Source organism: Fringilla coelebs, assembly GCF_963513975.1.
Source record: "Fringilla coelebs genome assembly, chromosome: 3".
In the NCBI taxonomy this organism is placed as follows: Eukaryota; Metazoa; Chordata; class Aves; order Passeriformes; family Fringillidae; genus Fringilla; species Fringilla coelebs.
Genome location: NC_140030.1, coordinates 64,621,352 through 64,693,440, shown reverse-complemented (window position 1 = coordinate 64,693,440; position 72,089 = coordinate 64,621,352). Strand labels below are relative to the sequence as shown.

Here is a 72,089-nt window from a genome sequence, read left to right as displayed (position 1 = left end):
CTGTGGCATTGCTTGCTGATGTCCCTGCGGTGGCAGTAGAGATGCCCTAAAACATTTGTTCCAGCGGCTCCAGAAGGGATCTGTCACTGAGTGTTTTTTCTGAATATTGCTGAGTTCAGTGTCACAGACCTGTCTGCTGCTGAGTCCTCTCAGGTTTTGGGTTGGGCTAAAAGAATTATTAATTGTTAGACCTTTTTATCAGGTAAAGGGGTACTAAAAAATAAACAGAACAACCACAGAAAAATAAAGTTTCAGTTACTGCGAGCATGAAAACCAATTGGTTTCTGCTTGATCCCTATGGGGTTCTGCTACTATTGTTGTCTTCAAGCTGAATTATCTGTCCCCAGGCTGAATTCTACAAAAGGAATTGATGTCTACAAACTGACTTTTCTCACCTTTTGTAAATGTAATTGATGTCATCAGATAACCTCTACCGTAGGAGTTGCTTAATGAAGAAAAGAACTTTGCATTTCCAGCGTTGCGTAAGATTCTACTGCCTAAATAAATATGCATGAAGTAGGTGGAGAAGATGTATTAAGTAGGTGTACTTTACTGAATAAAAGATAAAACTTTGATTTGTGGAAACCCTGCACGGAATAAAGAGTCTCTTCTAAAGCTCTGTGTCTGTGTTTAGAGAGCTCCTAAAACCTGAAACACTACCACACACCTCACCTCCTCTCCACCCTCACCTATGGAAACCAAGCTCTCAGCAGAGGTTACTCAGTGCCTATTGCAAGCTACATTGCTCCCACACCAGCATTACAAACCCTTGATTTTATACAATAAAACATTTTCAGAGGTCAGGTGTTTGTAGAGGACTCCTTTTTGCAGTTTTCTCTTCCATTTACCACAGAAAAGACTGACTTGACAATTTTTATAGCTTCAATGGTTGTCAGGTGGTGCAAACCACAGAAGGCATGTGCCTGCACTCTGAAAAATTCCCTCTTTCAGGTGGAGATCAACCAGTCTTACTGAAAAAAGGAACATCCCTACACACTAGTGTCAGTTCCCTCTTTAAACTCCAGAGTTTTACATCCTGCCCATATTAGGACAGTGACCTAAGTGGTGATTCAAGCCCCCTAGCCTGAACTGCTGTTATGTAAACTTCTTGTAGGCTTGTCCCCTGAGCACCACTTGTGAGGCTCTCAAGGTGTGCATCAGCAAGGGCAACTGTGGTGCTCCAGCAGCCTCTTTACCTTGCCCATTGGAAGCAGTATTACCTCAATTCCTACCCCCAGAAAGAAGTTTGCAGCATTTTCCTTGCAATCTGAGTCATGGTACAGCAGCTGAATGGTACTTGTTAGCTGAAGAGAAGTGATGTGGATTTTGTGGACATTTCAATGGACTTCCCTCACAAAACCCTCCCACTTTTGGCCCTGGGGAAGGAGGATGTGTATTCTTGTCCCTCACAGGATGTGATACTGGTGGAGAACTACCCTTTCAAGGTAAAAAGAGGTAAAGCCAAGTTGTCTCTGCCCTTTGCCGTGGGCTTTGAATCAAAATTGAATCACCATTTGCTCTGTCTTTTATTCAAAATGGAATCACCATTTGCTCTGCCTTTTATCAGGCTGAAGCCATGCCCCAGCATTTCCCCAGAGGCTTGAAACCAGGAAGGCTTTTTTCCTGCCTTTGATGAATAACTGAGGTGTCAGTGGGAGCTGGGGCTGCGGGGAGGATGCTCTCTGAAATACCGGGGCTTGGCTCAGCTGCAGCTGCAGCTGGACTGCAGGGACAGGTACCAGTGACCCTTCCTGGTTAATGAGCCTGGGGCAACCATGGCCAGGAAGGAGCTGGCAAGGATTCAGCACTCGGAAACTCCCCAGGAAAGGGGACAGGATATAGGCGTGTGGATGAGGGTGGGGATCATGCCTGTGTCAGACAGAGGTCTGGGATGTCCAGGCAGGGCCATGGTAAGGCCTGTTAGTGTAAGCCACAGGCACGTGCTGCTGGTGGACTGCAAACTGCAGCTCTGTCTAGGCAGGGCTCTGGGGGCAGCAACAAGATCCCACCTGGGGTCACCCTCCGCAGCCATTCATCTTGACCCTTTAAAAGTGCCAGGTATCAGAATGTGTGTCTGTTTCCTTCCTGCCCTCCCTGCCTGTCCCTTCACTCAGAAATACCCTGCCAGGCAGCCCTGAGCTTGTTAACCAAAGCCAACCATTAGTCTTAAGGATAGATAGGAGTTTTGAAGAAAATTTAATTCTTCCAGATCTACAAGAAGAATTTGTCTGATGAGTGGCCCAAGGGGTAGAGGAAGAAGGATAACCTTCCTTGTGCACCAGCAAGCCCACAGAGAAGGGACATCTTGTAAAGAAGCCCAACACAAGAAGACCTCCAGTCAGAGATTGCCTGTCACAAAAACTGAAGACAAAGCTCTGTAGGAAAAAGGCCTCATGAGCTCCAGGGTGAACCTGAAGAATGAGCTATCCAAGCGTGCTCTTCAGAACCCCCAGTGAGGGAAATGAGATTTGAACTGTATTTTACACCCCTACCCCTTTATGACCATGTGCATTATCCCTTTGGGTATCCATCACTTGCCTGCCAGAAAGCAGCAAGAGGAGCTTCCTAAGGGATTAGGTAGTTTTGACTGAGTAAACTTGACCCTGGCCCTGAAGTGATACTACACTGTACCTGTGAAAGACCATGCATGTCCTAGAAAGTTCTGTTTGCCCAGAAGCCTGAACAAAGCCTGCAATAGCTCCTCACCCTTCTATTTGACCATCCAACAGTCCCTCTTGCAAGAACAAAGGTGACTTCGCAGCACCAAGCTTCCATATATCCTACAAAGAACTGCTTTTTCTAGCCTTGTGACAGACAGACAAGACAGGCAGACAGACACATCGCTGCATGTCATCTTCTCCTTTTTCTGGCACATGCTGGGATGGCTGTGTACTTTCCAGCTGTGCAGGGGCTGCTGGCCTCCTGCCTGCCTTCAGTCAGCTGCCGGTGAGTCAGCCGGGACGTGCGGCAGGACTTTCTGAGAACACCCACAAAAGCCATCAGTGACAGCGGGGAAGGGCCTGCATCTTTCCTGCCCCCCACTCGCTAACTTTCACTGAGATGAACTCGCTGGCTCTCAGTGACAGCCGCTGCCAGGTCCCACCACAGCAAAGGCAAAAAAAAGTAACTGGGTTAACAATTTCCAAGAATAATAGAAGAGTACTTTTCTTTTTCAAGCATCATTTTCATGAATGAATTATTCATACAATTGTGGTAATTCCTGCATTCATAAAAAAACCACCAAGACACAAACAATGTGACTTCTCTTGACTGCTGCTGGCTTCTCAGCACTGGCATCCACAGGGAGGGAAGAGGCTCACACTGAGTTTCTGATCTGCAGGGAAAGAAGGAAAAAGTATGATACAGTGGCACTGTTGAGCACAGTGAGTGCCCCACATGCAACACGGGTGCTCTAGTCTCGGTCATGAATTTGCACACAACTAATTTTAGGTTGGAAAGTGAAATAACACAAATATTTGCGATTATTTTCATTATATTGATTTTGTATGCTGAGGAAATTATTTTAATGCTGTGGTATGATATTGATTTGTATTCTGTGGAGACTAAAACTGTCAAAATTGGCCAGTATTACATGCATTGTATCTCTATCAGTGCTCAGTCCCACTAGGTATATCTTGCTGGGCAAAGCTGGATTTCTGTTCCCATCTCTGAGCCTACTGTGCATCCCAAAAGGCTCAGCCAATCCCACTTGATTAAACCACCCTGATTAAGCATTAGAATCTCCTCAGGCAGCGGGCACCCTATCCCCTCTGCTCAGAACCCCTGTCCTCTGAGCTGCCAGGACAAGATGTACACAAGCCCACTGCCTAATCATGGTTAGAGAAATCAGAGGAAGAATCACTGCTGCTGGACTGGAGTGAAATCAGTTGGTCAAAGCTGGAGAGAGGGGTTAAAATGCATTCTTTTTTTAATCTTTTCAACCCTTCACCCAAAAACTTCACCCAAAATTTTCCATCACCTCCAAGTATGGGACAGGATCACATGGTATCAGGCTGGAAGGGATGTCAAGTCCCTACTCCAACTTCCTGCTCAAAGAAGACACAGCTTTAAGCTCAGACCAGGTCTCCTGAGACTCTGTCTGACCAGTCTTGAAAAACTCTATGAACAGAGGCTGCACAGCCTCACTGGGTGACCCAGTCCAGTGCTTGACTCTCTCCTTGGGGAAGTGTAGCCTTATATCCAGCCTGAGACTCTTGTTTCAACTTCAGTCCCTTGTTGCTTGTCCTCCCAATGTGCAATGCTGTGATGATTCTGGCAATGCCTTCTTTCTGATCCCTTTGTACATGCTGGGGGGTTCCTCTTGGGTTCTTCCAAGGACTTCTCTGCATCAGGCCAAGGGACTACACCAAATCCCTCAGGCTCTCCTCACAGGGCAAGTGCTCCTGCCCTCAACATATTGCTAAACATGTCTCAATTTCCCTGTATTTGAGGGAGAGAGTGTGAAGCTGGACATGGTATTCTAGATGTGCTCTGATGAGCCCTGAGTGGAGGGGGATAATCTCTCCCCTCCATCTACTTCCCTCCCTAACTAATATCTCAAAACAAAAGTGTGGGCATGCATGACCTTTAATTCTGGTCTCAGTAAGTCTCAGAGAAGTTCCTCGCTAGCCCATTGTTATTATTGTGGTCTGGCACCAGAAAACAGCACTCAGCACCTTCAAATGCACTCAAAAAGTTTTGCATAGGCAGGACCTCTCCTTGGTGTCAAAGACATGCACTACAGCAACCACGCCAGCAATGCAAAGAGGAGGCAAAGCCTTAGAGCCTGGCAGTAAGAACACTTGATTTTGCTCTCAGTGTTCATAAAAAAGAGGAATGATCTGATTTATCCACACTATTGCCCCCTCACCAGTACCCTATCTACCTCAGAGGTCTGTGTTTATTTTTATAATGTGCCTACGACCTTAGAGGATTCAACCCACTCATAACCTGAAGGTTTAACGGTGCTGAGGGGGTGAATCACCACGCACTGCACGCCTTATATGCAACCAGAAACTACCTGAAACCCGCTCCCTCTCCCTCCCACAGACACCTACCTCACCCACAGTGCTGTCAGTCACTGAAAGGGCTGCAGCAGAGGGGACCTTCCCTCCCCGCAGCCGCTGCAGGATGTGATCATGACCGTTACTCACAGGCAGGGAAGGGCTGATGAAGCAAAATGAGGTCTGCAGGGTGAAGTCTAAGAAAATTCACATGGTGCCTAAATGCGAGGATGCCAAGCAGAGCCTCACTGAACAGGAAGCCAAAGGACGTCAGCAGAGTCTCACGCCTGTAAAAACAATATTCATGAGATCAGCCACTTACCTCAGCTGAAGCAAGATCAACAAACTCCACTGGAGCTGGAGATCACCTAAATCACACCTATGTTTGCCAGGTCAAAAATAGGTTAACCAAAAAAAGAGAAAAATTGCTTTCTTCTTTAGAGCTGACATTTCTATCTGCAGGACTACATGCCCTGAAAATTAAAATGATTTTAGGCAACTATTACAAACAGGGCTGAGCAGAAAACATCTGCCCTTCAGAAGTGCTGGAGCTTTTGTCAAAACAGTTGAAAATGCATAAAGTCAGTGTAGAGCAAAAATGAGCAAATCAACACACTTGAAAAAAACTTTCATTAAAAATTAGACATTATGTGTCCAGCTGGAACTGGCCGCTTTTGCAATAGGGCTGATGACCTTTCTTAGTGGAAATGATCTGCTTCCATCTGTCCAGTATTGCCTGTCTTACAGTAAAAAGTCATCAGGAGAGTCTGGTAGAAAATATCTTCACTTCAGCTATTACAAAATATCAGTTTGGAACGAAATTGGTTGTTGTTGGGAAATGAAAAATAAAAATGAAAAGTAATAGTGGTTTCCCCTGGTTCATATAGCTAAAAGTCATTTTCAGTGAAGTGGCAGACGATTTGTGTGAAATTGCCACATACTTGGTACACAAGAAATAGATGCATCAAGGAATATTGGTAAATGTGCAGTGTAAATGATGCAATTGGTATTCTTTCGTATTTTTTCTGCTATTATGCAATTACAAGAGTTTGGCTAATACAAAAGTCTTGCTAAATTAAGCAGAGGCACAGTAAAATGAATCAATATACAAGTGGACTTATGATACATATACATGTTTGAAATTTATACTTGAGGACAGAATTTTGCTGGGTAAGGAGGAAGTACAGTGTCCACCCTTGAAAGAGAAAAGTTATAAGGGAATTGCAGGCAGTGGCTGCTGATTATGACCCACAGCAGCAAAAACTGCAGACCCATCCATGCTGAAACAAGACAAACTCGTCTGCTGGCATTTTTAGCAGGATGGGAAAGTATGGGCAAATGAGGACCGGCACCATGAATTTATATCCAGACAGATAATAAATTGATTTTAAATTTGAGCCTTGTACCACACCCCGGTACTAAAATAACATTGACTTCAGTGGACCTGTTCTGATTTATTCAGGATCCAGCTCTTTGCTTAACTATCTGGTTAGTAACAGTGAAGTTCAAAGGTAAGTTCATAGGACAGGAGGGGCATAGGACCTGATTTGAAGTTCTTTGAAGGCTTTTGAAATAGATATTAACCTCATTTGTGTTTGCTTCTGCAGGAAGTCCTTAAAATCTTTGATGGTGTTACCATGGTAGGAATGTAGCTTTTCAGGCTGCCCTGTGCCACTCGTTGTCACATTGTGCTGCCTTGGCTGTGTCCCAAACCCACCTGGTGTCAGCACCCACCAGGATCACCCAGATGATGTGTGTAGGGCACACGCTGAATGCCACTGCCCAGCACAGGTGAAACCACTAAAGTCTGCAAGGAACCACTCATTCCTCACACAACCAACGAGAGAAACGCCCAGGACATGGTGAGAGAATGCTCAGGTATGGGTGGGGGTCACCAAATGTGAGCACCAGCCTCCCACCGCCCACAGATTGACTCAGTTGCCCACATATGTGCCAACCCACCTCCATCACAACGGCCCCAGCTCTGCTGCAGACTTGTGGAATGCCAGGGTGAAGGGGTGCCAGACTTTGCAGCCCTGCTGATTGAACCGGCCCCTGCCAGGACTGGCACCAGCAGCAGTCACAGCATGTGCCATTCCCATGGGGTTTAATTCTTGGTGCTGTCACTGGTCCTAAGTGCAGGTCAGGGCACAGAGGCACCTGAGACACCCAACCTGCAGCGCTGGATTCTCCTAGCTGGCTTTTCACTATAAAGACAGACAGCAAATTCTGAAACTAGATATTTGCACTATCAATACCTAATTTCCCCATATTTCTTTAATAGGAAAAAAGAATAATTTGCTTATTTTCTTCAAAGTGGAAGTGTTTGGTGCCAAATGATGTTTATACTGCTTGACTCCAACTGCAGAGTGCACAAGCTAGGGAGCTGCAAGGTAAATGTGAGGAGACACTCCCAGTCAGTAAAACTAAGGAAGTGCTGGGCCAGATTGCCAACAGCAAGTGTGACAGCCTCATCATTGCAGGTGTATAAGAACAGGTAATAGGGGTATCTGTCACAATCAGCTGAGGTCTTCGAGGCCTGGGCTCAGGGCAGGGGTAGGACAGATCACCTCTGAATGCCCAAACTGCTTATCTTGTCTGTCATGACCCATAAAAAACTGATCTCAGCTTGATAGTGCAAAAAGCACTGCAGCATCTGCTGATGCTAAAAAGTGTCAAAATGTCAGTTTTAAACACCGTGAGAAAGACAGTGACTGTGAACAGCACAGTTGGTCTAACAACAGGCAGAGGTAAAGGATCAGCTTTGAGTCAGGATAAAACCTGTTGCCTCCTGAGTAATTTCTTCCACTGCTGCCATCTGTAGTACCCAGGAATTTCCTTAACCATCTCCCACTCCCCAGCAGGGCCCAAAGCACTTTATCTACTGCTGTGTGGCAGCTAGAGACAGTTGATTTGGCCAGGGTTATTTCTAGGTAAAAAGTTCTGTGCTTCTCTGTTAGGGAACAAAATTCTCTGATGTACCAAAAAGCACTTTCAGTTCAGTAGAGAACGGCAATTTCTCTCAGGTGTCAGGCACATAGATAAAAGGGCCTGCTTCCTCCAGAAGACAAGCAAAGTGAGCAAAGAGCCCCCCTTCTCTGACAAGGATTGCAGCTGTCACTCTGTTCCCAGAGCACAGCAGCACACCATAAGCTGCAGGAGGCCAGTGCTGAGTTCTGCCCTCTCACAATTGTCTCCCTTGTGCACTGCTTTCATTAACACAGCCAGAGAGCTCACAAAGGAGAGCAGCATCCCCACCCACACTCCATGGATGAGGAAACTCAGCCAGAGGGATGCCATAGCAGAAGGAAGGATATAGCCCAGGTCTTGCACACCAAGAGCTGGTGAGTAGCAGAGAGTCCTTGTGAAGATGTATGGCCATGTCACCACGATTTAACACCGTGCCTTTGATCTGTGAAGGGCTTGAGCTGAGGAAACTGGTCCCAGAGCAAAAATAACAGACTGCACTTCTCACCCTGAAGCATTAGCTCACGAAGCAACACTCTCCTGAAGCTTTGTGCCTGCTTTGAGCTGGCAGATACCTCAGCCACAGGTAGCTCACTCAATTGTAAAAGCACAGGCACAGGCTGGTCTCTCTGACAGCCCTTGGCCAGGCACACAATGATCTTCAGCTCTGGGGTGTGTGACAGACAGTGCAGTCACAAGGCAAATCTAACACCAAGGCCCTTGCCCTCTGCAGGATGTCCCACAAAATCCAGTGGGAACATACACAAAGATTTTCTGTGGCTGTCTGCAAGAGACAGACAGAGGTCCAGGGAAGAGATCTTGGCACCAATACTGCTTTTCTAGGAAGGCCATTATGGCAGCTGCAGTGGCTCTTTACCTCAGCAGAACTGCTTCACATCCATAAGGCTCCCTTTTACCATGAGGACTGATGAAAGAAGACAACCTCTTAACAATGGCCCATCTCTCATTTACCACTCTCTCTGCTTTACCCTCTGATGGTATCTTGCCACTGAACAAAGCTTCAGTCACTGCTCATCTGCTTATCTGTGTGTCATGTGATAGGCATCACAAAAGAAAGTATGTATACAGCTCCCAAGTCCAAGGCAGAACAGTCTGGAGATAAAAATTATCTCCTTGATTATGTGAGAAGGGCAGCTAGAAAGCATCCTTGATCTCTGACAGCGCTCTGGAACATTTTCTAATAATGGCAATTGTATGTGCAGGTGTTTCAGTCACTCCAAAACTATCTGACTACAACTATAATAAATGCCTTCATTTGAGAAACTGTCATGTTCCTCTAGAGGGACTGCCTTATTTTGCCTTAAATTTTTGCTTTCAAGATCTTGTAATGCTTTTCTTAGAAAATACATTACTCTCAGCCAAAACTAGATTGTTTGGAAACAGTGGAACAATACACTGGGAGACCTGAAAGCACCCTCACCTTCAGACTTCTGTGCTGCACACAGCTTTGTGTACTGTGCATTTATAGTCATGAGAGACTGCTCAATTCACCGTTGAAGAAGTTCTCCCAAAACCTGTGTGTAACTGAAATTTGCATAAGAAAGTTTGAACATTTTTAAAGGCTTTTCCTTCCCCCTTGCTAAGTGGAGAGCTAGTGGCTTCCTGTCAAGGAAACTTTTAGTCTGCTCTTGTCTTTGTTAGTCAAGTCTGGCATTCCCCTCTGTAAAAAAAAAAAAAAAAAAGAGAGAGAGATAGAGAGAGAAAAAAAAGATAAGCTATTGCTTAGAAGAAAGCAGTCAAGCAACACTAAAATAGCCTATACCTATATAAATGTTCACTAGCATGGGCACATCCTCCCACATCTGGTACAAGAAGTGGGCTGAGATGATTGACCATTGCACCCACCACTTGCACAGGCCTTCCATTTCTAAGAACATAGTGGCTTTTCTTTTCCACAGAGGTTCTTCATTACCACATGCACATATCTTTAGCCAGTTTTATTCCAGACCAGAGAAGCAAGGATGGGCCTTTCCACTGAATGGATAGCAGAAGACAGAAACACAACATGCCAATGACTTCAATCTGCCATCTCTTGAAGCAGCTATGCCAGCAAGTGAACCACATAAATCCCTGTTGGGGTGACACTGATCATGTAGCTAAGGCAAATAAAATGGGTTGGATGTCAACAGCTGTCTCTAAGCAATAGTTAGTCTGTTGTGGCTGCTGACAGGTATGAAAAGGATCTATGAGGTTAAGAGAGACTGAAGGTCTGCAGCAGCATGACTGTTATTTGAAGAGAAAGCCATAAATGCTGTGGAAAAAAAATGGAGACAATAGGAAAGGATTAAAGTGGTTTGACCTCCTTTCCTAGATCAGTATGTTGCACTTAACTCTTGTAATTCTCAAACATGCACCTGCTAGGAGAAAAGCACCATTGCTTAAAGCCACGATGAAAACACCTATACAACCCAGCATGTGCAACCATGATGCAGCACCACCAACCTGATTTACTGTGCAATTTTTCAGGCATGTAACAGCAGCATGTAACAGCAGCAGACTCTCCCCCAGTGATAAAATAGTAGCAGGAGGATCATGCACGTTCTCCCTCCAGCCAGGGCAGCCTTGGCACACTACTGGCCAGAGGCAACCCTCACAAGATAAAACTATCCTCTGTCATGACTGCTAGGCAGGGAAATGCTAAAGGCTTGCAGCAGTATTAAACACTTGTCTGAAACCCACAGAGATCAGTGTTTCAGCCACCCAGGAGTAATGCAGGCCAGTGTGCACTCAGAAGCCCACTCCCTTGTGGGGCAAACCCCTCAAAAGTGACTGATTACCTCACTTGCCTTTGTTTGGTGATGTCTTTTGGAGTGGTACTCAAACCAAGCAGATTCTTCTACAGTGCTGCACGAGTGAGTGCCCTTCCTTGACTTTCCCCTGGGCATCCAATGCCTAAAAAATAAGACACCCCAAAGTAAACAATAACATTTGAAGAGTTGAGTGGCAAAGGGAGTGTTTAAGAAATAATTACTAGTTACCTTACATATAAAAGATTTTTTCTATATGCCTTCCAAAGGAAGCTATTGCTGTTTTTGTGTACGTCTCACTCAGTTAAAACATAACTGTACAAAGATGTTCATTGCCCGATTTGGCCATTTTTTGTTTTCATGGAAGTGAGTGCAACTTATGACCCATAAGTACTCTGTGGCTACAGTCCCTACAGGGAAGAGCTATGTCTCCTCCTTTTTTGAATGGGTTCACAGGATGATGTTTCACTCTACATTGGTATCAGAGGCTGTGGATGTTGGTAAAGAGACTTCCTATTCAATGACTACACATACAGGTCTATTTCACCTGGGCTAACCCAGTTTCAGGGTGTGTTCGAAATACCCACATTTCAACAGCCCTCTCACTTGCTACAGTCGGTGTCCAAATTAAGGAAAATAAAATAAAAACAAGCAGACACAAAATGAGTCCCTTTGCTCCTCAGGTAACCCCAGAGTTTTTGGCAAGTAACTTTGTAAATTAGGGGTGCACTTTTTACTGGAATCATACAATTTTGGCTTCAGACATAGTTTATTTAAAAAGACCTAACTTCTGTCAGCATAATTTTGGCTTTTACTCCAGCAGAGAAGCACAGAACACTTTCACAGCTACGTAAACACAATCCAATCCTTCACCTATTCCAGTGTTACAACCCTCCTAGTTGCCCCTGTACCAAATACAGTTATCTGCATTCAGTGGTGTCTGGCTGACACTCTTCATCCAGAGAGCTGTCCTGTTTTGATTTGACATTCAAGAGATCATCTTGGCTTCATCTTGTATTTGTCTTGATAACAATTAACTCTGATTTAGTTATAAGCATTCCTCCTTTGAACTTGTGTAGTTTTGACCTCCAGCCACTGGGGTTTGTTTGACTTTTTCTACCATTAGCACCTTGCCCTGTCTCCTTTATGAGATGCCTATCAAAGACCAAGCTGATCTTCTTTCCCCTCAAGTTTTTGTGCCTTTTAATTTTCTCAGTGAAAGATGTTTTTCTGACATGCTAATATGCCTCATCATTTGAAAACAGAATCTTCTATTTAAAAGCCAAGGAAGAGCTTGTGCATTCAATTTTCCTCTGTTTATTTCTAGCTATATCAACTGTTCAGATAAGCTATGAACTCTACCTATACTGACCTGCCCCCTAATTTTTTTCACTGCCCTTTAAAAATTAGAGTTTAGGGCCTAAGTTCATGTGTTTGCATGCAGTAGGCCAATATAACGAATAGATATGTTCTTACAGATTATAAACCAAATGTTCAAATGTACTGTGTTAGAAACAACACCATAAATAGCTAAAATCAGCTGTCCTGCTGCTGAATCCTAAAAAAAAAAAAAATTAAAAAATTGCTGGAGAAGGTATGCCAGAAAGATAATCTTCCAGAAGTTTAACCTAGATTATCTAGTTTCTAGATAATCTAGAAACTCCCTAACAGCATATTTGTGATAAAACCTCATTATTTGGGTTCTTAATGGGGCTGCAGATGAATCTTAGAACTTATTAACTCCTTGAACTGTGTTACTGTTTCTGTGCTCTCTTCCAGATCCCAAGACACCTCTCAGGAGCTCCTGATACTCATTGCTTCCTCCATGCCACAGGCACCAACCCTTACTGGGAGCACTTTTTGCAAACAAATCCTAATATGCCAAAACAACAAATGCAGCAGAGAATCAGTTGTCTAAAGGAGATAAATGAGATTGGAGAGAAGGAGCTTTTAGTGAAGAAAAATTACAGCTCAAGGCCTACAGTATTTTCTGCTCACAGAATAACTAATATTAAACATTTTCCAGTGGTTGATGTCAGGCTCAGAATTTCAGCTGTAGCTGAAAACAGGTAAGGAACAGCACAAACCCTTCATTTACATTTTATTCATTACTTCCACAGTGAAATAAAAGAAAGCTTGGCCTTAAGTTTAAACATTTTTAACACATTTTTAAACATTACAAGAGGTTTTTAAAAAAGGGTAGAAAAGACATTGCCCTTCCTGCTATGAATGCAGAGTATACAAAAGAGAAAACTCAAGTCTGAGATTAAGAGAAGCCACTAGTGAAGACAAACAACAAGAAAATGGTGTACAATTAGCCTTAAGATGTTACTAAATGTTAATAAATGTTCTATGTGCTGTCAGACTCTGAATCTACAGACTGTAATGACATTTGGAATAAATTATGGTGGAGAAGAAAACAAGGGCATGGGTTCTTTTTTGCTCAGAAATTAAATGTTTCTGTACCCAAAATAGCGACTACTGCAAGGACTTATACTAGGGGCTTTTATTTTTTCTCCACTGACTTTTTTTGAGAATTAGTGACCTACATTGTAGAGGGTTTCTTTTTTCTTCCCCTGCTCACAAGTGGCCTCACAGATTCCTGTGACTCACAGAAATTTTTAAAAAACAAACCACCAAATGTGTGACTTTAAAACTATCAGTGACAGTTTCATGATCAGTTATCAGAGGGGATTCCACACACTCTCAGTGCAATTGAAAGGAGCACCCCTTTCCTCATTAATGTTCAGGTAAATGTCAGTTCTAGGAAGCTGCCTTTAGTTCCAAAGTCAGACTCCTCATTCAGTCCCTGGATTTCAGCTGTTGATACCAAAAGCTCTTTTGATTCCATCAAATCATAACCATCCATCTTCTTGTAAAATCAAGGTTCATTTAAACTTCCTTCTATATCAGATCTGGATTTTTCCTCTGCTGTGCTCAGTGTTCCTAAATAATTATTTATCCCAGACCTGACCCTAGTTATGCTAAATGGTGAGACAACCACTGGACTCCAAGGTAAACTGCTGATCTGTTTAATTATGCAGTGTTTCTAACTTAATGTCAGTGGAACAACAATTCATGCCTAGTTTCATCTTTAGGGAAAAGAGCAAGATCCAGGGAACCAGGGTTTGTTTCCAACCCTTCAGTGCACATTTCAAATATTGATAGAATAGATGTATAAAATAGTCATGATACCTGCTTGCTTTTCTAGGAACCTACTACTATGAACACCAACATATTAGTTAGCATCATTGAATTAATATCAAAATTATTCACCAACACAGTGTACTACTCTATGATGAGGAAAGCATCACTCATCACACATTATAGGCAGAGAGAAATGTCTACTTCACCAAATATCTTGCCAACACATGTTTATACTGCACACAAAAATGTTTATTGGGCCTTTACAAACCAAACACTCGGGATAGAAAAATGTAAAATTTAAGTTACCTTAGGAAAGAGCTCTTTCATGATCTCACAGTGACTTTTCCCACCCCACTGCCATCTCTTTGCATGCACAGGCTGCAAAGCTAGTTATCTGGTGAGCAGTTTTTGGGCTTTTGCTCTTTGCTCAGTGCTTAGCCTCACACTTCACCTACTCATCAAACATGGCTCTAAAAATAAAATTACTCAGGGACTCTTGCTCTAGCCTCATCACCAAAGCATCTGAGTATCTTTGAATGTGAGCTAATCATTGTTGGTAAGCCCTGCAGCATGAGGGGGTGGTACAATCCCCATTTTACACATAGGGAACTGAAGCCCAAAGCAATTAAGGTCAAAAGTTTCCATTACTTTTTTGTACTCCTTAGGACTTCAAACTTCTCAGTTTGTTTAATACTCGACTTTCTGTCTCCAAAGCCCAGTGTGTATTACCTCAGCTTCTGCTGTGAGAACTCGGCACTCCTTCACGTCAGACACGAAATCTCCACCCACACACGCGTAATACAAGGAGCACCCAGCCAGTCATCACCTCTGACAAGGTAGGTTTCAAAAAACTTTCCAGCACCACACAGAAATTTTGCGGCAAAGAGGAGGATAAGCACGGTTTCCCAGGGCAGCATGTGACTGCCTTCCCCACATGCTGTGCTTGCTCTTGGTGCAATCTCTCTTCAGCCTGCAGCTTCAGAACAAGACAGCAAGCAAGGTGGAGGTCCTGGTCGTGTGGGGGATGTCCTTTCCTCTCTGTCTCATATCCCTGATTCCCCAGGACAAAGGTATTAGGTGAAGGAAACAGGCTTTCTTCTGGATCGCACTTAGTGACCTTAGTGTTCTTTAGTTTCAGGGAGAGCAATAGAAGTGTGGGACAAAGGTGTTGGGCACATTCTATCTCTGGTGTAGAAATGTCAAAACTCAATGGGTTGGACCACCAAACCATGCTGAAGCACAGACTGTGCAGTGGGGCATACAGTGCATATGCCCACTGCTTTATGTTTTCCCCTTTTCATTTCTTACTCCTCTTTGTTCAGGTTGCACTTGCTTCTTCCTAACCCTCTAATTTGGTTGTATTCAGTTTTCAGTCTCCATTCCTCAAGTTTTGCCACCAAGCTCGTTTCCTTGCTTTACCAAGTTCCAGTCTTCTTCTAACCCTTTTGAGTAAGTTTTCATCACTTCAAAATTTGTAATTTTGGACATTTGGTTGATAGTCTTCACTTTTCCATTTTCTGTTTTCTGGCTCCTCATCATAGCCTTTCCCCATGGCTCCTCCTATTCCCATCCCACTCGGTTCTTCCTTTACTTGATCTTTTTTTCTTCAGTTCTTTCCTTTTCTCATCCCATATTTTAGCTCCTAGGAGGAGCTGGTGTGTTTTCCATCACTTATTTTCCCAATCCCAGTTTGTTTCTACTCTGCTGATGAATGAATCGATTGCCTGAATTGCTTCCCTTATGCAGCTTCTCAACTCCCAGTTTCCCATCTCCCACGGAATCTGTTCTGCATCCACAGTCTCCCCAGCTTTGAAGCAGGGTGTTCCCCAACTTCAGCTGCCAGCAATCATCACCAAGCCTCAGCTGCTGCTCAGGTAACACCAGGCTCTGCCCAAGGCACTGCTATTCCCCTCTTCTACAATGCCTGCCAGCAAGACAAAGGACAGTAAAACTAAGAGACGGGGGCAAGTTCCATTTTTCCATTTACAAAGTCTTTACATAATTTTTGCTTCCCACCTTGATTTGGACCAGTGGGGAGCTGGAATTGTAGGATGTCCAGCTTTGCCCTACAGGTCTGGGCTGCTCTGGATCACCCTGCACAGCTGCACCCAGTGGGCAATATCGGATCTGTAAGGGGATGGAACATACTCCATCACACTGTGGGGAGCACACAGTTACAGGATGGCAATTCACTCCATCCCTGGATGAAGTTGGTCTGCTTGATTGTAAGAACAAAAAAAAAAAAAAAAATCAGTAAAAATGGTTTGACCTGTAAGAAAATGTACAGAAAAATGTGATTTTTTTTGTTCCATTTATTAACCTGAGAATATTATAATCACCTAGACTTTTACTCATTAGAAAACTTTTAATTTCTACTTGCAGCATTGGAAGCATAAAAAACAAAGGGCACAAAATAAAGAACAAGGAGACATTGCCCCTTACCTTTTAACTAAGGAGCCTTTGGTTAGTATTTTGGGATGTGAGGAGACACAGGCTCTTTTTCTACATCTAATATCACCAGATGGTGCAGTCTAGGGTATGGTGCTCCCAACTTTGCTGAGTGTCACCTACCCTATTCAGAAATGTTTAACTCTTAATTGGAATAGTCTCAGTAAGATTTCTCATTGTTAGTTTATGATGAAACCTAATTCCTTGGTGTTTTCCCTCCTACCCAAAAAGTAAAAAATTATTTAAGTGCCACAATTTGAACGAGAGGGACTGAAAGACTCCTTCTTCATACTCTGTGCTCCACCATAGCTGGCAAGTTTCCTTACATCACCAAGAAGAGTAAAGGGAAGGTAGGTTTGCCCCTGCCTTCACCTGGCCTTCCATGGCAGAGGCAGGAACAGCCACAGTGGATACATGACACCTCCCCTGAGCCACTGGGCAACAGGGGGAATTGCTATTTCTGCTTGCCTTCACCCTGAAGACAGGTGGAAGTATTTAATCTGACTCTTGGCAGTTTCAGATCAACCAGAGCATACTTCTTGGATGGCAGGCAAAAAGTCTCTATCCACAAATGCAAATAGCAGTAGGTTTGGGCAGACATTTCTTTGAGTGGCAAGTGGCTCATCCCTGATGAATAAGTTTTTTTATTGCAAGAAATCAGGTCTCTGCTCCTAAGACTGGATCATCAAGTCAATTTAAATAAAAAGTTAGTGGCATTTTTTAAAAAGACAAAATTATGTAATTTTTTTCTTAGCCTTGTCCCTAGAAAAGAATTACCTATTTTAAGTCAGGCTTTCCCTCATTATTCCCTTTACCAAATTCATTGTGGAGACCAATCTCTGATACTTTTATTTTTTTAAAAAAGGGGTTGACAAACATAGAAAAAAACAGGAAACTAGGTTTTAATGCCAGCAATGCTGAACACTTCAGTAAACTGTTTTTGCCTGACTGTGGTTATAATTAAGACATAAGATGAAAACACATGGTCTAATTTTATTCTTGAGAAACCAATCAACTTTCTCTTAATGATAACAGTGCTGGTCTAACATCAAGCAGATACACTGAGTACTGAAACAAGGCAAGAAATGGGTAAGTGTGCGTAGGTGCCTCTAACCTGCAAAATGCCCGTGCAGCGGTGAATGTTCAGCTAGGAGATTTACCTTTGATAAGCAATTCAGATTAAATTAGCTATGCACTACAACAGCATTGTGGGGGTTTTATGCAGAGTTCAGTGGAAGGAGACAAACTACTTCAGAGCTTCATCAGAATCATGCAGGACTTCCTTGGAAGGAAACACCCTCTGTGCCCAGCCAGGATGGCTCTGGTACCAGGAAGTTTCTCCAGAGTTTGAAGACTCACACTTTGAACCTTGAAGTAACAGCAAAGCTCTACTTTAGCCTGTTGTAAACGATTCCCACAATGGTGCCATCTGTCCTATCTATAAAGGAACTAATCTCTGCCAAACATGAGGTTGGAGATAACCCGGTTTTCATCAATGCCCAGTTAAATACACATGCCAAACGGCCAAGAGGGAAAGAACAGATCTTTCTTCTGCAAGAATCTCCACAAGAATCTATCACAAAGGCAGAGTGTGCAAAGGTTACTTCCTCCCTGGAACTCTAGGAATTCAACATACCATGGAAAGAAAACACAGATAGATCATATAGACACCTGCTCCCACAGCCAATGTAATGGACCTGCAGCCAGAGGAGTAAACAGTCACAGAAGCACAGGGACTCCTGGAATGATGCATGCTTAGGTCCTGGCCTGTGACCAGGAATAACGAATGACTGTTGTTTCAGGTGGAGAGCTTTTATAAAACAGACATGTCCAGGCTGAGTGTACTTGCAGGGGCATGATGAGGGTGACCATGTCAGAGCATACCTAGCGAGCCGCTCAGATGCTGACATGCTGTTCCTAGGACTGACAATCTCAAAGGATCACTAGAAAAGCTTGAAGCTTATCACTCAATTTGATTTTCCATCACACTGAAGTGACTCAGATTAAGCCCCTCTCAGGGTACAGTTTATTAATTATGGCAATCAATGATCACAATGCTGTTAGAACCACTGGATATGCTAAAAGAGATACTTTCAGATAGCAAGGTGAGCAGAAAGGATGCTATCAGGGTAGACAGACTTGATCTTACACTGCCTGGCTACCCCGAGAGTCAGCAGCCATGGGGTGTTCACACAGGCAGATCTGAGCAGCAGGGACGGGTGCACCCACAGGTACAGCCTGCAGACTTGCTGTGCAGTATCCTGACACCGTACTCGTAACAGAAAGGCACAAAGGTTCAAAGGATTTGTGGGGAAGAGCTGAAAAGCTATTACTGAGAGGGTAAAAGGATTCCTGGGGAAGCTGTGAGAACCACCCACTCTGTAAATACTGTGCCACAGGCTCTGTTCCTGTTGCTTGCATTTTGCTGCCTCTCTTACCTTATGATTTAGCCTTCTCTGTTCCATTTCTATACTCATATGTGCATAGATGTATAACCTTACTGGAGCATACAGCACATGCATTACTTAACAGAATAATTGCTGTTTACACACATATCCAGCACACACTGTTGTGTGTTTCTCAGCAGATGATGTGACCCTGGACACTCTTTGATACTCATTCTCCCTCTCCCTTTTTTTTTGTAAACAGGTACCATCCCCGAAACGCAGATGTTTCTTTGGGAGACTATCACAGCTGGTCCTCAATGTATACCTAAATTATTTATTTAGTCCAGGAAATGACAGGATGCCATAAGCCTGCTGAAATTGCCAGGGAAAATCTATGCAGGCAGATGTAAGTGACCTCATTGAAACACCTCAGGCCAGAGCAGGCCTTTACTGTGGTAACAAATCCCATGGAATAGTTACTGACTGTGGCCTCCTTGTTTTTCTGCCACAAGGTCTCATGGAATCTCACAAGTGAAATTTGAGAATTAGCTATGAAGTTAGTGTTTCCCTTTCATCTCTTTTTAAAATGAACTAGTTTGGGCAAAGTGCCTGACCCTAAAAGGGAAAAAATGGCAGAACAGCAGAAAGAGGAGGCTGAGGAGATCAGGATGAGATGTGCACTGGACTTCCTAAATTGTTTCACTCCTATTCCACAAACCAGGCATGATTCAGTTAGGATAAAACAGTGCACTTAAATTTTTGGCAATGAACTTTCAATTTTTATCTTGTCCACAGCAGAGTATTTCCTTCACTCTAGATACTATGCAAAAGCATCTGTTTATTTTTTTTCTCAACATTTATTTTTCTGTATGGAGAGGACTTGAAAGATAAATTATTTTGATGACAATGGTGAGGAGCTGAGTAGGACTTCAGCAGGTCTCCCTTTAAAAAAAAAAAAGGTTTTGCAATGGAGAAAGCAAATTTCTGTTAAACTGGTCTACCAAATAAAGAAATGCCAGTGTAAGACAAATTCATCAGTTCAGTTACAAAGCATGAGAAATGCTTTTGGACAATGAACTATTACAGACATACCAAAAAAACTTAAACCTATGGCCTCTCAGAAGCTGCCTGTCCTGTACGGTCTGGACTCCATCACTGCCCCATCAAAAGGGAGTCCTGCTCCATATGAAGAAGGTCAACACAGAGAGATGCATTTACATGGTCCAGGTGATCCAGATCAGACAGTCATTTGTTAATGCTCAAGAACCATGAGGACAGAAATAATTACTTGGGGTGTTCCACATACACCACAGATGCATATATTTCTATAATGTCTCCCAGACATGATACACTACTTCTTCCTATATGATTTTCAAAGCTGCCTGAGACTACTTTTACTTCTCTCCACCTGAATGAGTAAATTGGAATTTGTAACAAGCAGCTACAGATTTTGCTTCTGAAGCATCAAAATTTGTATAAGTGGGAGCATTTGACATGAAAACACACTTCCCTCGTGTACATAGCAGAAATCTTAAAAAAACCTCTCTGTGAAGTTAGGAATCAATGATTATGTTAGCCTTACTAGCAAGTGCTGTCATTGCAAAAATGGGGAGTCCCTTTGCTCTGAAATCAGAAGAAGACAGTGTACTTTTTGAGCTAAAACACATGATCAGAGTCACCTCGTGGACATTGACTAAACCCATGTTTACAAAGCAAACTCACCATTTCCCTGATGGGAGATGACTGTTAGCTTTTAGGAAAAAATCTATGGACTCTGTTATGTAGTTCAGCATATGCTGGTAAATTCCCATGTGTAAATAAATATCCTTCTTTGGAAGTATTTTTCTTGGGGAAATTCTGGCACTGCTGATACAGGGCAGATAGATTTTCTCTACATTTGGAAAGCTAACGTGAATTTCTGGCCACTCATAAAGCCCCTCATGTTATTCCCCACGCACAGAATTTGCTCTACACAAAGGAAATGCCTTTCCTCTGCTTTTGAAAGTCCAGGAATGAATTCACTTCCTCATTGTCACCGAAGGCTGTGAGCTTTGAACAGCCCCAGAATGTAGTTAACCTCTTAACACACGAGATTCTGAAACCTATTGAATGCTTAGCACTTTTGAGGTAAAAGCCCAGTTGAACAGTTTGGCTGAGAGTGTGCCAACAGAGATTAATTCTCACATCTAAACTAGTAACTCTAAAACAGGATTTGCAGTAAGCGCTGTTGGTACCAGACCCCTCACGCAATTCTGTTCTCTCTAACAAAATCAAAAAAAGTCTGTTCCTGGAAGAGATGTTGGCCATGTGGCAGCCTGACACAGCCCAAGAGCCTCAACAGACTTGTTGCTGTCTGTCATGTTTAGAAAATTGTGGACATAAAAGCCAGCCAGAAGCATTCACCAAGTACTGTAGAAACTGATATTTCATGGCTATTTCTCCACATTTAGATGATTTGGGGGAAATTACAAAACTTAGGGAAGAAAAGAACGACAAGCATCATGCTCTAGGATTCATGACTAAAGATTATCTTCACATGGTCACTTTTTATTCACTTAGCCCTCCCCAAGTAATTCCATCACTAAGAGCTGAGAAGAGATATTTCCATCTTGAGAGAAAACAGTATCAGCAGTTTTCCCATTTCGTCAAGGAATGATACAGTCACTCATTCAAATATGCACCAAGTACGTGGAAATTAAAAACAATTCAAAATAGCTTTACTGATTCTAAAGAGTGTAAGGCTAGCTTAATAAATGGAAACATATGTAACAAAATACATTATTGGACATATATAAAATAAATGAAAACAGTTTGCAGTTAATTTTTTTCCCATTCAGATCATACAAACTGCTTCTATTTTGGGAGAAAATAAGAACTTCCAGTAAAAATAAAATTCACTGGGAAAGAAATACAGAATGCTAAAGATCTGGAAGACTGGCAAATCTGCTGAACAGCAAGTTGTTCTATCTGAAAAAGTTTTACTGACTGCATTACAAGTCGGAATTGTTCGAGGAACAGAGCAGAGAGGAGTAAGAGCTTTAACTAAGTGAGCAAGTATTTGCTAGCTGCATTCCTTGACCCTTCCCATCCACTCCCAGAGGATATAACTTTGTGCTAAATGCTTACTTCATACCTAAAGTTAGAATAGCTGATCATCTCATCAGATAGGAATATAGAAAGGAAAATAACAGTAGTCCCTGCTTGATTTCACATGAGGCATTATCTTTAGCTATTTATTTGTTAACCACTTGCTGATTCATGGATGCTGAACTGCTAGCTGAAGCAAACAGCTCCAAAACCAGACTCTGCTTTAGAGTTCCCTGCTGTGGTGTGCACTGACATTTTGGCAGCAGAGCAGCCATGCCAGCCTAAAAATCAAGTTAAAAGCTACAGAGATTTGGCTTGCACTACCTAAACACAGCCACTGCTCTGCGCATTAAGGCAGTTTTGGAAAGCAAAGACATACCTGTGCAGAATCTATCCCTCTGCAGTGCTATCTGTGCAGTGCTTTATGCTTACAAACCTCAACCTAAATCAAAGACCATTTTGACAGTAGTAGTTCACAGTCAAATGAAGTCTGCTACACATGTATAGTAACTTCCTGGAAGCAGGGACCACACTGCATGGTAAATAACCATGTGTCTAGGTGTTGAAGTACAGCAAACACAACACAAGAAAAGATTCTATTCTAAAGAGTCTGCAGTCAAAGTTAAACAAGCATGATAACACAAAGGTGTGAGGAAAGAAACATTCACAAACTTAGCATACAACTGAGGTGCCAGAATGTAAGCCACAGCCCCAAATCCCACAAGAAACGGTGAAAAAGTACAGGATTGAAAAGTACGGGGAACAACCCAGCCTGTTTTTATGCTCTTTTCTGGACAGCTTCTCAACCTCTGTGAGAAACAAGGCAGTGAGGTCAATGGGCCTTTGATTTGGCTTCCTACTGCTGTACTTTGCTGTACTTACTCAGTTTAGCCACACATCTAGTCTGAGCCTGCATCAAAATCTGCTGAAATCACTTTGCTCTCCTAAGCAGAAATAATGTTGGTCTTCCTCTTATTTCTTGCTGGGGCCTTGTTGGAATTCTCTGTACTGTGCACTGAAGAAGGTCAGAAATGCTGGGCTGTGCTGCTGTCTCTAATGTAGCTACACATAGAGTGTAGTTCTTAGGGGCCCTGAGGCTTGCTGTACTTGCCCAGCAGTATCTACAGATATCAGAGGAATAAAAAACAAGTTGCAAAGATTTCATCATCATCGCTTAAACTTTTTCATGCCTTTCACAGACAACATTGCTGAAACTTACCTCCAGACCAGGAGGTAAGTACACGCTTAAGGCAAATCTTCAGCATGGTTAACACCATACTTAATTCCCTTACAGATAATATAACCTGTTCTTAGAAATGTCCAGTGTTTGCCTCCATAGCTCATTTTTCACACTGCCTCACCATCCTTAATGGGAGAATACCACCCTTACAGCTTAACCTTCAGGTTAACAAAAGAGGCTACGGTAAGATTTGAACTTTCAGCCTCTTTGAACCCACTGCAGTTCCAGCCCTTCTGACACTTCTCTCAGAAATACTAAAAAGAAGGAGAAAATGAGCTCACATACACATCAAAAAAAAAAAAAGACAAAAAAAAAAAAAAAAGCAGAGGAAGCCTTGGCCCCAGGCCATAAATAAGAATCTCTACTTCCAGTACAGTCATTTGCCAATATACGCTGGTAAAAGTCTTCTTTAGAATCCCCTACTTCCATAAATAACAATCCCCTACTTCCAGCACAGTCATTTGCCAATATACCCTGGTAAAAGTCTTCTTTAGAATCTGTAGTTTCTTTTACTGTATTCAGATGAGTATAATGGAAAAAATCACAAAACCAGTTCATCTCTTGCTATCTAAGTGGCAGACATGATTCGGGGTTTTTTGGGTTTGTTTGTTTGTTTGTTTGTTTGTTTTACCATCATTACTTGATTCAGTAATAATCACCATCTTTCTGTCTGATAGATGTTTAGGGGATTTTCCCCTCTCTCTTTCCTTTGCACTGACAAGCTCTTATCACTTCTCCACCAGGAAAAGAAGCAGCAGAACAGCTCCTGGAAGACAGAAGCACTGAACTCAAGCATGACCTCAAGCACTGCTCTTGCATTAAAAGGGATTTCCCTTTAATGATCCTTTTCCTCCCTTCTAGATGAATCACACCTCTTACAGAATTATCTGATATTAAAAGACACAGCAAATGATTGAACTATTAAAAGCCTGAATGTTACTATCCATAAATATTACCACAGTCATCATCCTAGCATTGAATATTATGTGAGTACTGTCCTAACAATGAGTCTTTCCTAGTGCAGCCTCTCAAACATTTGGTGACGGTGTTCTGAACACTCTGAGGTCTTGGTTTAATTTAGTGAGCAGAAACTACTCCTTCCTGAACAGTAAAAAGAAGCAAAGTAATTAAAATAATTTAGAGATACAGAGCTGAATGGGGCCTTGAGAGATTACTTTTTCTTCCCCAAGTACAATAAAGAATTGTTATAGATTGATGTGCATGAAACTGATTACCTGGATTTTCACAAAAAGTGGATATTCTGCAATTCCCAGTGACAGCTTTCTCCAGGCTTATGTAAACATTACCACTTACAAGGGCAGACTGTTTCACCCTTATGCTTAACCAAAACGTAGCTAGCTAAAATTAAAGTATTTCTTATTCTGTCCTTAATGCCAAGAACTTCCCTCTTCCCTTAAGAGATACAGACATGCATACATACCTAAAAATACGTGTGTGCATATCCATAGTTATGTGTGTGTATGTGTGCATATTTACACACACACTTTAAAGAAGAAAATTTTCCTTGACTTTATACATACATATATATGCTTATATATCATGAAATATGAGCATTATACCATAAATGATGAGATAAACTATAGGGTATAACTACAAAAAAACCAACCAGGAGTCATTCAGAAAAGAGGAATGTTTATTCATGCATTCTATAACTACTGATGTTGCTAATGTTTTTAATGTATTCCCATATTGCTGAGGAGTTAGGGTTGACAAGACAGAACTTTATTTTGTGCTGTGCAAACTCAGATCAAATGAATTCCTGCCATCCTGCTCAGACCTGTTTGATAAACATCTGCTCCAGCAACATGCAATCGACTTTGTGTTTATCAAGGTGTAAACAGTAATTATTAATATTCAGACGTGCTTACCATTTAGAAACCAAAAATAAGCTGTTGCCTTTTCAGGTTTTCCTGGGTCTCATCATCTCCATCATGGCTAGGACTACTTGCTAATTTATTTGCTGCAGTTTCCTATAGAAAGCAGGGTGCAACTCAGCTCTTTTTTCCCTACTTCCTACCTTAGCTCATCATTCCTACTCCACAGTGAAACCCTCCATCGCTCCAAGTAGTCTCTGTGAGGGGCTGGGCTTCATATTGCATGACAGAAATGTTTTGGATAATTTTTTTTTTTTCTCTAATCAGATCACTTCAGCAACCTGCTACCTCAGTCCCCATGAGAGGACAGGGGAAAATGTCCAGGGGAAGGGAACAGTAATATGCTGACAGAAACATATACCGTGTAAATCACAGCAAGGATGCTGCCCTAGTTATGCAAGCCCAGTTCCCTCAGACATGCAGTTCCCTGGATTTTAGCCACCCCTCAGATTACCAATCATCAAATGCAGAGCCTTCCTACCCAACTATACTTTCCAAGACAGTAGAGAGGCTAGGGGAGCAAAAAAAAAAAAAAAATTAAAAAAAAAACCAAAAAAACACACCCACAAAAACCTTAAAACCTTTAAAAGAAAACTCTCCAAGCAGAGAAGGGGAAAAGAAACCTGAAGGGATCATTCTTTTTCTGGCCATATGCCAGACTTGTTTTTGAACACGGGCAGAGGAGAAGGATGGCTGCTGTGCAGAGCCAGCACAGGCCTGTAAACCCTGGGAAAGATCATGTTCCCACATAACCCTGCTGTGTGACACGAGCAAATGACCTGAGCCAGCTGCTGCTACTGGAGGTGAGGTGAAGGAGTTCAAAGAGGAATTCTTCCAAAATCCACCTGTTCTCTGAAGGAGTCAATATTTAAGACCTGATTTCAAGGTGTGCAGCAACCCTGGCTTCTCATCCTGCCACTGGGAGGGGTGGAACTCAGGAACAGGCAGGAGCTCATTATCTGGGAAGATTAAGTGTTTTAATACTGCAAGAAACTTTGTTCCACTGTATTTCATTTCTGGGTGCCCAACAGATTGTAAGGCTGTTGAGCAAGAAACTGCCCCCTTTCCAGCATACATCCCATCCATAAATCATATTAACAGGACTTAAATATTGGGATTTTATTCAGTGAGTTTTTTCACTGCACAGATATTAGCCCATTGTTTAAAGGTGTGCATTAATTGCTTACAATAATTAAATTTACTGATTCCTATAAACTGCTAGTTGCAGTCAAGAATTTACAATCATATTCAGACACTAAGATCTCCATGACTTGATAGTTTTAGCCCAAGGTTCTGCTCTTTACCTGCAACAATCTGACCCCGAGCAGGGCTGGATTAAAGCACATGTAACATCTCCTGCCAATAATACCAGCGTATTGGGACTATGGGGCTCTATATCGGCCTAACCTCTAATTTAAGAAATTAAGTCACTTGTGTTACTTAAAATACAGAGCCAAAACTGTGGAGCGCATACAAGCTAAATGAAAAAAAAAAAAAAGAAAACAAACCAAAAATCAACAACAACAAAAAAACCCCACTTGCTTTGGTCTGAAAACCGTCTGGAAGAGCAGTACTTTCCATGGGACGGGCCCCTTAATGTCCGGCTGGAGTGCTGGGGCAGGGATGCGGGCATTCAGCCGCGAGCACAGGCAGCCCGAAACCCGTGTGCCAGGGCAGGCGCTTGCCAGGCGAGGCGGAGGAGGACACGGGAAGGGCTCCCGGGGCAGCCGCCTCTGCCTCTCCCAGCCACGGGCGGCGGGGCACGCCCGGGGCGCCGCTCCGCGCAGGGACACGGAGCTGTTCCGGACCCAGCGACGCAACACCGGGCCGGACCGTGAGCGGAGCGAAGCCTGCGGGACGGGATGGGCAACCCCCTGCCCGGGGGGAAAGGAATACGGAAGGAAGAAATGACATCCCGGCTCCCGAAAATCCCGCGGGTGAGTCACGGCGGGCGGGCAGGCGGCGGGGCTGCCCGGCGGCGGCGCCCCCTGGCGGCGGCGGCCCGGCCGCGGCGGTTGTCACAGGCCGGAAAGTCCCGGCGCTCTGCCGGTGGAAATCCCCGGTGGGGGTTTTTTGTGTTGTGTTTTCAATCTCCCTTTTTTTTTTTTTTTTTTCACCCGGGCGCTTAAACAGAAAGGGAAAAAAACAAGAGGCTGGGCTCAGCCCTTCATTCCGCAGCGGCGGCAGCGGCAGCAGCAGCAGCTCCGGCGGGGAGACGGCGGAGAGAAGGGAAGGAGGGAGCCCCGGCGCGGTGGGGGTTGATGCTCCGTCCCATCGCCTCAGCCTCGCTGCCGAGCAGGAGTCACGGCAGGATCGGCCGGAGGAGGAGCCGCCCGCGGAGAGGTGAGCGCCGCTCTGGGCAGGGCACGGAGCACTTTGGCAGGAGGGCGCCGCGGGGAGCAGGCGGCTCTGGCGGCGGGCTCGGCCGCAGCCCGTGTGCCGGCTCCCGGCCGGGCGGGGACGCTGTGCCGGTGCTGCCGCCCGGCCCGGCCCGGCCCGGCCCGGCCCGGCCCCGCGGGGGCTCCGCCGCTGCTGCGGCTCGCAGAGCGGGCGCGGCGCGGCCGGCGTGCTGCGAGTGCCGCGGGGAAACCCGCCCTGGAGCTTGGGGCTCCTTCTCCTGGGAAGCTGGCGGGCCGTATTGTGTCCTTTCCACCTTGCACGCCCAGCCCCCAGCGCAGCAGCAGGGCAGGGAACTAAGAACGCGGAACACTTATGTGTGTGAACCAGTCCTGAGGGATTTTAAAGAGCCTCGCTCCTCATCTTCTGATTTGGCGAAGAGTAGTACTGTGTTTTGGTTTGTACAGAGCAAAGACCCAGGCAGAAAAATATCGGGGGGTTTAAAAGGTATTAAGCATGTTTGTTATGGAAGTTTTAGCGCTTTATGGAGAAGTTCATTACTTGCCGTTTTTCAGATAGAGGACAGAAAATGAAAATAACTTAATGAAACCTTTGGCAGATCTCAGAACAGTATTCAGCTTTCCCAAGCCCAGCATCCTCAGCATTACACCTTTGGAATGGATGCTGTCTCTAATTATTGTTTACAGCTGTTCCTTTCTGGGAATTCCTAGTCATTACCTGTGAGAAGGTTAAAGTAGCATAGCACACAGCAAAGCACAGTGGACTATAAAGACTGTCACAGTAAACTGATATAACTGTAAAGACTATCACAGTAAACTGATAGAACTGTAGCTCAGTTTTCTTGTTTTAAATGAGTCCAGCTAGATGTCTCTTGAGTTCTGTTTGTTTCATCACATCGATTTTGAAAAAAAGGGTTGCTTGGCTTTTGCCTTGGTTCACATTTATGACGGTAAATAGAACAGGCAGTAATTTCCACCTGTGGAGGGGAAAAAATGCCGGTAGAGCATAGTATCGAATAATGTAGTTTCAGTGAGTGCTTCTGTAAACTCAGTACTTTTTGTTACTTAAAGCTGGAAATAACCATTTCAAGAGTCGATGCCGGTAGTGCTTAGTCATGTGATTAATCTTTATTCGTGTAAAAAAATCCCATTGACTCAATGTTTCTAGTAACATAAGTAAGGAATTCAGTACTTTGGTGATCTCAGAGCAAGGTAGAGCTGTGGTTATCACATAGATTAGTAGGGGGTTGTTTATATTTCCTTTTTAGACTCATTCATACATTTAAATGAAAGATTACATAAATAGCGCGTGTAAAACTGTATTGGTGAGGAGAGTGGATGAGAAAATATGTAACTTTCATTTTAGACGGTGTGCTGGTGGGAGAATGATAAGAATATGCCATCTTTATTACCTAAAGGAAGGCTTTTCCATATGTTGCAAGATGTGACAGCTCTGCACAGAGTCCCTAGTGCTCTTAGGGCGTGTGAATGACATCACCCTAAAGCAGGACTTTAGCATCACCTGTTTCAACTGTCTCTATTTAGGGCATGTCGGGTTATCCACTGTATCCCTCCATCAGCTGGTTCTCAGAGAGGTTATAGAGCTCAGCTGTTGGCACCTGGAGTTTGAGGTCCCCTCTCACCCTGAGAGGGTCTTTTCAAAAGCTTTGGCTGGTCATTTGGAGGTGGATGTTGCCAATGGAAGTGTCTGGGTGAAGAGGAGAGAGCAACTATTTCCCTGGAGGGAGGGAGGTGCCAAAGCCCTTCTGTGCAAGAGGGGTCTTCTGCCTCCATAGGCCTGGGAATGCCTTCCTGGTCCGTCTGTCAGGCTGGAGTTCTTCTTCCTCTCTCCGTGCCTCCCATCTCCATGAGAAAACTTCCTGATAGTTGCATAAACAATCTTTAGTTGCTTCTAGTACTTGATGTCCTGAGATTGATACACATATATGGCTTGATACTTGTCCCTAGATTCATAATCACAATGGTAGATTCTCCTAATGTGACTAGTTGTACTCTAAACATTTTAGGCATGCATACTTTTATTTATCTTGATACAATTTTTGCTTTGTTTTTGAACAAAGCAAGAATGTTTGTGGACAGCATAGAGAGTCCCTGTAAAAACAGGTTATTGTTGTTATTGTTGTTCTTGCTGTAGTGCACCTGGGTTTTGAGAGATGTGGTCCCTACCTTTGGCTCTGACTAGCCACAAAGTTAGTCTCCTCTGAGTAAGTATTTCATAGAGTGTAGCAGGTTTGAGGTTATGAGTTTCTTTCTTTGTTTTTCCTGCTGTACCCCATGAGGCCAGAGTTACTGAAGAAAGGGATGTAGAGCAGTAAACATGACATGTCCTACTGTGGAAATATATTGGGGGTTTTGAGCCAAATGGAAATGCTTTTTCAGCTCTGTTGACTTACCACTGAGTAATAGTGGCACTGCAGTCTGCACCCCCACACACGGCACAAGCACTTCTGAGCCTTAGCTCTGCCGCTCACAAAACACAGAGAGCCTCGAGAAAAGTAACCTGAGCCTGTCCTCGAGTGACAAATTCCTCATCCACCATATCTGGCCACTGTAAGTATGGGATGGATACTAGCACAGCCTGCAATTCATTGTGCTCTTTTTGTACTCTGCTGACCATCGCTGCTCAGAATGTATGGGCTGTGGAAATCTGAAATGGTCATCAACTGTTTTTTTTTTTGGCATGTTATCAAAACAAGAGCTTGAAAGGTCCTGAAATTCAGCAAGTGCATATGGGATTACACTGTGCAATTATCAGTTAAGTTTCCAGGATGATTTTCCTTTCCCTTGACTTTGCCTTCTCTTATCCTTATTTTGATTTAAATGCTTGTTTTGAATGATGATGCAGTTTCCTTACTTATGCATAAATCCTCTTCAGTATCACAGTAAGTTATATTAGCAAATGAGTGGGATAAGCTGATCAGTGTCTGTATGTGATTAATGCAGAAAAGTTAGTGAATGTGAGCTTTGAAAAAACGTTTTTATGAAAGGTTCAGGTGGGCTGCATCCACTCTACTTGTTTTAGGCAAAACTTCATCCAGAATCCCAACCTGAAAGTGCCTTCTCAGTCAGAAGTGATAGCACTGTGATAGAAGGACACTAACATGCCAATAAAAGGATCCTTTTTCATTTCAGATGTCTTCTAGAAACATGGCTGGCCAACACATCCTTCCTCAAGCTTTGTATCAGAGCAATATGCTGAAGGCTATGAAGATCAGAGAGAGGACACCTGAGGATCTAGTCAAACCTCCCAGTGGAATAATTCATCACTTCAGGACTATGCACAGATACACCATAGAAATGTTCAGAATGTGCCAGTTTTGTCCTCAGTTTCGGGAAATGCTTCAGAAGTCCCTGACTGACCAGGCTACCCAGACTTCACTGGAGCGCCACAGGAAGCTCAACTGGTGCAGGGAAGTTCGGAGACTTGTTCCTTTGAAGACTAATGGTAAGTTTTGAGCAGGTCTTTGCACTTAGAGTAAAACAGGTCATACAAATGTAGCATCTTTATTAATAGCATCTGAGTTCACATTACTGAAACAGAAGCACATGGCTTTAAAAATGTGCTGCCTTTCAATCTGTTTTGAAATTAAAATTCTTTCCACATGATGTGCTGTCCTGAGGCTGTAGCAGACCCTTGCCCATACCATAGTGTGTGAATATTGTGGAAATTTCACAGATATTTTCATAATATCAGTAACCTGTGGCACATCAAAGTCAAGAATAAGGCAGGGAAACTTGATTTGGAGCCTACTGCCTTCCCATGAATCTTACTGCTGCATGTCGGCTGCCTCGTCGGAAAGCCAGACATCCTTTAATGCCAGGCAAGAGGAGCCTTCAGATGCTTTGAGTGACCAGGGATGCATTCCCATGTATATTTAGCAGAATCTAATATCCTTCCAATAAGCCCTGCTGTTGTAGCTGGCAGGCAATGCTTGCTTGCTGATTCAACAACAGTGATGGAATAGCACTCAGAACATGGAACCTCCCAGGAACCTGACACTGCGGTCCCTGGGGTCAGTGCCCCACTCTGGGGCTGCTCCCTCCTCCTCAGCTCCCTTCCTGGGTTTTCCAGCTCTTGCCTTCCCTCAGGGCCCACTGGTAAGTCCCATGTGTGTGACTGACACCCATCTTTGTGCAACACAAATTTTGCAGTGCCCTTTTCTCTCAACAGTCAGTGCTGGTTTCAGGACTTGGTTTTGGATTACTCCCTGTGTGTATTGCATCAAGTGGTACACATGAAAAGGCACAGCAGTAGTGCCAAGATTTCCTGAACAGGTTATGTTTGTCCATAGTCTTGAGCAGGAAACCTTGGCACATGACTGTAAGAGTCACGGGCATTTTGCATTCAGTGGAGGAAAGATTTGGTAATGGCTATGACTTATGGTCACGCAGCTGCAAACTTGGACTCAGGATTCCTTACAGCACAGGTTGCACCCAGCCAGGAACAATAGACTGGGACAGTGGGGACTTCAAGAAGATGAGAAATACATACTCTTTGCTCAAGGAGCAGATCACAGCAGTTATAGAAACACTGGGTGTGGTGGACCTGCCGCATTGTTGAAGTCCATGTTGTGTTCTGGATTTGTTTCTTTTCATATCTGCTTATATACACATTGCCCTTCTCTTCCTAGTCCACATTTTTTTTCCTTTGCAAATTTTGCCATATTTCTCAGTCTGACTGTACACAACTGTGTTGTACAGAAGCCATAAAAATAGACCCACTGAGCAAATGTCACTGCCCGACCTAAAGCCTGATGCTGATGTGTGTGTCTGTAACTGTTGCAGAGGCACTGACCTTCAGCTTTTTGGGCTGCCTCTGCATTGGTGTAAAATTCTCATGACTGCAATTAGGGGTGTGCGCAGAAGTCATGGAATCTTGAGCTTTGGAAGGACCAGAGTTGCAGCCGGGGCAGGCAGTGCTTTCCATGTAGTGGGAAGGTAACATCACTCCAAGTGTTGCATCTTAAAAATTTCACTCAAACAGATTTTCTAGGAAAATGGACAGTGTGCACAATTTTTGCCCAGGGCAAAGAGTAACAGTTTTAGACTCCCCCATCTCCAGTCAATACAAATCCTGCAGGGGTTAATGCTGCTTGGACAGACCCTTGTTGGTGTCCACATTACATTCAGCAGCCCTGCCCCCCTTCTTTATCTCATGGCCATCGGCCAGTGTTACACGTGGGAGTAGTGTGGACTTGGATCCAACCCCTGAGCAGGCATACCTGTGCTGAAATATTAGGGCAGGTTGAGGGAAGGCAAAGCAAGATTTGTGGTCTCCCCATACACTGAGCTGACAAAGAACTTGGCTTCAGTTCAGTGCTTTAGGGTCATTAAGTGCGTGAGTAGGAGTGGCTTTGGAAACCTGTGGGTTATGCAAAGTAGTTGCATAGAAGGACCTTTGTAGGAAAAAGAAGGTAGATTGGACTACAGGAGAGGATCTCTGAAAGAAGTATAGAAGCCTGGAGAACCCCTGTATTATCCCAGAAAACAACTTCCCATGCGGTGTGAAAAATATTTTTTAAACATTTAGCTGCTTAACCCATAGATCTGGGAAGAGCATATTCATTCTCTCAGTTAATAGCAGACTTTCTTCAGAAGATTCTGGGGTTTTTTCTGATTAAGGTTGTAGCTGTTGAAACCAGAGAAAGTATCTCCTACAGGATCTTTTGATGTATATTTTACCTAATATGTTTGTGAATCTGTGGAGTGATGGGTTTTCTTAATTAAAAAAACCTTTTGAATCACCACATAATTCTTTGCAGACATCTGAATGGAGATAGAAGGAAAGCAGTAGGAGGTACAAAAATCGAAACTGGTAGGGTTTTTTCTTCTTTTTTTTTTTTTTAATTGAAAAATTCCAGCATCTATTGGCTGTAGAGATTTCACTTGTATAATGAATTGGCATTCATTCCAGCTCGCCGAGCCACACCCCCTGGGAAAGTCCGAGGGAGGCCACGCTGCACCCGCAGAACAAAAAGTACAACTGTTGCTCAATTGCTAGTCAAACGGTGTGGGGGAATTCCAAGTGCTGTGTAAGGAATTTTGGGCAGTGCTTCTAAATAAAGAACCGAAAGTGAGCTCTCAGAGAGAGAAAAAAATTAGTCTTATCTTTGCTCTAGATTTTGCAAAGGGAAAATTTTAATGGGATTAATATCTCATCGTTCTTGGTCAGAAGGAAACAGAGTCAGTTTTTCTGTTTTCTTGGTTGTTCCCTGAGTTTTGAGCTCAAGTAAGCAGCCTGCAGAATTGAAGTAAGCTTTGCAAGACAGCATAAAATAGAAGGCAGTTGCAGGAACCTGATATGCACCAATCCCATAACAATTTATGAAGCATTGAGTAGATTTCAAATTATATCTTATTCGGGAGCTGGAGTCTGTTGTAGGCTTTTCTCTGCAATTTCACAGAATAAGTAGTAAAAGTGTTCACAAATGGTGTAATTGAACTCATCATGTATGTGGCAAACTGGGTTTAATTCTTTTGTGGGAGTTCTTTGGGTGCGTTTGTTTGGGTTTTTTTCATGTGAGAAAAATCTAGTAGCTTTACCAGGGTTGATGTCTTCTGTTCCAAGAAAATTGCTGTGGTTTCTTAGCATTCTGTGAATCCGTTTACCACTGTGGTAGACGTCAGACTTAGTTTTGCATCTGAGGATGTGACAGTAATAATTCTTGATGTCTCCCTTTCAGGGGAGACATCCCCTTTTGCAGAAGATGGCTAGAGATAGAATTTGAAACCCGGCTGCTATAGATGTATTTCTTGTCGCACCTTTTAATTAAGTTAGTTTTCTTCTCTGAGTCAGTTTCCCCTCTGAAGCTGCAGAATATCACAATCCTTCCTACCTGTAAAGAGGAATTTTTCAATGCAAGGAGATTGTGTGAATGAAAATCTAATCACTGTTTTTCATTGACTTAATTTTGTGTTTTAAAATCAGCCCTCTAAATAATATATGTAACAACCCAACACACAATCATTCCTGAGAGGAAGGCCAGAGGTGTTCCTATGATTGCTTTACATAAATCACCTGCCATTCCCTTTCTGTCTCCTGTTTTATTACAATTCCTCCATCGAGCACAGCCAAGTGCCAAGCAGTGCTCATCAGGGGATTTGAGGCTTGGTGTTACTATAGTATTTTCCTAATGGTTTCCATTATCTCAGCCTCATGCCATTGGGTGTATATTTGTATAAACACCAGTGAGAGAGATTTACGTACTTTTTTGTAATTTTAAGATGACTTTGTTCTGTTTAAAGAGCTATTTCAGCTGTGTTTGACATTGGTAGTTGACCCCAAAATTTAGTTTGTGATATCAGTCAAAGTAAGATAGGTAAGGGGCATTGCTGGATGGCAGCTTAACTTGGACTGGTGCAGAGACAAACCAGTATGGGGGGAAGTTTTTTCTTTCTGTCTCTAAACAGAGACCATAACTCTGGTCTCCTTCTTTACAACCCTTCTGTCTGAGGCTTACAGGGAACTGCACAGGGAATACACATATGTGCAGTGTAATTCTGCGTCCCAGAGGCTTGTGGCATTTTATTTAAGTAGCCATTTGAAAATAATGCACTCTTTCTTTTTTTTTCTAGGTGATGGAAATTGCCTTATGCATGCTGCATCGCAGTACATGTGGGGTATTGAAGATATTGACCTTGTCTTAAGAAAAACATTGTTTAGTGCTCTCAGGGAGATTGACACCCGGAACTTCAAGCTCCGCTGGCAGCGGGAGGCTGTTAAATCCCAGGAGTTTGTAGAAACAGGACTCCATTATGACACCCGGGTAAGGCAGCCTGAGGGAGTGGTGCTGTTTTCTGAGTGCTTGCCAGCGTTGCCTCGCTGATTCTGTTTGCTTTGTGGCTTCTGTCATTAATGGAGAGCAAAAATAGTCTCCTTTGGAGGAAATGGGAAAATGTGATTATTTGAGCTCTGCTGTGCTGCAGCTGGTTCCTGACCTCCATGCCTTTGAACCATTGGTGACAGCTGTTTCTTTCCTCAGAACTGGGAGGAGGAGTGGGAATACCTCATTGAAATGACCTCCCCAGAAATATCTGGGGCTCGAAATAGACTTCCCTATAATGCGCTGGAAGAAATCCACATCTTCATCCTTGCTAACATCCTCCGAAGGCCAGTCATTGTCCTTGCAGGTGAGTTGCCTGGCCAGTCATCCCACTGTGTTACTCTTGTGCTGTGTTAGTAATCTTAGTCAAAGGCTGTTGTTTTCAGGTAGATCCATTTCAGAACACGGTATTTTCAGAAATTATTATAAACCCCCCAACGTACATTTTGTCTTGCTTGTAGCACATACTTACTTGTTTTTTCTTTTTCTTCTTTATGCAGATAAAGTGGTTAGAAGCTTAGAGTCAGGCTCCAGTTTTGCTCCTCTGAATGTTGGTGGTGTTTACTTGCCTCTCTTGTGGCCAGCTGAAGAATGCTACAGATACCCAATTGTGCTTGGCTATGACAACATGCATTTTACACCACTGGTGACTCTGAAGGACAGCGGGCCAGGTATTTTTCAAGTACCTTGTTTGGTATTTATGTTACTTCTTCAAAATCACTGTGCTGATATAGCATTTGAAATATGATCTGGTTTGGATTTGCATTTTTAAAGTTAAATTAGATTAATTTGAAATATATTCCTACAATGGGAGCAGAAAGAGCTTTGTCTGTGAATCTGAGTAGAAACTAAAGGTTACTTTCAAGATATTCATTGAAAGTAGAGTGCAACTCACCTGCTTGCAGGCTGGAATTGCTCAGAGGGTAACCTCTGCTTTATTGTGTTCTGGCCGCTTTTCCACATTGTAGGAGAAGAAGCTTTGAAGGATGCAATCTCACAGCAGGGTACCGCTGCCTGGCAAGAATAATGAAATATATGCTTTACCATTTTTAATGCATCTCTTCTGAGTGGACAGCAGTTCTCTAGGTTCAGGTTACAGCATCATCCCACCAAAGGCATAACAAACAAAGATCTACAATCCTGTTCAAGTGGAGAAGATAGTTGCTGTGGGGACTTTAAAGCTACTGTGCAATGGGGCTAAGTTTGTGATGTAGCTGTGTCTGCGACCTCCCCCAGTGGTACCATATAGAAACTGATTGCTCTGCCCAGCTGTTCTCCTCTCTCTCTCAAAAATTTAGTGATGGTATCCCCATGTGTTGCATTTTGTGGTAATGTCTAACTGACACATAACTGTGGTTATGTTTATGTAAATATGTGTACATATACACATACACATATATATATATCTGTGTGTGTTTTTTTGTGTATATGTGCTAATCCATCTTGTTTCCCCACAGAAATCCGGGCTGTCCCTCTGGTCACCAGTGAGCAAGGCAGATTTGAGGATTTGAATGTGCACTTTCTGACAGATGCAGAAGAGAGGGAGAAAGAGCAGCTGCTAAAAGACTACTTGATAGTGATTGAAATTCCAGTGCAAGGTTGGGATCATGGTACAACTCATCTAATTAATGCTGCAAAGTGAGTGTCATTCCTGTTTCCTCAAAGTTATCTTATTTACAGAGGTGGAACAAGTTGGGCAGCCCAGTGTGTTCTTTTGGTCTTTCCTTCCTTACTAGGTGGCCCATGTGTTTGCTACCTGAAATATGAAACATTGGCATTACTGTTGATATGTTTTGAAGTAGTATGAGCTGAGGCCAGTCTCAGATTTAAAGACAAAAATGTGTTCAGATTTAGCAAACTGAAACTAGCATTTTAGAAGAAAAAAATCCATTTTATCAGTTTCAGTGACTTTTGTGTTACACAGGAGGGTGGCTGAAAAGTAGTTAAATGCAGGAACTAGTTAGCCCAAGCTCTTGAGCTTTGTGTAAGGGCACATTGCACAACGGGCAGTTGGTGTAATTTTGGCTGCCCTGGGTAAAGTACTTTCCAGTATGTTCTGAGCACAGATGCCTCAACACCCTGGGCTGTTCCGTGTGGAACAGTAGGCAGGAAGCTGTGGCCAGTGGAGGAACCAGCATCTCTGCTGGTCCCCTTGATGGTTGAGCATCAGTAACATGCAGGGAGCAACTGGCATCAGCTTCTCATATTCAGTGGACACTGGCAGTGATGCCCAACCAGTCCCCTCAGAACTGATGGAGAGGAGTAACTCCCTGTATCCTCTGTCTTTGCTTCCACTACCACATGGAAAGGAATCTTTATGGTGTTGGCTGGTTCTGGTGTAGGGGCCTTGAAAATTGAAGTCCTCCTACCTGAAGCATGTAAGCACATTTAAAGGGTAGCACTTGAGCTTCCCTAGTTGCTCTGCCTAGTTGTGTTCTGGAGTATTGCCAGAGTTGTTAGCTCCTCATCCTACCAACTGTGGCATGGTGAAGCTGCAGTGCAGGGTTTTCCCTGCAGCTGGAGGCAGTAAGGACGGTATGGTGGATGCTAGCATTGCACACACCACACTAAAGCGCCACAGTTTGTTAGAAGAATTCTGCTGGTAGATACAGACCCAAAAGGGCAGAGAACCAGGAGCAGATTTCACAGTAAACTGTATCATTATGCTCAGTTGAGCACTGATCCTCAGAGAAATTCACCATTTGGGGGACTTTCTGCTTCTGAGAGATTACCCATATTCTTTATGCAAACAGCTCTTAGACAGAAAACCCTCACGTAGCAAAGCCTTTTAAGAATACTTCTGTTTAGCATTGTGTCAGGACGTTTATTTCAGATTTGAAAGTCTCCATCACTGAACACCTGCTTTTAAAATTATTTCCATTTACAGCAACAGTGTAACATCCCAGATCTTCTGTCTGAGTAATTTGGATGTGCATTAAGTCTACATTTCCTTCCCACGCTGCTTGTATTTGCTTCCACCCCCACCATCTGCTCTTTTCAACCACTGATGCAATCTTCCTTTTTTTGCTGTCAGGTTAGATGAAGGCAACCTACCCAAAGAAATAAACCTCGTGGAAGATTACTTTCAACTGGTACAGCATGAGTACAAGAAGTGGCAGGAGAATGCTGAACCTGCTAGAAGAGAGACATGTTCCAGGAACAGACAGGATCTGTCACTTTCCCAGCTCTCCCTCTTACAGATGAAATGTGAAACACCAAATTGCCCTTTCTACATGTCTGTGAACACCCAGCCCTACTGCCACGAATGCTTTGAGCAGAGGTCCCAAGGAAACAAAGGTAGAAAGCAGACCTCCAAAGCAGCACCTGAGAAGCTGAAGGCAGCTGGGTCAGGCTCCTCCCGTGGGGATATTTGTGAACCTGGGGGATGGACATCTGAAGGGCCTGTAACAGAGCCTCGCTCTGCGCCTCCGACCGCTCCGAGCCTTTTCCTGTACAGTGAAACCACAGCCATGAAGTGCAGGACCCCAGACTGCCCCTTCACACTGAATGTGCAACACAATGGGCTGTGTGAACGCTGCTACAACTCCAGACAGCTCAGTCCCTGCAACAACTTGGATGACCAGAGACACTTAGACTATGCCACATGCAAAATGTGCCGCCAAAAGGCCAAGAGGACCTTCAATGGTATATGCAGCACTTGCTTCAAAAGGTCTACAGAGCAGTCCCCAAATGGCAGTCCCGCTTTCCTGCCCACCTGCCACCAGAGATCAACATCTGACCCGTCCCAGATCTCACAGATCCTCCACCAGCACTCCTGCCATCAGGCTCCCAACAGCTATGGCAAGGAGCCCCCACCACCAGCACTGCCTCCCGAGGAGAACAGGGGAGGCAACCTCTGTAGGAAACCTGGTTGCAAGTTTTTTGGGACACCACAAAATGAGGGCTTTTGCACGCTGTGTTTCTTTGAGTACAGGGAAAATCATGGTAAGTGGAGATGGAGTGAGCTTTGACACACTTTGGCTGCAGACCAGCCTCCTTGAACTGTGAAGTTCTGTGTGTACTGGGTGATAAAAGGGCAGCGGGTGATGAAAATAGTGTGAGGAGAAGGTGATTTTCTGTCATTATCCCATTGTCATGGTTTAATCCCAGCCAGCAACCAAGCCCCACACAGCTGCTCTCTCACTTTCCCACCAGCGGGCTCAGGTAGAGAATAGAAAGCGTAAAAGCTGGAGAACTCATGGGTTGGGATAAAGAGAGTTTATTAGGAAAAGCAAAAACTGCATACACAAGTAAAGCAAAACAAAGAATTAATTCATTACTTGCCATGGGCAGGCAGGTGTTCAGGCTGTGTCTTCTCCCATGCACCTTTGCCAGCAGGGCAGTGTGAAAAGCAGAAAAGGCCTTGGCACTGTGTAAGCCCTGCTCAGCAACAACAAAAACATCTCATTATTATCAACCTTGGGCTCAGCACAAATCCAAAACACCCCATACCAGCCACTGTGAAGAAAATTACCCCAGCCAAAACCAGCATACCATAAAGGGGCACATGGCAGTAGTGTGAGAAATCTGTAAAATCTCCTGTAAAACTTCCTTTCAGCTTTGATGGAAGAAAAACCAAATTAGGGGGGGGGGGGGGGGGGGGCTTTTGATACCTCCCCATCATCCACTGCAATCATGGTTTGGTATGAATTTTCTTCACAGCCAGACAAGTTGTAGAGGTCAGTGAAGGAAATGCTGTAATGTATGGAAGGTACTGAAAATCAGTTATGTTAGCAAGGTGTTAAAAAAGCCTTGAAGACTCTGTAGATTTCTCTCTGTTCTGGATGTAACAGGTAGAATGCTCTGGAGTAACCACTGTAGTTGTCTTGACAAGCAGAGCAAGTAGAATTTGACTGTAGGTAATTAGCTTGTATTTTGGAGTAGCTTTGGAGTGTGTTGTTATACTCTACCTTGAAATCTTCCTTGGTAATACCCTGCGTGTGCATGCATGTGTGTTAAAGACTGACTTCCAAAAAGGCAGTGAATAAATCACAGCATGAAATCTTCATCTTTCATGCTACTGCCCTGTTTCACAGGTCAAGAGCCCTTAGGTATAGAGCCTGAAAGGCGTATGTAAGAGAGAATTATTACTTATCTCTTCAGACTATTTTATTGCTGATACAAATAAAGAAATGTAGAATAGGTTGGGTTGGAAGGGACCTTTAAAGATCATCTAATTCAACCCCCCTGCTGTTGGCAGAGACATCTTTCACAACACTGAGCTTTCCATGTGCGTTCAAATTAGGGAACTTCTGTGCCAGCTTGCAATACCTTATTTTCCAGCATTGCTCACAATGAAATTTTTTTTCCTTCTGATTATGGAATATATAAAATTGCTTCATGAGACTAAGAAGTATAACGCACTTTTTCCCCTTATGCTCTGTACCACTGTACTTCAATTGTCTGATGTGACTGAAATGGTGGAGACTGAAATGGGTAGATCACAGATGACAGTCAAAGTGAAGTCAAAGGTGAAATTCATCTTGACTTCAGTGTGATCTAGGTTTCCCACTTAGAGCAAGTTTTTCCCAAATCATCTGTTCCAACAAATTATATGAAAATCAGGCTGCATTAGCATGCTTATGTATGTAACATGAAGATGTACCAACTGGGGGAGTCTCAGGATTGTCAAAAACCCATGTTTGAGGCTAGTTGATATTTTAAATTTATTTTCATTTTTAAGATGGAGAGCTTTTTGTAGCTGCTTTGGGTCATCATATCTATTGGACACATTCAAACTGCTCCTGTTCGTGCTTTGCTTTACAGACAGTGTTTTGCTACGCCACCAGAGGAGATCTCAGAGGAAGTCTTCAGCAGCAGATCAGACGGGGAGCTCTGCTGCTGGCTTCCGTAACACGGTGTCCTGCCAGCGGCGCGACTGCGGCACCCTGGGCAGCACAATGCTCGAGGGGTACTGCCAGAACTGCTTCATTATAGCCCAGAACCAGCGATTCCAAGAAGCCAGAAGGACAGAAGAGCAGCTGGTGAGGCAGCCAGAAGTAAGTGTCAACTTCTCAAAATCTTCCTCTTGATTAGCGCTGCATGTTTTTCTCTTGTGGGAACAACTTGGGATCTTCAAATGGCTGCATCTTAACTATCATGGAAAGACAAGCATAGAGCATATCATGAGTTTTTTCTGCTGCAGTTGAGCAGCACTCGTAAAAAGTCATTTTCAGTTTAGGGTTGTCATGGCCATGCTCAGTTTTACCTCTGCTGGGATTTTGCCAGCAGTTCCAGTGGAAGCAATTGGACCAACAGCTAGGTTGTTTTGTTGATTGGGGAAGGATTTTCATTCTTACCCTTAGAGCTGTGCAGCTGTGTCAAGGGGTTCAAGTTGCATATTTGATTGAGTCCATCACAGATTGTCTTTGTTCCAGATAAGGTTTTTAATTCAGTTGGTTTTGGTCCTTTTAGAATTGAGGGTTGCCAAAGATAAAAAAGCCAATATCTTTTCCTAAGAAATTACAGAATTTGTGATTTTCTTTGGTAAAACTCAACTTGGCTCTTGGTACTGCACTTTGTAGAAGTGCCTGTGAACAATCCCCAGGTGGTTACCTATAAAAACCATGAGCAGAGTGAAAAGGAAATGAAAAGCCATTTGTGCTGCCAGCACAGCAGCTGACAATGTGTTTTAATATTTTTCAAGAGAACCGGGCAGCACAGAGGAGATGTGCAGCGAGCAGCATCGAGTGCCCAGAAGAGACAGTGTGCTGTTGCTTTGTGTAGAAACAACCTGGCCTGCAGGAGCGATGACCTGTGTCCGGAGTGCCGGCGCCTCGGTCAGCTGCCGCCGTCAGGGAGTGCCAGGGAGCCGGCGGCACAGGAGCCTCCCAAGCAGCGCTGCCGAGCCCCTGCCTGCGATCACTATGGCAATGCCAAGTGCAACGGCTACTGCAATGAGTGCTACCAGTTCAAACAGATCTATGGCTAGCGGCGAACAAGAAAGCAATACCAGCTACTTCCTTCCCTGAAATGGTGCTACGTCCAAAACACTTAACGGTCCTGGGAGTGGGAGGGTGGGGGGAAGCATAAGCTGTCTGCTCAGATCATGTTTATTCCCAAGAATGGGAATAAATTTCTACTTCCTCTAAACACTGCATACATGGACTGCTGAGAAGGTCACATTGCCTTCTGCACAGAGCTCTCGTTCATGACTAAGCTCCTACAATGCCATATTTAATTCTTGGACTTCCCAGGAGGAAGTATGAAGCATTTGAATCCAAAGAACTTCCCAGTTCTGCCTGTTTCTCAATACCCCCTGTCTCCCAGGGAAGGAGCCATGTCTGCTGTCAGAGGTGCAGGACCTTTTCATGGCTGCATACATCAGTCAGGGGGCAAGTCCTTCCTGCATGGGATTACCCAGGACAGACTGACGCTACTTCCAGTTGACATCAGAAGAAATGTGGTTTGGTTTGCCCATGTCCTTGCTGTTCTTACAGAACTCACAGGGCAGGAGCTCCCACAGGCATTTAGGGTGATAGCAGCAAGCACTTCTGTGTTTGCAGAGGCCTCAGCAAACCACAGCCAAAAACAAGACCAAAAAAACTGGTCTGCTCCTTTAACATGCTTAACCTAACCGGCATTTAGATCCTTTCCCAAATCCCAAGACAGCTGGAAAGACAGAAGTTGCAGAAGAAATGCATGTGATGGTGAAAATGTAACCTGCCATTTCCCACTTGCGTGGAAGGAATTACCTCCAAAAGACAAGAAAAGCCACGAAGCCCTTTGTCTTCACTTGTGAAACAAGATTGACTCTTGTCTCTCTTGCACTGCAAATGTCAGGAGTATGTGTGTGCTGTTTGCACCCTCCCTCCCCATTTCTGTCACTTTCTGTCATCGTCAATGTGATTCTGTTACCATGCAAACAGCTGGGAGCTCAGTAACAAGAGTTCTCCAGGGCTGAGATTTTACTCCTGAAGTTTATGCATCCACTTCTCAATCTGCAGTAATTTCTTTAGCAACCTCAGCTTTACCACTGTGCCTTCTACTGGCTTCTCTCTTGTCCTTTTACACCTTTTAAGTTTTCAGCATCTGTTTTGCTGCTATGATTTTGGAGGTGAGATCTCTTCTAACTTGCTTCTCAAGTTTAGAATCTTTTTCTAGTTACTAAAAAATCCATTTTCTAAAAAGAAAAAAAAAACTAAATAACTCATCACTTATTTCTGTTAAATTTTATATATTTTGCAAACTTTAATGTGAACGTATATTTTATTAAAATATTTATATTATTTGAAACAATGCAATTTGAAATTTGCACAGCCAGGATTTTTTTTACATATACTTACTCTAGTGCTGAAAGTTACAAACTTAAATGTATAATTGAATAACTTTGTCTGGTATAAAGAAATAAATTATTGAAGGATTGAATTTGTTATTTTTATATCTATGTGAGAGAGCACCGTTGAGGATGGGACACCCCCAGAAGGAAGCCTTTCTGTTCAGCACTGCCAGTCAGCATGTTACTGCTCCTTGGTGCAGATGATGCAGCCAAGTGCTTTGAAGAGGTGATAGACAATTTGCTGTAAGTGGGTGTTCTCTCAGAAAGGGCACTTGGTTCTGTTGAAGGACCTGGCCATAAGGAGTTGGTTCCTGTGAGTGCAGATAATTTTCAGACCCCAGAAGAATGATTGTGGGAGAGTATGGATGGTGCAGGAGTAGATCGCAACAAAACCTAAGCTACACTGACTTGCCTTGGCTTTCTGTGTTATTCCATCCGTTATTTCAGGAATTCCCAACAAGTGGTGCTTGAGTGCCACCTTGGGAGGTGGTGGTGGCAGCTGGTGATCCCAGCCTCCACACAGCTGTGTGTGCAGCCCCAAAGGCACAGAGCAGGCCTACAGCCTTCCCTCTGCCTGGGACAGCACGGAAGCCTTGGCATCAGAGTTGCTCAGGAGTTCATGAAGAGCAAGTTGCCAACTGCTGTTTGAAAAACTACATGAAAGCAGTGTTTTCTTCTCATCCCAAGCTCAGCCTAGCCCAGCCTCCTTGCCGGGGGATTTCTGTGCTGTAACTCCTGGACTGGCGCTCAGGTGTTTGAGACCTCTGCCTAGACAGGCAACACTGTACACTATCATGGCTTTTAGGTGTTGCTGCAAACATCCCGGTGCAGTCGAGGACACTTTCCAAGGAGGCTGGCCTCTCAGATCAGTTGCTGTCTGTCCTGGTTAAATCTTTAATCCATAACCCAGCTCCCTCTGCACTCACAGAGCTTACCTCTGCTTTCAGAGCATACAAGCTAGAAGTCAGCCTACACTCCCCAGAGCAGAGCCTGCTGGACCTACCAACCCCATCTCTACAGCATATTTCTCTTTTATAAAATATGACTCTGTTGACCAGTACCCACCTTACCCCTTCTTTACAACTCATGCAACTCACACATCCCTGTGATTCACTGAACTTTGCACCAGGCAGACACCTCAGTGGTGGAAGAACAGGCAGAGATCGGGTGGGATGTCTGCAGCCAGGCAGCAGGAGATGGAGGCAGCTCATGGCATCCACTCTCAGCAGCCACCACCCACTGAAATGACAGAACGTCCATCGTGACACCCTCAGTGTCAGGAGGCTGATTTACTCCACTTGCTATTAATTGCAGCTTCTGCAGAGAGGAAGGATTTCAGATCAAATGCCCCACATCACACTGATTTTTCTCTGCTGTTTTCTGGGCCCATTACTCATAACCCTGGTGTCACATGAGGCTGGTCTCATTCTGAAGCTCCCATGTAAATGAGTGCCCAGCTTGTCTCTTGTGATTTACTTGTGTGGGAACATTAAAGCTAGTGGGGCCTTTTTTTATAAATACTCTGGTATTTCCCTTATGTCCCTAGGGGATTTTGACCCTCTTAATGCTTTCTGCTCTTTGCCCAGACAACTCTTCAAGTTCATCTATTTTTCCTTCCTATTCTGCAAGAGAGGACTTTTATGTGGAGTCTCCCTTTTTGTGACCACTTCACTTAGAAAAGAAGGCTCTTTTCTAAGACACGTATCTTTGATAGCCCTTAGCAAAAAGGCAAAACTAGTAGTGAATCATAGAATTGTTAAGACTGCAAGAAATTGCCAAGATAACTGTCACCCATTGTTAACCTAATACCACTAAACCATGTCCCCCAGCTGCCACATCCACACCTTTTTTGAACACTTCTGGGGTGGGGACTCAAACATTTTCCTGGGCAGGGTGTTCCAATGCCTGATAAGCATTTCAGTGAGGAAATTTTTCCTATTACCTAATCTAAAACTCTTCTGGTGCAATTTGAGGCCATTTCTTCTTGTCCTGTCACTTTTACCAGGGAGAAGAGACTGACTCTCACCTGAATACAACCTCCTTTCATGTAGTTGTAGAGCATGATAAGGTCTCTCCCAAATCCCTTTTTCTCCAGGCTAAGCAATCCCAATATGAAACAAATGGCTTAATGACTACTTGTGTTATACTGGAATTCCTTATAATATAGTGCAGGAAGGGATTGCTGTGCAGGCTTACACGTTCATTTTATTTGGGGAAGGGATACATCAGATGAATATAAGATGATCAGAATATTATCTATGTTTCTGGATTTCTCAAGGATATAACCACTCAGTTCACAGATAACATGATACAGAGAAGAAGAAAGAACTTAGTACATTTTCAGTGTAGATAGTACCTAGATTTATCTTTTGATATTTCAGTGCTCTGCCTGGCAAGTCTTTGGCATGATCTGAAATACTAGGCCACTTAAGAGGTTTGGGGTCATGAAACAGCATGTACTGTGCTACATTGAAACACCTAACACTGACCTGACAGCCATTTTGCCAGCTGTTTTTCATCCTGATTCCCTGCATTTGCTGTGGACTGTCCTGATCTCTACCACCCTATTCCTCAAAGGTGTCTGAAGTCAGTTAAACCACTCTTACCATGGCCTTTACTCTGCCAGTGATAGGCATAGGAGAAAGGGCAGCTCAGTGATGAGGATAAACACACAAAAATAGCCCCCATCATGAGACCAAAGCTCTTGGAATATTCTGAGGTGTCTTTCCCACCTGAGACTGGGAAATTGGATGCTCAGCTCCTCTTCTGAACAGGCACAGCAGGGACTTTTGAGCAGCTATGTCAAGAGGATAGTCAACCTACCAAACAAAAATTATAAATTCACCCTGCTCATCTCTAGCTGTGTTTAGGAGGCCATGAGTAAGCAGGGATATCTGGTAGAACCAACACCTGGCAGTCTATGTGTCCAGGCTTTGTTTGAGAGTCTTGCTGAGACTTTGGCAGCAGGCAGTCTTCTGCAGTGTGGGATCTGGGACACAGAGTCACCACAGATATCCTCAGTACCTGGAAATTTTACTGACAGAGGTGATCAAGGACTTCTGGGGCTGAAGGATTTGAGAGGTTTCATGGAGACTTCCCTAGTGTTTAGATGTTAAATATGGGTTTTGGGTATAAATCCCTAAGAAATCATGCTGAGCATAATTTTGTGCACATGAGTTCATCATGGTGATATAATGCATGGTTTGTTCAGGTGAGAGCCACAGGGGAGCAGTGGCTGCATAATTTTATCCTGCATACTTGAGTAGGAGATTAATAGTGTAATACGTACATCACCAAAAGAGAAAACCACAACACAAAAAAGTTATAATTTCAGATTATATTACACTGCAAAGGCCCCTTAAAATCTGGAGTTAAAAGTACATTGGAGTGCTCCATTTCTCAGGTCCCACGTGGAGCAGCAAACCTGTCTCTGATGGGAGCAGATTCAATGGACTCAACTAAACTTGTTCAGTCATTTCTGTGCTGATCCTTTCTCCCACATCAGTGATAAATACTCTTAGCATCAACCTTGCCTGGTTCAAAAGGGTTGTTCTACCTGAACAGTAAGAAAGATGAGGGGTTTAATTGAGTTTAATTTAATTCATTTAATTGCTGCTTCATTAACTCCCCTTTCCTTGACCATCTTTGGTTATTTTGGAGAAGACTGCCTCTGGCTCTCAGGTGGGCTATTCATCTAGCTGTTCAATGCAGTAGGATACACATATGTACCTCACAGGCCAGTCCTGCACCTACTCAAATGTTGTCACTCCTCAAGCTGTGGTGAAGCCAGCTCAGTGAGTCTGCCCAGGTTCCAGCAGCTGCGTGCCGCTGATGTCTGGTCAGAGCCATGGCTCTCCACCCACTGCCTCCCAGGCAGCCCAGCACCCTTGCCAAGGGCTCTTGTAGCCCTTTTCCACCAAACAGCTGCTGTAGGAAACCTGGTCAGCCCCATGTGATTGGATCTCCTTTTGTCAAGATGAATGTCAATTGGAAAAAAGCTTCTTGGTATATATACATATATCTATACTAAAAAAAAAAACCCTATTGTACCATCCGTCAAAGACAAATCTAAAATAAGAGCTTGGGAGTTTTATGATGATTTCTTTTTGTACTAATCTTAATTTTCAAAGAAATTCCCTCTGTCTAATACTGAAAGACAATCTACAGCATGCTATCCAGACTGCCCCCCTCCTCCAGCCTCACTAAAGTGAATGTTATGAATGCAAACTCCCCTCCCTCCCACCACCCCTCATCTCTGACAGCAATGATACTTCTTGTTACTAGTTTGGCTGGTTTTTTCCCCACAACTTTTTTTTTTTTTTTTTTTTTTTTTTTTTTTTTTTTGGGTTAAGCTCTAGTACACATACACAGTGTTGAGCAGGAATTCAGATTTCCCCTGGTGAATTACTGGGGAAGGGGGATCTTAGGTTTTGTTCTCTGTTTGTGGCTCAGAGTCAAGGGATTCACATGAGCTCATAGAAATGCACATCATGAGTTAGTCCAGTTCCCAGCCAGTACTGCTTTTTTAAAAGAGCCACTACTGGGTGTCATGACAAGACAAGAAGGAGTCAAAATCCCCTTTTCATTTCCAATGTAAAGCAAAGCCAGTGAGCTGGGGGTCTGCTAAGAGAAGCACAACTCCATGTGGTGCTTTGTGCTTTGAAAACAATGCTTTTCCTACTGACCTCTGTCAGATATGCTGCTGAGCACCGTGGGGCAGAATTTGGTCACAGCATGAAGTATGGCATAGCATGGGATTTTCTGCTCAGAGATCCCACATGCTAACATTATTTTTGTGGGACTCATTTAATTTCCTGTTGCCTGACACTGGTGACAGAAGAGTGTGAACTGCAGTGATGCTGGATAAACATCTTGCTGCAAACTCCACTAACATTTGTACTCATGTAAAGCTGTAATAATTCGATTTGCTTCTGCAGCTTTACTCCAGGTGTTCTGTTGGGGATTTGGCCAGCTATTATAAAAAAATAGTCTGTTACACCTTTTATATGTTCTGGGCTGAAAATATGAAAATATGCACTTCCACTTACTCACACCTTCATTGATGGGGAGGAGTATCAGAAAAAAAAATTAAATTCACAGGTTGAGATAAGAACAGTTTAATAACTGAAACAAAGTAAAATACTACTAACAAAAACCAAAACAATAATAATAACAATAATAATAACATCAACACAACCAATAATAATAATAATAATAATAATAATAATAAAAGAGAGAGAGAGGAATAAAACTTGAGAAAATAAGTGATGCACAATACAAGTGCTCACCACTGACCAATGTTCAACCAGTCCCTGAGAAATGAGATAATCTGTAGAATAAATAAGATGGAAATTTGGTCAGATAATGTTTAAAAAATAGTCTCTTACTTCCTTTTCTACATTTTGGAGGTAAAAGATGCACCTTAAATTTCTGCTGTTGGTATCCTCATGCCACAAAGGCAGGCCTACCTGAGCAAGCCTTGTTAAAAGTCATTGCATTTAAATGGATGCATGTCTTGGTGGATTGCTACAGTTTAATGGGAACTAGGTATTTTGGCCTTTGCTGTGGTCCTGAATGCATAGCTGCTTAAAAGGCAACAAAAGTAGTCAAACTGATATTTCAGCATGATAGATTACAGCTTATTTATCCTGTAAATTATTACCTGCAATGAGGAGAAAGCTCATTTTTTTGGTGGGAAGACATGACTTTATTATTCATTTACGTATTATTAACGTGCAGCCTAAAAGAAAATTATGATATTGCATAGCTTTTTCACAGTCATGGGGATGTCTAGACCAGCCTACATTTGCCTGAAAGAAAAGTCATCATTTCCAGAGCCTTTTTTAAGAAAAGGGAAGTTTGGGCAGTTGTAATAGAACAATAAATGATAACCCCTGGCAGAGCCCTTCTCTTTGAAGGCTGGTGCCAGATCAGGTGCTTGGAGGCAGGAAAGCCTGCGGTGCTTGCTGGCGCTCCTGTGCATTTGAGTCATATCAGAAATGTGCACCATTAAAGTTCAAAATGCATTACTCACACTAAACATGTAACTCAACCCCATAAGGCCCAACCAAACCTAAGTCTAATGAATGTCAAATTTAACATATTCATCACCAGAATTTCTTCCTCTTGCTTTTTTTTGTGCACTCAGCAGAGAGGACCTAACAAAGCAGAATTTCTTGTCACCAGGCTTTCTTGATTTAATTAACCAACTTTCAGTTCAGATAGTTTGGTGTTGCATCAGACCTTTATTTCTGCTCATCTCCTCTGCAAAGGGGCTGCACCAGCTTTCCACCCTGAGCACCATGATACACTGAGTCCTCCTCAAGTGGTAAGATTTTTTCTGAGGATTGGTTTGTTCTTGCCCCTGCACACTCTAAGTTGACTTCCATCCACAATGTTGAGTTATCTCACTGCCACATGTCTGTCCTCTGATACAAGCTCACTCTCCCCTCCCAGAAGAGAAACTTGCAATCCATCGGCTGGGATCAGGAACAGTATGATCTTTAACATGCAGAGCTTTGCTGTATTTTCCACATCTGCATGTGCTAAATAGATGACAGAGCATTTCCAGTTTTAACCAGCTTCCCAAGGTACCTGTGATTGCCTTTCACAGTGCAATGAGGTTTCTGCTTCGCTGTTTTCCTGCTATCGTGCTGGTCTAGGTGCGTCTTCATTTGCTACTGCTGTTGAGCCAGCTCTCAGGGCACCACGTTCTTCTGTGCCCTGAGGCTTTGGAGAAGGTGAGGGTCACAAATGCAGCTTCCTAAAAATTTCCAGCCCCTAAAGCTCCTCCTTTATGCTTGCCTTCTTTGTCTTGCAGACGGATTTATCTGTAGAAATGCAGAAGTCCGGCCATGGTCTGCAAAGTGCTGACCTTCCCAATTTCACACTATTTATCCTTTTGAGTTAACAGCACTTCCTATTTGTAAATAACTTCAAATTAAGCTCTCAACCAAGTCCAGCAGCAAACACAGCAGGCATGGGTAGGTTGTATCTCTTTTCTTCTTGTCAACAATGAAATCTCAGTCTGTAATAAGGACATCTGTATAACAGCTGCCAGAGGTGTGTTTGTGCTTAATCTTTTATCAATCTGCTTTTTCTATTGCAATTTAGGGTGTAACTAAATATTTTCAGTTCCACAGAAAGTCTAGCTAGATCACATTGTGATTTATTTTTCCCCAGCCAAACAGCCATAAACTATTTAAAAATACTTGCTAATGCAGAAAAGATTGACTAAATCTCTGTTTCAATACTGCAATTATGAAAATACCATCAGCAGATAAAGTTAATCCAGAAAAGCTTGCAATAAATGGAAAATTAGCACAGGACATCAGAGACATCATAAAAATGAGAAAATGATAAGTTTAGAGGCATGTGGAGCCAGTAAATGTTTAAAATTTCTTTGTTTTGAGCTGGTTGAAGCAGAGGCAAGTACACACAAGACAAAGTACAAGTGAGTGCTTTATTCCGAAACTGAATTAGAACACTAAAGATAACATCAAGGACTGTGTGGAAATCCCCTGGATATGTTTTGTAATTTTTTTCCAGTGAATCTCTGTATATCAAGGGTAAGTGGATGACCACAGCTGGGGTAGGTTGTGTTTTGGTATTCCGCTTTTGCGGTGCAGACACGCAGGGTGGAATTCCTCTCTGCTGTCTTACCCCTCCTTGACTACCAGGAGTGTCCAGGTGACTGATGAACTGAATCTCTCAACACATTCCTAAGGAGATGTTTTACCTCTTGGAGAAAGTTAGAACATCAAGGAAATATACATTCCTGACTAATCAGTTTGATGCAGCAAATGACAGAGTCACTCCAAATTATGGCAACGAATGCTTCTTGAAATCAATAGGTGTTAGGCATTTAAATGCCTTGTGTTTCTGGGTAATTAACTGCTCAATTTTTTCATTTATATTTGTTCCAAATAAAATTGGAGAAAGAGCACTAAGCTCTCCTCAGCAGCTAAGAGATTAAATTGACGATGAAAACATGCATTGGCATTCTGAGATGAAAGGTATGATATGTAAATAATAATTATTATTTCTATCTGCATCAAGAATGTAGTCACTGCACACTAACAATCACACAATTTTGATATCAACTGAGTATCACTTTTTTGAGACACTTCATTTTTCTGAAGTCACTTTGTCTTGTTTTCTTTCAGGTACTCCATGGGACAGAGGAATCAAAATGAAGCCTGCCCAAAGGGAGCATGTGAAACCACACGCATGTCTCTGCACTGGACAACACCTAAATATCAATGAATTGCCATTCACTACCATTGCTCCGTTACCATTTCCTTGGTTATTTTAACAGTGTTCCAGAAATCTATTTGAATTCTAAAAAAATTCCCATTTCAGGGCAAACGTTCTCAGGGTAGAAAATCAGACCAAATGGAGATGTACGAGGACAGGGCTGTTTGGAATAAGTGTTAATGGCAAGGCAGTTGCCAAAACCAATATATCCTCGACATGCATTAATAATACATTCAAGAAAATAGGGTTTTCCTCTGTTGTCAATGGAATTGTATTGTCTCTCTTATCAGTTTCTTTTCTGACAAAACAAAAATCTGAATTTTTTTTAAACACCAGGGAAAAGTACTGAATCACAATTTTCCATGCACCACTTGCAGCTGGCTGCAGATCATTGTTCAGCTTTTTTGAATCAAAATACAGTTGAGATGTACCAGGGAATTTGTATCTGGCTTACACGGTGATTAATGTTATAAACTGGGGCAAATAGAGGACCCACTTGTTTACTCTGAGGTTTTCAAGGTTATCAAGGGAGATGAGAATAAACCACTGTGGCATGAACAAGGAAGTGAGGTGAGAAGTTTATCTAGCTGGCTTTTATCTGTTTCTGTATTGACTTACTGACATAATCAAGGGATAAACTCCCTCTTTGTTGTACAAAAATATTTGTAATAAAGATAAAATTGTGATTTTGGTGATACCTGAGAAGAACCAGTAAAAAGTTTTAGAATTACTGAATTCTAAGCATGGGAAAAAAAATCTCAGCAATGAGAAATACAGGGGGAAGAAACAGCTTTTTTATTAGCTTACCAGGACATCCCTGAAGAGTTTTACCCCTGTAAAACTGTGAGCTCATATTGTGCTATTTGTTCACTGTGCCCCCAAATCTTTTTCTTGCTCTCAGGATGTATTATCCCATTTTGTACTTTGCTGTATTAAAGTCATTTGTTTCAGCAGGTCTACTTTGCTAATCCAGCTATTTTACACTGACTCCTCTTCCTCATCCATACTTAGTTTTTCCAGTTTTTTGGGATCTCTGGTTTGTACCAAAAAATATTAAGGAATGACTTAATATTTTCTTCCTGGACAGAGATAAAAATGTAAAATGAGATCAAATCTGGTGCTGATCTTTGCAGAAAATAACTAGAGAAGTCATGTGGTAAAGATTTCTTATGGCCAATGTATTAGTAATTATGCCAGGGTATCAGTTCTCAGTTTAATGGGCATGGGGGCTTTTGCCAGCAAGAGTTGCTAGATTTTTCTGTCCAAACATTCTGCATTACCAATACAAATACCTCACAAAAGTCTATGTATTTGCTTTTACCAGCCAGGCTAGAAACTGACATCAGCAAAGCATTGAATCAGGTTTATTAAGAAAATTTGTTTTCTAATAATTAACATAGACTTAACTGGCTGTTTTCTTTCTTCCTCAAGCAACTCTTGTAAGACTTGTGGGTGTAAGTTGCATTAAAGAAGTAGTGATGTTATTTACTTGTACCACATATGAACAATAATTTCCATCACCTTATTATTTAAGGGAAATGTTATATACAGAACCAAGATGTTTGCTGAACATTTTCTCTCTCTATTCTTAGAATTTTATTATCTCCAAAGGATAATGACTGATATTAATTGGATTATAAAAATGCTTTATTGCTTTTAGATTTCCCACCATGTAGTCACAATGCAGATTTGGGAAGATATACAAAATGTTCCTAAAGTCATCCTTGTACTCATGTTCTGATAAAGCAGAATTCCTTTGAAAAGGTCTAATCATTTTACGCAGTCCATCGCCCTTCAGTTCTGATCTGCAAGGAATTTTGACTTCTGACAAAAATTTACCTAGGGAGATCACCTACTGTGTAAAGGCTCATCAGTGTCATTAATGTTCAGTAGCCCCAGTGTACCTATCTAATCACAAGAAAAATAAGCAAAGTCAAAAGTCAAAACTTGAAAAAGTTTCATACTAGGTAAAACTTTTTATTACCTCTGTGGAAAAGGTGTAAACCACCCTATCTCCTGGCATCTGAAGTTAGACTTCAGGGAGTTTCAATCCCTCTATGTGGGAGAGACATGTTCATTCTAAACAAGTCAGATGTCAAAAGAACAAATGGATGACACACAGGGTGCTGGGTTAGGGTTCAACCGTCGAGTTTTGGCATTATGTGGCAATGCAAAAAGTTCCCTACTCCTACATGCCACGCAACTCCTCTGCTGAGCGAAGGACTTTTTGGTCCCTCAGTCTGGAAAATGTGATGCTCTTTATTTTTAATTCTACACAACTGCAGTGTTGTACCATTGCTAAATGAACTGCAAACACAATATGAGAAAATAGTGTAATGTTGGTTTCCTCCATCAGGTCACTGAAAATCACTTTCAAGTAGACAGCATTCATTAAAAAAATAAAAGTAATTAAAATATTTGTACTAAGATTTAATAGGAACACAAGTAAAAGAACCTAAAGTGTATTTGCTATCAGAAGCAAAAGTGCCATGTAAGTGAGAATTAAATAGTTCTCAGATTAGCTTATATGCAGGAGGAAAAAAAAAAACTTAAGAAGAAATGAAATATTTTTCTTTTTCTAATTAAAATAAATAAAAAGTGACAAATTTTCAGTAGACCAACTAGCATCAGCCTCTATGTATGGGGTGCTCTGTGGTGACTAAAAGTCAGCATGACCCCATCTGCACTTGTCTATGCTTGCTGAACCCTGAGGCAGATTGCTAGGTTCCCCTTGTCCAGCACCAAGCCTCTTTGTGAGCTCAGCCCAGATTTGGGCCGTGTTCAAATGTCATGAGTGCCATCAGCAGTCCTTCCTGGCAGGATCCCAGGCATACTGCTGCCACAGAGCAGGTGAGATATGTGGCAGCTCACCTGGACAGAGCATAGGATAGCCCGTCCCCAGAGGAGAAATGAAAAACCCTTCTTCTACAGGGGGTATTTCTTTCTCTGGGAAAGAAGCACACCCTGGCCCCACTCACTGGTGGGCTGGTGTTGGAGCTGGTTTTGGACATAATCCAAGGGAAGTCTGTTAAGACTTTCACTCAAGAGAAACATCCTTTTGGAGTTCCCTGTCGCGCTCAGCTCCGAGGATTTTAGGCTGCAGCTTGAAGGACTAAGGATAACTCAGGAACATTTTTCTGCATCAGATTCATGCCTTATAGGTCTGAAGAGGAATTTTCCCCTTTGCTGGCTCTGTCTGGGGAGAGTCTGAGTGGTGCTTTTACAAGGTGGTGCGCAAAGAGGGGGTTTCCCACTTGTGACCACAGGAGATTACCATACTGCCTGCATAAAAAGAGCTAGTTACCACAACAGCACCTGTTGGCTCTCAGGGCAGACTGCTGGGCAGAATCTGGGTGAACCAGCCAGGGGTTCACACCAGGATCCAGGTGCCTGGGCATTGGGGTGGTGCTGGGAGAGCACAGCACACCTCTGTGCAGCTGGCACCCGGCCACCTCACCTTTGGCAGGGCTTCCAAATTTTTTGTCATCTCCGCACACTTTGTATGCCAGCAAACACCAGCTTTGCCACTTCACTCTGAAGTCCCCATGTTTGTAAGCTGAGGCATTTCCTGGCAGGTCAAAGCATCCATACCTGTCCAGCAATATCCTGAGTGATCCCTGAGTGCAAGGCCCAGAGCATTCCCCATGGGCTCAAAGCAGTATGGAAAACAGGGAAAGTCAACTCATTTAATCCCCTTTGCACCCTAAGCTCAATGCAGCCTCCATCAGTTCCCTTCATACCACACAAAATAACAGCCCAGGGTTTTAAGGTATATGGCAAAAACTCTTGAAATCTCTTTGTCTGCTGCTTTCATAAACACAGTCTTGGCTGAATCTGCTGGTTTTTGGTTTTTTTTTTTTTTTTCAGATTTTGCCACATTTTCTGTGAATTTTGAAAGCTTATGTCTCGGAAAATACCCAAACAAGTGTGTTTGCAGCATGGGAGGAAGGAATACCTCAGCAATGTTCCTCCTGCCCAGCCCAGCCATTCACTCCAATCCAAAATGTGCAGTGAAGCATGAGTTACATCTTAGTTTCTAACCACTGACATCATCCCAGTCAGCCACAAATAGACAAGCTTTTTTGCCATTAAAGTCTGGTTCATCCATTCGTCTCTTTCCTGAAAGATTCCCTAGAGTGCTGGAGGCATGGGTGTGGATGGACACATTTACACTGCACCAGTCCCTTGGGGCAGACCAAGGTGCAGAGCTGTTCTTAGCCTTGCTCACAGTAAATGAACCAGGGTATCTGCACCCTAAATAATTCCAGGCTTTAAAATTTCAAATTGTAAATTTGTAATTACATATTTAAGAGGCAACATTTTGCAGATGTATTTTTCCTGAAAAATTCTGCTCAGGGTGAAGAAAGAGAAAGCAGACTGTTTTGTTGCTTTGTTGGAGTTTGGAGTTTTTTTTCAGACTGCAGATTATCATTGTGAAGTTATCTCTGTCAAAGCAACATAAGCATTTTCTAATATCATTGTACATAATGTCAAAGCTTAAGTCCTTACCTGGCACAATACAATATTACTGAGAGGCTGGATAAGAGGACAAAGTATATTTGCATTGTACCTTGCCTTCCTCCATAACTAACATAAGTTACTTAACCAAAGAAACCAGTAACAGGAAAATGAGGTCTTGCTTACAGCACTATTTATCTTGTCACCAGAACTAAGTTTATCACGTAAAGATAATAACTTCAATTACAAAGCCATCTTCTCACTGAATAACAGTGAGAAACAGGAAAAGATAAGTCACACCACACCCAGAATGTCTCTTTCAGGAGATTTTTTTCCAGCCTTCAAACATTCACTTTAGTCCTCCTACTTCTGGCTTAATCAAAGACCATGTGAAACACTTAATTTAAAAATTTACCCTTAAATACTCACCCAGGCTGTACAAGTCTGCCTTCATGCCCATCAGCATTGCAGTGCATGGGCTCCTCTCAGCAGAAGATCTCCCTCTATCCCACCTCCTCTGACCCTCCAGGCATGAAGCAATTGGTGGGATGATGTTCCACCAGGCCACATCACAGCTCCCCTGCTACTTTGCTTGGACTCTCTCCAGAGGAATATTGCTACAAAAGCATATTTTATTTCATTTGATCAATACCCACTCGAGTGTAATGGGGGATTACTTCACCATATGTTCCCTGCTTTTCCCCTGGGTATTAATTACGCATATTCTCCCCACCTCTTCTCAGTAAGACACAGGGGAAACTAGCAACAGGTGATGGCTTATCTGCACAGATTTCACGTGGTTTGTCATCACAAGATAGGGTTTAGTAGATTGTGCAGCTTTTTGCTAGACTGAATGGTTTATTCTGATTTATTCTGATTTCTGTCACTTTGCTTTTTTTTGTCCAAAGTCTAGGATTTCTACAGATGGAAGTTTTAAAAACAAATTCCACAAAATTTAGGTTGTATCTTTCCTCCTTAAAACCTCTCTACTGAAAATCTAAATTGGAGGTATATAATAGTTCATGCAACCTCTTCCTTTCCCATGTGAAAATAATTCTAGTTCCTCAGACACTTTATCTAGGTACTTTTCTAAGTACCTTAGGTGGAAACACTCATACATAAGTCTCAGTTATTCTTTACAACTCAGCTCATTATGAGTTGTTTTAGACACACTCTTATCTCCAGCCACATCTCTCCAAGCAACGTGAAAACATTGTCGTATTTTTTCAAAATGTCACAGGTACTTTCGTACATTTCAAAAGTGGCTGTGGCCAGAAGATGTCAGACGGGAAGCAGGCCTTTGAGAGGAGCAGCACATCCTGCACACTCATCCCATGTCCTCAAATGATGCCTTCAGTTCCCACCGCTCTACTGTCTTCCAGGGGCTGGTGGACCTCCAGAGCTTTGCTGTGTGCATGGTCTCCCGTCTGCTCCGGCATCTCCGTGTCTCCGTGACGGTGCTTTCAATGGCAGAGGCGGGGTGTGCTCAGAATGCTGAGCCGGCTCAGGCATCAGGGCAGTGCCCGTGGTCGGCACAGCTGCTGTCGTGCAGTGAGAGTTGTCACACTGGCAGCTAAAATAAGTTTCCTAGTGGGCAGATTCTCCTTCCTAGTTCCTCTTTTTTTTTTCTTTTTTTTTTTTCTGCCTAACCTTGCTTGTCACAGCCTTCTCCTGCCTGCTTGGCCACCAGCTGGCCTGCCTGCCTGCCTGCCGCATTTCATCTTCCCCTCTGCAAAGGAGCCCTTTGCCCCGGGACCAGCCCCCAGCCAGCTCTGCCCTGAATACCTGGCTTTCCAGCACCACTCCTTTCCACCATCAGCTGCTCTGGGAAGCAGATGTCTCTGCTACATCTCAGGGCTTCTCTCCTTCTTTAAGAAGGTGTGGCATCAAAAGGGAAGAAGCGTTTGCCTTTGTTCTAGGAGGTTATTTAAGGCTGCCTGTTGCATAATTAGGAAATGTTTCCACCAACTGATTAGCAGCTTACCCAGCTGTATCTTTTTTTCACCGTGCACTTGGGAGCACACCCAATCTTTTGCTTTGTGCTGAGCCATTTGCACTTTTCCCCTGCAGTTCTTTTCAGTGGAAAGGGCGGAAGGCATGCTCATCTTGTGGGAAGAGCCATGCAAAGTCCCCCAGAATGCCGGACCCCAGATGAGCGGCATCCATTCCCTTGCCCCACACGGGGCAGACAAAAGGGGCTCCATCTCAGCTGGGTAAGGCAGGGCTGGCTCTCACACTGTTCCACAGCACCATCTGTGTTTCAGAGAACATCATGTGAGTGCACCACTTCACCTTGTCCCTTGCCAGCCAGATCAACCAGCACTGCAGCCGCTCTGGCACAAGATGAGGTTTTATTTCTAACCATAACAAAAATAGGGAACTTTGCTACATAATGGGCATTGAAAGAAGTAATTCTCTAGACTTGTAAGAGAAACAGTCTAGTCATCTGTAATCCTCTACAGACATTTTCTCTACCTACCTTTTCTGAGGCGTCCCCTCCCTAGAGGCACACAGGTGCCCTCTCTCCCTCTTCACTCAGACTGTGCAGCAGGCTTGCACACGTCCCATGGAGCCAGCAGCCCATGTGTCTTTCAAGAGCTGCTGTGCTCTGCTTACCTGGTCAAGGCTAAAAATGGCACACGACCTTGGGAGAATTATTCCCTTAAGAACCACTTCCTGACATTTAACTATGCCTTTTTCTGTTTGTTTGTTTTGTTGGTTTTGCTTTTTTTGCTATGTTACAAATAGTAACATGGCTACTATTTGTAAAGTTTCCTCCCTCTTCAATAACGTTCTCCATGTCTTTCCAGTGTCTGCTGAAAGCAGAGAAAAATATCACAGGCTTCAATAACCATCATGCATTATAGAGTTCAATAAAGCATTCACATACCACAGCAATGAGCAAGATACAGCAATGGGGGCAACAGCTTGATCTAGAGCTAGAGCTAGCTAGGGCTAGAGCTTCATGAGAAATTTTACCCATGCTTCTATCTAAAAGCAAAAAAAAAAAAAAAAAAAAAAAAAGAGGGACTATGTGAATCAGGTAAACAACCCATACTTCCCTGAGCACTTAATTTATGGACTGCACTGTGGTCAGCTTGAAGGAGGCAGACAGTCAGTGACAGCTTTCCCAGTGAGCAGAGTCACTTGGAAGTCCTCAGGTCCAAATCCATCACTCTGAGGGCTGCGTTACCAGCACAGCAGAGGAAGGCACATTTACCTAAGCATCCTCATTCATTGATTAAAACAGCAAAAGGAGAAGACCAGAGAGGAATCTCTTCTTACATTTAATGCAAATTTCAGTGTTGAGACTGGAAGTGACCCAAAGGGCCACTAATACTGTTACTGTCCCAAGGGGCATCACAAGCCAGGCAAGATGTTGCTTGTCAACACACTTCAGTTCTTCTATAAAGAAGGCCCTAGAAAAGCCCACACCTACACTCTGCCTCTCTGCCTGCAGTTTTACAACTTGACATCCTTTTCCTTAGGAACGTGTCACCTTCACCCACTTACACAAAACCATACAAAACTGACCTGGCTTTACTTGCATCTTGCCATCCTTAAAATCTAGCTTCAAGAAGCAAGCCAGTGCCTGGGTTAAGACCACAAGCTTTCCAAAAAAGCTTCCTCTTCACTTCAAACCTTGATTGTTGGTGGAACAATCTGATACCAAAGATAGCAAATGCTTAAAACTACAAATAGAGAGCAGCCAGGGTTATTGTGTGTGGTTGAATAAGGGGAAGTACTTGACCTTGTGGCACCCTTAGTTCCAGATGAGCAGTCCTGAGCCTTTTGAATCAGTATCTGACAGCTTGCTTTTTCGTCCACGTTCATCCTTGAGGTTATGTGTCATATTTTTAATGAAATAATCATAACTTCATATAAACATTTGCTGATGGGTATTGATGACAGCTGCTAGAGGAATGCAGAAAAAGCAATACCTTGTACTTCTTGTACCCACAAGAAGCACGGTACAGCTGCTGCCGCTCCTTTAACTTTAAGCCACAGAAAGAAAGAAGGAAAAGGTGAAAAAAAAGTATACATTTTATGGAGTGAGGAAATAAATGTTGGAGTTCAGTTTCCAAAGAATACAGCATTTAGATTAATCCTTTCTAGAGGCCTGTCTGTGAATAAGATAATTTTGTGAGCTTGGGAGAATGTGTTGCAGTTCTTAAGTCTCCCACAATTTTCCTATATAACCTAGACAAGTCATTTAACCATTGTTAAAAATTATTGTTGTTTTTTAAAGTAAATTGTTGGTGTTTTTAAGAAGCATTCCTAGCAACACTTCTCTGCATAACATTTTCATACACTAGATCAGGTATTTGAGATATTCTATACAAATATATATTATATATGCACACCCCATCCCATCTTCTAGTGCTGGTGCAGCAAACAAAAATCACTCTCACCTCTTGCAGGTACAATGATTCTATAAGAGAAGGAGATAGCCAGAACCAGAACTCATAGCTGACAAGCACTAAAGGGAGGTTCATAATCTCAACTCACTTTCTATTTGGCGTCACAATGGGCAGTTTCATCCGGGACTGACTAAACAGAGATGCAAGATTAGCTTGACAGCCTGTTAAGAAATCCATCATTTCCCCATTTTAGAAGGCTGCAATTATGTGTTTTCTCCAAATTTGCATGAGTCCTGCTCCTGTTATTAGAAAGAACAGAAAGAATTTGGGACACTTACTGGCAATTGACAGAAATGGACAAGAAGCTAATAAATAAATCACCACTCAGCATAAGAAAAGTTTCTAGATTATGCTTGTGTAACATTTTATTTGCATACTTTGAAATTTATTCCGATTCATATCAATGCATGGCATTGATAAAGAAATGTTTGAAAGAGTTTTGCACAATTTTAATTAAGTTTTGTAAATTAATTTGTAGTTGCCAGTTTACATGATATACCCTGGAGAAAGAGCCTTCTTTTTACTGAAAGACTAAGATGAAGGTAAAACCTTGATTAAACTACTACAGCCTCAGATAAATCTCACATTCCACTGATCTCAGTAGTTTTAGTTTGAATATTGTAGCTAGTAATGTAGATTCAAATCTCACTGCTGAAGCAGAGAAAAGGTGTAGAAGAAACACTATTGTCTTCATCAGGGAATTTGTGACAAGATTTTGAAAACAATTGTCATGGTCAACAAGATACACCAATCCCTGTCTGTGGGTCAGTTCTTTCAGTAGCTATCTCGTGGCCTGCCTACCATTTTCCATCGCTGTTTCTTCTTAATCCTGGGAGTGCTCATCAGAGTTCCCACCCAGGAACTCTGCCTTGCTGGGCAGAGAAGGTTTGTGGTCCACATTATTCTTCCAGAAAACCCCAGTGATTAACCCAGTGCTATACTGACTGCTTACATGTCACTGTTTTATGTCAAGAAATAGGAACCTATTTTAAAGATTTTATCAGACACAGATACAGAAGCAAAAATTTCCTATCACTGGGCATTCATCTTAATGCTTGGCAACTGGGAATGCAGCATTACTTCAGCTCAGACATAATTGGCTTGAACTTTGGCTCCTTTCCTAAGATGAATCCACAATTTTCACATTTTAAATGTACAAGGAACTATTAAAGACTTTATATTAAAAAAAAAAAGTAATCTTCTTTTTCCAATCTAGGTAGAAAAAAAAGCTATTTTACAAGTAAAAAGAAAATCCTTAAAACGAGTCATTTACTTGCCTGACCAAGAATGACACAGGTCAAGGAATCATAGATGGAAAACCTTGCCATACTGAAGTCAATGACAGATTTTCCTATTGTCTCTCTATGACGCCAGGTTTCCACATTCTGCTTGTGAAATCAGCCTGGGTATCATAACAATTCTAAAAAAGCAGGTAGTCAGGAAGAAAATAAATTAGAAAAGTAAACTGCATTCAAAGTGGTTGAAAAAAAACTGACACGACCCTTCAGAATTAAAAAGAAGCAAAGCTACCAAAGCAATATTCACAATATCATGTCAGTTCTTCCAAAATACTATTTCACAGAAAGTGAGAAACTCATGACATAATCAGATGATCTGCTTAAAATTCTCATTTAAGACAAATAACACTGAAACTACAGATTTTTGTTAAAGTGAAATTTCTGTGTGAATCTGAACTAGAGTAATTGCAGGCCTAGATTTCTTCTGCTGAATTTTTATCACTTATCTAGAGTTCTTTGGTGACAAGTTCAATGTCCAGGTTTCAAAAGTTTCAAAATCTTTTGTGAAAGAAATTCTTCAGCCCCTATAAGTGATTTTTAATTTGCTTTCTCTAAAATTTTTAAACATAAGAATTTGATTTTTAAATTGTAATAAAACCAAGGCAATTATTAATATGCAATGTTTCTTACTCTGAGTGTTATATTTCCCTTATGGGATGGATCAACATTTTCAAATAGGGGAGAGTACCACTTCTGCACACCCTCTCAGAGGCACTGAAGAAAGTCCAGATGTGCTGAGGCTGCTCCCATGACTGTAGAAATGTTGTGAGCCCTTTCCGGTGCACCCAAGAGCAGGTTCTTCATAGCTGATCATTGACAGAAGGTTCAAAACCAAGTAGACACATTAGGTATTTATTTTCCATGATTGCTGAGGGAGTAGAGACTAAGGAGAAGGCAAAAACAAGGGAGAAGCAGCAGAGGGAACTTGAGGGTCAAAGAGGGAAGAGATAGAATACTGGAGCTCCATATGGGAGCCCATGCAGCTGGCCAGCAGCCCATGGAGGATGCACATTAGAGCACATGAATATTCCTGAAGGACTGCAGCTTGTAGACAGTCCACATCAGAGCACATTTTTCCTGACAGCAACTGCACTTCATGAGCAAATCAGTGGAGCAGAGGAAGTGTGAGGAGGAAGGATTAGCAGAGAGAAACCACTCTGTACTGATCATATCCACCCCTGCCACTCTACACCATTTGGAGCGGGTAGAAGAGTCTGGACCGAGGGAGTTAAGTTGAGATTGGAGAAGTGGAGAGGAAGGTTGTTGTTTTAATGTTCTTCTTTTTGTTTTCACTATTTTAGTTGGCAATAAATTACGCTGATTTTCCCTTAAGAAGTCTGTTTTGCCCATAACAACATTTAGCAAGCACTGTCCCTGTCTTCATCCTGGCCCATGATCTTTCTCATTCTATTTTCTTCTCCCTGTGTCCTACAGGAGGAGGGGAGGGAGGAGGGAATGAGCAGCTGGGTGGGTATTTGGCTGTCAGCCACTATTAACCCACCACAGCCTTCTTTTGGCATCCAAGGACTTCTCATTTGTGGGAAGGGACAGAGATGTCTTACTTTTGCATTACCCTCCCTCTGCCACCCAGAAGTATGGCTGGCATAGCCACTGACAGACCAGTGCTCCAAATCTGGGATTTCTAGCAGCATCTCAAACTGAGTCAGGGGTGTCTCCCCATAGTTCTGGCAGGAAATGTCATCCTTGGCCTCTGCTAGAATCAGGCTGGGTCTAGCACTAGGGGACAGCCCAGGACCTACATGCTCAAGCTCCACGCTGTCCAAGCTGTCCTGCTCAAGCTGGTTTTGTGAAGAACTTCATCAGGGTGGGTTGTCTTGCCTCTTTGGCCTATCCACATTAATTTTATTATGAAAAGACTAATGGATTTTATGAAAATGATACTGCATCTTTATTATAGGTTATAGCAGAATAAGAAGGCACATGTGGCCTTTTGTTGCTGAATACAGACATCTAGTGGCTACGCCTTGCTTAGTTTTCAAAAGAGAAGAGTGCTAACAGAAGACCAAGCGAATGATGAGGCACAAGGCAGAAAATTTCCTTCCTCGTACCTCACACAGTTACCCTGGAAGTTTTGTCTCTCTTGGCTACTTGGCCATCTCAACTTGGGGGTATTGCCAGACTTTCTAAAAAAAAAAAAAAAAAAAAGCTGTAGTAAGGTTGGGGCACTGAATGCCCATCAATACCAAATGGGTAATGCCTAACAGAAATGGCAACAGTTCTATTGCTCCTTGTATTAATTACACATTTATGTGAATATTTAGCTATAAAGTCCCCATACACAAACATTTAGCATCCCGGAGTACTTTTGATCCTTTGCTTCTACATAACCAGTTCATTTCCTAAATAAAATAGTTTTTACTTATTTTCTTTAAAAATCATATGTTATTTCAGCACTTCCACTCTGGTTCAGAGAAATGTTGACTCAAGAGTCATAAAGAAGTGCACAAAAACTGAAATAAAAAAGAACACTAGTATTTAACAGTTTTATTTTATATAAATTGCTTCATACATTCTAAGCAGGCTATGTGGGAACACTTACTATTTAGCTAAGAGTCAAATAATGAAATAGTAAAAAGGAACTGCAGAAGAAACTGCAGAATTGTGTGACAACAGTCAAATCATGCCCATGCACCATGCAGAGGATGGCAGCACGAGGACTGGGTGTATTTTAGCCAGACAAAAGGAACAGCAGTTGTGGTCACATGCCTAGCCACAGGCCTCCCAGTGCTCCACTGCCTCTGCGCTGGAGGGGCTATTTAGGGGCCCCACAAAGCTGTAGCACCTCAGAGCAACGTGTGAAGGCGGCAGGACTCCCCACCCCATCTCTTAATGCTGTTCGCTTTAACCAGGGACACGCACTGCAGTCTAGATAGAAAAGTGTCAAAAATAAAATTAAACAGCATAACCTTTAGCAGCTATGTGTGTATTCTCTTGCCAGTGCAGTTTGCTCTACCTTGTGTGGTAGAGAAACAAATCAGCATTTTAATATGGATGCATACTAATGAGCCAAATCCTTTTTTAGCAGATTATAGACACGTCACAAGGACAAGCCCTTTCAGGCACGTGTTATTAACATAGGAGAACATATGGATTTATACATAGGGATTTTTATATATGGATTATATGGTTTTAATGTATACATCTAGGGTTAGAGGAAGCGTTCCAGTTCCCTGGTTTAATCTCCTGCATCACATCAGCCATATTTCACTATCAGCCTTTTATTTTATTGCAAATGAGTGTGAATAATATTCCTGCAATGGGAAATTAACAGTTATAAATTGTACTCAGTTGAAAACATAGTACTGATAGAGTGTGATCTTCACATCAAGATTCCCAGTGAGAAGGAAGGGTTCAAGGCCTTCCTGTAAAAAATTCTTTCTATTTTTGTGCCATTTCATGTCACCGAGCTTTCCGGTATTATAGGGCCGGCTGGGCACTGACCCCACAGGTCTCTGTGTGTGTGCTCAGCTCCTGAAAAAAGCTACAGCCCAAAGCAGCGAGAGGGGTCATCTGTGGCACCTTCCTCGCCCTGGCGAGAGGTCACCAGTGCACGCGTCTGTCCCCATCTGGGGAAGGCCTAGCTTTAAGTGCAAGCTACTTCTGGGACCAAGTTTCGTATCAGCAGTATGCGGCAATCAGCCGGACGAGGCATTCTCCAGGCTGTTGTCTGGTGCTAATCCTTTCCTTCAGGCAGCTGAGGGCACTGAAGCCAGGATCGCCGCTCGGGAGCCCAGCGGCCGCCACGAGGGAGCGTGGAGCCACCCACCCGCACCGTCCCGGGGGCGGGAGCTGCTCCTGCCGCGGCCACGGGAGCCTCCCGGCGCGGCCCTTCGTGCCCTTAACACTGCTCAGGGAAGCGAAAAGCTCTGCCCGCTCCACTACGGCCGTGAGAAAGGCCCGGCCTCCGACCAGTTCTTCAACAGCCGATTGCCCAAAGCGGAAAAGCAGCAGGCACCCTTTGTTCTTCCTCCGGCTTGGGCCGAGACCGGCCCAGCTGGCGAGGCCCGGCCCTACCGTGCCCTTCCCCGCCCTGCCGGGCCCGGCCCCTCCCTGCCCGGCCCTGCCCTGCCGGTGCTGGTGCCGGTGCCCTCGCAGCTGCTGCGCCGCCGGACACCGGCAGGGGGCGGGCGCGGGCAGCGGCGGCGCGGCGGAGGCGCGGGCGGGCAGGCGCGGTGGGAGAGGCGGGGGAAGCGCCGCGAGCCGGCAGCGGCAGCCCGGGAACCGCTGAGCGCCTGTGGGAAAACGCGGCTCCGTCCTCTGGCAGAGATAGGCAGGCACTGCCCTCTCTCTCCCTCATCTCCTTTCCCCTCCTCTCCCTTCTCCTTTCCGTCTTCTCCCTCTTCTCCGCTGCTCCTTCCCGGGGCCGCTGAAGCATTTTCTCACAGGCCCTTCCCAGCGCAGCCCCCAGCCCTCCTTTCTGCCTGGCAGCTTTCATGGGTCTGGTAAAGTTTGCCGACTCTCCCAGCACTGGCCAAAGGAAATATTACTTTGTCGTCTAAAAAGGAGCAGGTGTGAAAGAGCAGCCATTCCAGAGGGACCTTACAGGCTTGACGTGTGAACCTCATGATGTTCAACGAGGCCAAGCGCAAGGTCCTGCTTGTGGCTCAGGGCAGTCCTAAGCACAAGTACAGGCTGGGTGAAAAATGGGTAGCCTGAGGAGGACTTGGGGGTGTTGGTGAATGGAAAGCTTGGTATGACCTGGCAAAGTGTGCTTGCAGCCCAGAAAGCCAAACATGTCCTGGACTGTGTCCAAAGCAGCAAGGCCAAAGAGGGGATTTTTCCCCTCTAGTCCAACCCCCGCCTGGAGTACTGCATCCGGGCCTGGAGCCCCCCACCTGAGACAGCCATGGACCCGCTGGAGTGAGTTCAGAGGAGGGCCACAATGAAGCCTCTCTTCTGGGAAGACAGGGTGAGAGAGATGGGTTGTTCAGCCAAGAGAACAAAGAGAAGGCTCTGTGGAGACCTGACAGCATCCTTCCAGTACCTAAAGGGGACACACAATAGAGCTAGAGAGGGACTTTTTACAAGGGCATGGGGAATGGACAGAGGGGAGTGGCTTCAAACTGAAAGTATGTTTAGGTTAGATATAAGGAAGAAATTCTTTGCTTTGAGGGCAGTGAGGCACTGGAACAATTTTTCCAGAGTTGTGGATGCCCCATCCCTGGAAGTGTCCAAGGCAGGTTGGATGGGGCTTTGAGCAATCTGGTCTAGTGGAAAGTGTCCCTGCCCATGGCAGAGTGGTTGGAACTGGATGATCTTTAATGTCCCTTCCCACCCAAACCATTCTACGATCTTACATTAAAAAAAAAAACAAACCCATGCCATTTTGCATGGCAAATCTCCCCATGGTAACACTCAGAATTGAGTAACTGTTTCCACAAAAGCTGAAAGTGGCACTTGCTGCAGTCTGTGACACCTTCAAAGAGCAGCTCACCATTTAAGTACCTCACTGTGATGGCTTGGGGTCACTGTGGGCTTGACACTCTCACATAAGTTCACAACCCTTCAGGATATTTATGCCTACAGTTTGCTCATAAATATTCTCTGCACTTTGTATCAGAACTAACGTCAAGGTCTCTGAGCTGGGAGCCTGAAGTAATTATTTCTCTAATAAACATAATAATCAGAATTAAGTCAGTCAAGGACACTGTCTTCTAAAGCAGACAAGGCCTTGCATGGGAAAAGTGATTCAAATTTATTTGGTGAATGACTGATTTAACCATATTTGGAAGATCAGAACTTTTCATGGAGTGTAAGCCCTTAGGGTCACCATCATGTATTTCTTCAGGCGAAGGAAATAATCTGGGTTTTTTGTCAAATTCCAATCTGAGTTACTTTATGCAGTGTCCTGGAAGTTCCCCTGCAGGTTCAACCATCCTTGTTGCTTCTAATGCAACACATAGGTACCTTCCCACTTCTCCTGCTGCTGTGGTATGCTGTAAATCAGCTCCTTTATTATAACCTGCAGTGTGGAGAGATGAGAAATAAATTCCTGTACAAATTGGTGATACTGTGGATTCCCTTTGAAAGAAACCTGCTACAGTGGACACATTTCTGTAAATCTTTTCCAAAGAGATGTGCAGGTACACAATTAATTCCCAGCACCAAATCCAGGCCACCTTGTTCCTTTCCCGAGCCTGGCCTAACTCCAGAGTTAGGGCAGTGGAGTGTGACTGGCAGAAAAGTGAGATGAGGAAAGAGTACTTCAGTGTGGAGTGGCAACTCTTTGTACAAATCCCTTTGATCTTGTTCTCCCTCCTGCACAGGGGCGAGGCAGCATGCTGTGAATACGGCTCCAACAAAGGGAGGCAGAAACTTATCTCAAATCACTGAGGCGCTTTATCTTTTCTCCAACCTGTGAACGTGCCTAACCAATTTGAGGAGACATCAGCTTCCACCAAGGATACAATAATGGGTAATTGCCTCAGTGCAGGAGCTTAGGAGTTGGAGAGCTGTACATGGTTTCTGCTTCCTGTGCATGCGGCAAGGCAGGACGGGCAGATTGACAGGTGCTTTCTGTCTGAAACCACCCCATTTTGGGTGGAGCAGGCTTCACATGGCTTCAGTTGGGGGATTCACTCTGTCACAAAGCCAGTGGAAGCAAATTAAGCTGCCTGGAGTTGGTACAAATAGATATTAATCTCTGCCTCGATTATGATTAACTCCTTAATGCCATGCTGCCTTACCAAACAATTTGTTAATCATAACATAAACATGGGTGTCTAACAGCTCACTGCCCCTCCTGCAACCACGCAAGCAGTGACTCTTCTTCCCAAGTCAATGGCTTTTGTCTCAATAGGCACTTGACAGAAATAGTACCATCTCTTTGTCCCAGGACTAGCACAGAGCTCCAGTTAGAGGCAGTAGCTGAAGAAGACACCTGCTCCAGGAGAAATGATGTATCCAATAGAGATGGAGATCTCCATCACAGTTCTTAAAGTGCTTTTATAATAAAGGCAGTGCCTGCCAGTGTTTGCTCATGCTTCTTTTGTGGCTTTGGGAGGTCTGAAGCTGATTCCCCAAGTGACAGATAATCAAAATGGGTTTATGACATGGTTAAGATTTTCAGTAACTGGATGGGAGCCAGAATGTATGTATACAAACTGAAATTGTATACATGATCAATGTTCTTGCATTGGTTGGAAAGGAATCACTTAGGTAACTACTTTATCCCTAATTCAGGGACCACAGCATGTTAAGTGATTTTTGTTCTAATTTTGCAACTTTTCGGTATACTTATTCCTGCAGTTTACTCATAAATATTGTCCTCTCCCTCTTCAATGCTGAGCAGAAAGATGGAGATATTAAAAAGACATAGGTAATAAATGGTGCATTGTCAGAATGAAGCACACACGTTCTGATCAGCAAACTCTTGTTCAGATGCTCTCTGTTCCTGAAGGTTTCTAAATACCACAAGTGCCTTGTTTTTTGACAGGCTCCAGCAGGCAGAGTTGTCACAATGCCCAGGGAGCCTGAGGTTCAGCTGTCTCCCACGAAATACACAGCCGTAGCACTTTCTCTTGTGCTGAGTCTCATGACTTCACATCCCACTGTCTGCAGAGGTGGCACGATTCTGAAGCACAGTGATGAAGATGCTCGTGTGGCAGAGAAGGGAGAGAACCAGGAAACTGAACTACAGCCACCCTTGTCCATAAACATAAATACATGCACATAATCATGTCTATGTACCAGTTCTTAAATGTGTCCCCACCTCAGGAGGGAGCATAAGTGCCACCTGGCAGAGAGATGCAGTATTTAAAACCTCCCTGCACCTTGTCCTGGCATTATATGCCTGTGTAAAAAGTTGTTCTCCCTCTTTTCTCCCTCCTTGAGGGAGGAAGCTCCCTCAAGCTTCCTTTAACTACTGGAAAGCCCCAGTGAGGCATCCCTGGAGCCTTCTCCAGGCTAAACAACCCCATCTCTCAGCCTTTTCTCCAAGGAGAGGTGCTGCAACCTTCTGATCACCTTCATGGCCTTCCTTTAGACCTGCTCCAACAGACCTATGTCAAACCACTCTATGATTCTATGATGTTTTTCTTCTGTTATTTCACCTCAGCAACACCAAACTGCATAAAACACATTTCTTCCTCTGATAAATAGAGCAGACAGCACTCCTATTGAGCATGACTCCCTTCCAGCACCTAATGCAACCTGCTCGTTTGCAGCACCAGTCTGACATCACTCTCCGTGTGTTTGTACCCCTACAGGTCACTCTCCCTCACACACAAATACCCAACTCATTCTGCATCAGCAAGTTTGGAAAATGGAATCTTCTCTTCACTAATCTGCTGAATAGAAGTGGATTGTAGAATGGCTCTGTAACTTCCCTTACTTGCAAGAGCTTAATAGCTCTTAATGTGCAAACAGTGTCATTTTAATGTGACATGAAAGAGGGAAACAATGCTCTCACCTGTTGCAAATGTGTGAATCTTGTAAACAATGTGGACATGTGCCCACCAAGTGACTGATGATGACAGGACTTGGCCAGTCCATTACATGAATCACTGTCAACTACCTGAAACCAGAATTGAGAAATTGAGCCTTGGTTTCAGCCTGAGGATCTAGCACTCTTGAGCAGGATCCTGCACTGGAAAATGTGTCAGAGAATATATGGATAAGGAGATTTCTGTACATTTTCCATCTAAACAGTTGATTGATAATTTCACAGCTCCGTGTGTTGGTCTGCTTCTGGCTAGAATCAGCTGAGGTTTTGCTGTGTGCTTGAGTGTGGACAACATGAGACCAAATTTAGATATATTACTCACAACAGCTCTGCAGGTTTTAGGCCTCTGGGAACTTTCAACCTTCTTGATCACCATGTTCATGTTCAAAAAACACTCAGGTCACTAGACCTGCAACCTGGGCACTGACAACAAAAGCCATTTGCTACCAAAGGAGGCAAAGCAGCCCCTCTGTCTGTCACTACATTTCCATCATCCTTTCCTATATGGGGGAAGAAGTGATTTTATTTACACACAAGGAAGTAATTCCATTTTATAGAACAATGAAATCTGAACTTCAAACTCATCATACTGTTGAGTCTTCTACATTTCTTATTAAGACTCAGTGTAAGCTGTTTCAGGCATATGTCCATTGAAAAAGGCTAAAACTTTCTATAAGAGCAGGTGAATGGAATATTTAGACAAGACAGTTAAAATGCAGATGGCCCAAATATTATATGGGAACAGTTTAAAATTATAGCAGTGGAGGCAGGTTTCTCAAAGAATCTGAAGGGAACTGGGAGCCCGATTGTTTTAAAAATTAATAAGAATGGGAAACATTTGCAAATCTCTGTTTAAAAATACATGCTTTCTCTCTTATTTTCAAATAAATCTTTCCTTCTGTTATGTCAACTCATAAATTATGATCAGCTCCAAAATAAACAAATGAACAAGAGACATACAAATGTCTGTGAGACTGAATTTCAGCCTTATGCATGTGAAATGCTGTGCCCTTATTTCAAATTCTTGATCCACCATTGCTTCAGTTTAATGCCAAAAGGGACATAAGACAATTCAATAATGACTGGCTACTGGACCTTTCTAGGAATTTTTCCAGATTTTCAACTAATTTTTTTAATGCTGGGGCTGAGGGTCTTAAAAGGCTCCCTAAGAACATCAGACCATCTGCACTAATGTTTACAGCCCTTCTTTCCCAAAACCAGCACACCTTTATAGTCACAAGGTCTAATTGGCCCTGTCCACTGAGGAAACAAGCTGAGAGCAGATGCTTATATTTTGCCAGATAATCCCTGACAGGGATTACATCCTCCTTACTACAAAAACTACGTCTCTAGAAATGAAATCAAAATAGGCCAGTGTAGCCACTAATAATAGAGAAAGCTAAGGTTGCATTCCAAAAAACTGAGAAAACTATAAATTCAGAAATCAACCAGCCACTTCATCAAAACCAAAGTTGTGATCCTCGACAGAGTTTTACAGAGAATGACTCACCAATCAATTTTAAAATTGTTACAGCTTTACATAACAAAATATTATTTTTCCTACACAATAACTAACTTCTTATTCACAAAATGGTGTTACAAGGGTGATGTCCTCCATGTTTGCCATAGATATAGAAAGGCTCAAGCTGCTCTCACAGTTTGAACAAGCAAATCAAGATGTAAAAGAAAAAAAAAAAAAACAACCAAAACAAAACAAAACCAAAAAAACCCACCAAAAATTCTCAAAATGCCCAAAGCAGACATTGATACT

The 72,089-nt window shown here is 43.2% G+C and overlaps 1 protein-coding gene across 1 annotated transcript; it reads left to right on the top strand.

Annotated features, from left to right (window-relative positions):
- Positions 1–30,452: 30,452 nt before the first annotated feature.
- Positions 30,453–42,104, top strand: TNFAIP3 (TNF alpha induced protein 3; the record flags this gene model as incomplete). Its single annotated transcript, XM_084203035.1, has 8 exons — positions 30,453–30,765; positions 34,896–35,086; positions 35,303–35,450; positions 35,644–35,814; positions 36,601–36,781; positions 38,178–39,088; positions 40,910–41,142; positions 41,790–42,104. The coding sequence occupies 8 exons, from the start codon at positions 30,453–30,455 to the stop codon at positions 42,072–42,074; spliced, it is 2,433 nt and encodes an 810-aa protein (XP_084059161.1). The 3' UTR covers positions 42,075–42,104.
- Between the last annotated feature and the right edge of the window lie 29,985 nt (positions 42,105–72,089).